The following is a 71,096-nucleotide window of genomic DNA, read 5'->3' on the forward strand; positions in this document are numbered from 1 at the left end:
CGGGGAGCATGTTGGCACGCAGGCAGATGTGATGCTGGAGCTGAGAGTCCCACATCCTGTAGGCAACAGGAAGTCAACTGAAAGTCACACTGAGGGGAAGCTTGAGCAAAAGAGACCTCAGAGCCCGCCCCCACAGTGACACGCTTCCTCCAACAAGGCCACACCTCCTAATAGTGCCACTCCCTGCGGGGGCCATTTGCTTTCGGACCCACTGAGCGCAAAGGCCCTGTGCCAATCTGGAAGCTTCCTTGTTCTCCCACGGGCTGTGCTGCCAGAGGTCCCACTTGTCCGATTTGTAAATGAAGGCAGATGATCTAACTTGTCCAAGGTCACACAGCTGCAGAGAGCAGACCGTCCTCCCCCATGCCACGTGGTGCACATGCACACATGTGTGTACATGTTCACATTGAAGTGTGCGGGTGTGAGGGCATGCCCGCATGCGGAGTTCAGAGGGCAGTGTGAGATGTCCTCTGTGACTCTCCAGCTCTCTGTTTTGTTTTGGAGACAGTCTCTCATTGCATCTCATTGCCTCCACTAAGTTGACCAGCCCCTGAGCCATAGGAATCCTCCTGTCTCCACCACGCCCTCCACCACCCGCGCACTGGAGTTACAAATGCGCGTAGCCATGCTGGGCTACTGGGAACTGTATGGATCCTGGGAATTCAAACTCGGGTCCTCATACTTCGTGGCAAGGCTTTACTGACTGAACCGTATCCCGAGCCACTACCCCCCAGCTAGGCCCCTCCCACCCAGCTCTCAGACAGTGCCGTTTCCCACAGCATGCCAAGTGGCTGCAGTGGCAGCGCCAGGTGGCTTTGCCTGAGATAAAGGTAGGAGGCTGGTGACGGCACAGAGGGTGGGGTGACCGTGACAATAAGCGTTTGAGCAACGCATCCAGGTGTCTTCTGGGAAAAGGCAGGCACTGGATGGGGAAAGAGAAGCTCTCCAGTTTGTTCTCATCAATGAATGAAGCAGGGCTCCAAGCCAGGACTCCCAAATGGCTCCTGGACAGTGTGACCTCAGAACCTCCACCGGCTGAAGGTTCCAGATGGCTTTTGTGCTGCGGCTTCAGCCTTGATGGTGTTTGTTCAGAGCAAATGAACAGAGCAAGGGGCTGCCACTGATGGAGGATGCAAAGGGAAACAGCCTCATTGGAGGGTGGGGCAGGATGAGCAGCTGCCATTCCCCCGGGCTGATGGTCTGATAGGTGATAATACCCTCTGAGGCTGGCTCTGCTCACGGAGCCTCAGGCTGTGTTACGTGGTCACATGCCAGCTTGCTGTGGGGAATTCATTCTAAGGGAAGGAAAGACAACACACAGCACCAGACCGCACCATGGGTGGGACTTGGTGTGTTGAAAGCCGCTCGCCCAGATGAACCAGGACCAAGCTCTATTGGGAACACGCTGGTGACGTACAATCGGTACAGGTGTGGGCATGGACATGAGGAGCTCAGGAAGCCAGCGGATCTGGAGCCTGGTCATTTGTAACTAACCTCGCTGGATGGCCTTGACCACGGGTGACTAACCGAAAGACAAGTGTCCAGCAATCAGATACTGATGCCTGAAAGGGAGGTTCAAACCCAGCAGAGTGGCAGTGGCCAGGAAACGAGCTTGGTGCTGATCAGCAGGCACGGGGCCGCAGTCCTGAGGGAGGCTGCAGGAAGAGAGGGTTTCCAAACACACAGCTGACAGCAAATCTGCCATCATGCGCCCATACGCCTGGGTACTATGACAGTAGCATGGTGACATTGAGGTAGGGCCTGCAGGAGATGGGGTGAGGGCCCACCTCCTTGCCTCTGGCCATCCTTGCCGCTCTGGAGACTTTCCTATACCGTGCCTTCTGTATTTGAGATTAGCTCCTCAGACGTGTCCCTCCCCAGCGTAGCTCCAGCATAGGAAAGACAGATACACAAAGCTGATGGCTGCACTTGGCCCCACTCAGCCTCGGCCATGCTTGTTCGTGGGCTGTCTTGGTTAGTGTTCCATTGCTGTGAAGGGACAACATGACCACGGCAACTCATAAAGGAAAACACTTCACTGGGGCTTTGCTTATGGTTCAGAGGTTCAGTCCATTGCCATCATGGTGGGGAGCATGGCAGCATGCAGACAGACATGGTGCTGGAGAAGGAGCTGAGAGTTCTGCATCCAGATCTGCAGGCAGCAGCAAGAGAAAGAACCAGCCTGGCTTGAGGTTTTGAAACCCCAAAGCCCACCCCCAGTTACGCACTTCCTCCAACAAAGCCACGCCTACTCCAAGTAGTGCCGCTCCCTATGAGCCTATGGGGGCCATACTTACTCAAACCACCGCGTGACCTGATTGGTTGACTGGGTTTTAGCTTTGTTTCGTTGCTTTTCTGGGTTCTCTGTGTGTGAGCTGCATCTTGTATTTGATTCATATGCTACATCCTTTTATGGAGCAAGGCAAAGGACTTTTCAAGGAGAGACTCCAATTGTAAGAGGTGCTGAGTGTCACCCTTGCTGGGAGATGCTCTGAGAACCACATAAGCCGTCACTCCAGCTCCACAGAGGAAGAACGAGGCTAGGCAAGAGAACAAAGGGATGCCTTGCCTCACTGGTGGCCTGTGTACGTCAAGAGCAGAAGGCCAGAGGTTCGTGTGGTGGAGAAATGGCAGCCCTCTGTGCTGGCTGGCTGAGCACTGAACAGCTACACCACGGAGTCAGCCTGCATGCCTGTGGAATACAACTCTGCCCTGAAAACAAAGCAACACCCGCCATCAGCAACAACACAGAGGAGGCTGGAGGACATTATGTTAAGTGAAATAAACTAGACACGGAGAGACGGTTGTGTGTACGGTCTCATGTGTGGAATCTGAACAGGCCAGAGGAACCAGTTTAGCAGACATGCTGCGTCTATGATACAGACAGTATGAAGTGTGTTTAAAAAGGCGAAGAGGAGATTGTAAGTGTCCGTCACCAAATAAAAGAGTGTGTGAGACAACTGGCTGTGGGCTGTGTGCTTCTACCGTGCACATGTCCCTCAGAACAGCTGAGGTATGCCACACATGTATGCAGCATTTGAATTAATTTTGAAAATTAAAAATTTTAAAAACAAATGCCAACAGATGCCCTGCCTGCTCTGTCTAGAGAAGAAAGCTTCAATGTTCAAGACGCAGGAGGGAGGGTGCAGGACTGACCGGGGAGAAAGGCCTCTGGAGGTGGGGCGTAGTGCAGTGGGAGATCACGTGACAGGCTGAGCAGGTCCAAGCCCTAGGCTGGATCCCCAGTGCATCTCCACACGTGAATGACCTCGGAGACAGAGAAGCAGATATTATCCAAAATGAGACACAAAGATAAGTTTCATTTGTTTGCTGTGCTGGGAATTGAAGCCAGGGGAGCTCTGGATAAGGATATCAACCTCAGTGACCTGCAAAGGGCTCAGCACGTGTAATCAGGAGGGCAGCAGGAGGAATGATAACGGAAGAAAAGGGGCCCCAAATTTCCACACCCACATAGACCATGATCCGAGCTTACCGGTCCCTCTGTGACATCCGCACCTCGACGCCATCCTTTCTTCCAGTGCTCAGGGTCCTTACAGGCCACTTGCTCTTCTTGCAGGTGTGGCTGTACTTGTGGCTTCCCTGGGAGATCCTGGGGCTGCTTCACAAGGGCGGGATTAGAAGGTAAAAGCCAAGAAACAAACTGCTCCAAGTCACCAGCCTCTAAGAAATGAAAGGCGTTTTGACCCCCTGGATCCAAGATGTCAGAAAGGGAACATGGGGGTGTCCCAAAGGGCCACAGCTGTGTGCAGCCTGTTCACTACCCAAAGTGCACCAGAGGCATGCCCAAGGCTGTGGTTGATATATTATGCACCCCATAAACTTATCTGGGGGTAAGAGAACAGAACAGCCACTATATTAAACATAGAGGTCAGGCAGTGGTAGCACACGCCTTTAATCCTAGCATTCTGGAGACAGAGATCCATCTGGATCTCTGTGAGTTCAAGGCCACACTGGAAATAGCCAGGCATGGTGACACACACCTTTAATCCCAGCACTTGAGATCTCATATCTTGCTTGGGAAAGACACATGCCTTTAATCCCAGGAAATGATGGTAGGAAGCAGAAAGGTATATAAGGCAGGAGGACCAGGAACTTTAGCTTTTTAAGCTTTTAGGCTTTTAGCAGCAGTTCAGCTGAGATTCATTTGGATGAGGACTCAGAGGCTTCCAGTTTGAGGAAACAAGATCAGCTGAGGATCTGGCAAGGCGAGGTTGGATGTGGCTTGTTCTGTTTCTCTGATCTTTCAGCGTTCATCTCAATACCTGGCTCTGGGTTTGTTTTTATTAATGAGACCTTTTAAAATTCCTGCTACCCAAGGGGAAGGCCATCAAGAGAAGTTCCACTGGGAACATAATTGAGGCTGTGCCACCAGGGACGATCCTGAAGAGAGCATCTTCCTGACTCGGGAGCTTCTCTGTCTCTGTGTGAATCAGGGTTACTTCATGAGCTGCGCCATTCACAGCAAGGTGGGCAGGAATCCATCTTGTGAAGCCTGAAACAACAGAACACCCATCAGAGTTTAGACTTGCTGGTGATGCCCCCACAACCTTCATCAAAGCCCACGTGGAGAGCGGGATGGAAGGAAACCCAGCTTTGGGAGAAGTAAAGTAAAACAAAAAATTTAGAAAGAGGAGGACAGGGAAGACTAGAGATCACATCCCAACAAACATGTCCCCTCAGCCTTCCGCCATCTGTGACATAAACCTGGGCTTCTGGGGCGAGCAGGAAGGGACTGATATCATGCAGACCTGTCAAAGCAGCCATTCCCCAGTTTCAGCAGGCCGTGGCCCCTGGGGCAGGGCCTTCTTCCCTTCCCTGGTGTGTGGTTCAGCATAGGTCTGCTTGCTGTCCCCTCATCCACTCACCGTGTGTGTACAGAGACAGCCCTCCACAGCTCATTGTTGTCCTCAAAGGATCCCCTGAGGGACAGCCAGAGCCCACACGCAGGGCTCCCTCCAGCCAGGTCCCACTACTTCTCTGCAGGTTAGGTAAGTGATTTGTGACCATCTGTAGAGGACCACCCAGAGCAAGGCCAGCTGTTCCTTTTTCAATTGTCCATTGGTAGACCACTTGCTACGTGTCAGGACGTATTCAGTTCACTGTGTCTCCACCTCTCCAGCAGCATCTGGATGTGGCCTGAGCTGTCTGGGGTCAAGTCATCCCTTAGCTAGAAAGTGTTTCCTCTTCAAACACCTGGACCACACAGCTGTGCATGGGCCCAGGAAGGGCTGGAGAGGGGGCAAGGGCTGCATACCATAATAGGTAGAACTGTAAGGGATGGGACAAGTAAAAAGGCCTGTCAGCCTAGGAAGGAGGGACTATGTTCGATGGTGGCACAGGGTTGCTTATTTTGTCCCTATCTCGTGACTCACTACTAGACAGTCATTAACTGCCACTGCATGGGGCAACCACGGGGTCAGGATTGGCTCAAAGCAACCCTTTCAGTGTCCCACAGCAGAATCATCAGGCAGGGTGACATGAGGAGCCGGTCCTCCCTCAGACCTGTGGAATAAGAAGTTCCAAAGGCCCTGCCTCTCTGGCCCCTTGTGATGCTCCTCACATCCACTGAAGTCCCAGACTCCCAGGGTATTCCATCTGTGTCTCTGATGATTGGCAGGAGGGGATAAGCCTGCCCCTGATGCATTTGTAAGTCTGGTTCCCAGCAACACACAAGCGAGAGACCTATCTACAGAGCCAAGAGGGGAGGGCCGTGGCAGGGATGCATTAGCTACTGGGGAAGATGGACAGTACTTGGGCAGCCGAATGGAAGGTGGCAGTCCAGGTAGAGACCGCAGCACCAGGGAGGAGATGATGGGCAGTATGGAAGCGATGACGTCACCATTGTAGCCCTCACTGGGCCCCTACATCTCAGTGCCCCGTTTCTAATTGAAGGTATGCCGCGGCTCATTTCTCTGAGGTTCGCTGGTCCTCATTGCCATGTGCCTGGAAGCAGGGTGGGCATCGTGGTGGCAGTGTCGTAGGCCATGGGTTTGGGACAGCAGGAGGAGGGAGGAAGGGAAGGAGAGCGTCCATGGAAGGAGCTGCCTTCCATGAAGCTGGTGAGAGACCTGTTTCCCTCTGCTCCTGAGCCTTCATGGTGACAACGGTGCCCATCATAAACTGAATTTACAACAAACCGGAGAACTGCTAGTCAGTTAATGGCCTCAATGACACAGTCTTATGGACGCCATTCCTGTCCCATTCTCTGTGGGCTACAACCTGTCCTCACGGCACGGTGCCCAACGGCAGCTAATTAATGATGCTATTCAGCCTCTTCCCACCTGCCCTGCAAAGGGGTGTCCACCATATTCACAGAGGAGAGAAGGAGAGGGTGGGATCAGTGCTGGGGGCACTCCCAGCCCTGGCCTCACTTGGGAGGATCCCTACATACAGGCTGTGTGATGCTGGGCAAGTCACTAATCTTTCTAAGCTTCCGCTCCTTCATCTCTAAGGTAGGAAACAGCTTTGCTGGGAGCTGGGAGGGATTGCTCGTTCATTCATTCAGTGGATATTGATGGAGCAGCTACTAAGGACGCATCAAAGACCAATGGAGGTGAAAGGCCCACTCTTACATTGCTGGGTTCAGGGGGGAAGGAAGGTAGCTGGCAAGCCACCCCGTCGGTGTGACAGAGAGCCTGGTATGAAAATGAAGCAGAGGGCGGAGAACACACCAGGCTCCAGAGAGGACGGAACAGGGTGCGTCAGCCTAATCAAGATGGTCAACTGCGGGACTTTCAGAGGAGATGACCCGAGCTAAGATCCCAGCCATGAGGTGAAGCCCTGAGATTGGGGGAGGGGGCACCCTAGGGTAGGGAGACAACAGGTGCAGTCGCCCCGATGCTGCAGGAGGACCAGTGTGCCTGCCGAGCCCAGCTGAGGTGGTTGAGGTTATGGGAATCCCCACGAGCCAGGTCAGGAGGAATCTGATGGGCAGGTGGGAGGGCGGGCTCCACCCACTGTGTAAGGTCACAGCAGAAGCTGTGGAGAGGGAGTCTGCCTGTGGGCCGAGGATCCAGGGACTGGATCACAGTGGCCTCCAGGCTTCCCTACAACTGCCTTCCCTGTCCAGAGATCAGGAGAATCTATCCCTGAGGCAGACCACCAGGACTGCACACAGCTCGCACATTCACTGAGCCCGCCCATCTCGCCCCCATATCCCGACACCCCAAACAGTGACTCACAGAACAAGACGGCAACCATGCACTCAGGTTAAAATTATGCAAGCCACGTGTGTGATATTAAAAACCCAGGGAGCGTGTGTTTCTAGTGCAGGGCGGGGGGCATGCCAAAATGTAGCTGTTTTATTTAAGGAATTTATTGGGCTAGTGTGAACGGATGTTTGTTGGAGGTTTTTCTCCCAGTGGGGGAGAAGCAGGTACCTGCAGCTTGATTGCTAAAAATAGGGGGAACCTCAGCCTGCTCCACGAGTCCCAAAATACCACGTCTTCCCTTCTTCCCCAACAGCAGCTCCTCAGTGGCTGAGGCAGCTCTTGCAAAGCCTGGGCTGGGGACCATCTGAGACCCCAGGGCTTCACTTCAGAGCACCTTCTACACTCCCTGAATCACAGGCGTGGTGTGTACCCATCCCAGATGCCTCAGGAGGCAAGCCAGGGCGTGTGGCATCGAATCCCCGGCTTGGCCCTGATTCTGCCTCTCTATGTAACCTTGACTTTGGATGCTGGAGCCCAGACTGTAGTGCTCACTTTGGGGGCCCTTGGGGGGCTGCAAGCACGGCTGTGCAGAGAGGGGATGCATCTGTCAAGAGTGGGGCGCAAGAAATGGTAATGGGGGCCGAATACGACCAAAACTTATCACAAAGATTACAAAGATGTCCTGGCCCGTGGGGTCTATTATTTCAGACAATATACACCATTTTTTTTTTTTTTTAAAAGAAAGATCTGCAGAGCCTGGCCCTTCTTGGCTTTCTCTCGGCCCTCCCACTTCAGGCAACCTCCACCTGTCTGCCTAGGTGTCCCTCGGCTGTTCGGCTACTCCTTACATCTGCTCCTCCCTCACAAATATCCAGCAACTGTTCTCAGACCATTTTGCAGGCCTGATCTAGGATCTGTACCAGACCCTCATTGCAGGGGAGACTAGACCTGGGGATGGGGGGCTTTGCCCCTTAGAAGGACCCAGAGTGACCAGGAGCTTCTCTGGGGTCCAGCTCAGGGCGGCTCTTGTCTGCACAGGAGATATGAGGAGTGCCCCGTGGAGTGGCTGCTGAGCAAACGGCCCCTGCTCTCCAGGGCCATTCAACTCCTTTCGGGAAGGCACACCAGTCAGCCTGCTTTAGCTGGGACACCTCAGAGTCCAAGTCTTGAAGGTCAGAAGGACCAGCTGGAATCTCTTAGCCTGACCCCGGGCCCCTGTGTGGCCTTGAGCTGATTGATGTGCCTTTTTGAATTGTTCTCCTAGAAATGCCTGTGTGAGCCGGGCACGGTGGTACAAACAAAATAGGAAATGCCCATAGGGCTCTCAGATACCCCTGCCCCCAGCAGCCCCTGTGAGTCCCCCAGCCAGGTCACACTTGCTCAGACGTCCACCTGCTTCCTTTCTTCCCAGAGCTCAGCCTTGCCTGTGTGCCTTGGAAGCTGTCTACCTGCATGCCACGTTGACATGGTTCCCTCACCCAGCTCACTGGCTTGGTGTTACATCACCCGCACCCAATTTTTCTGTCACCCACCAGCAGGGACCTCCCTTAGGAACTACAGCTGCCCTCATAGGAGGAGGTAGTGGCCAGTGTGCTCTCTCCTCCATCGTGGGACATAGTCAATGTGTGTGGAGGGGACTCATAGTGTGTGTGTGGGGGGAGGGGCTCACACCATGGAGTGTCCTGTGGAATGAGGTTCAGAGAGGTAAGGAATCTGTCCACAGTAGCACCCCAGCTGTCTGTCAAACTCTGGCTCTTTTCTCTGGAACACACAGCCTGTGTGTGTGTGTGTGTGTGTGTGTGTGTGTGTGTGTGTACACGTACCTACTCCCCTTTGTACTGACAATTTTCTGAAGAGAGATATAAGGGACAGAGTGTCCCTCTCCTGCTGCGCAAAATGTTCCTGCCAGTGTCTGTTCCCTGGCCAAGCGATGGGCTAGCCTTCCACCTCCCTCTTCTGCCCCTGACCTGATGAGGATAGACCTGTATCACTGTGGCAGGACAGACATGGGCCTCTCATGGCAGCTGCTGTGGAGGGAAGCTGCTTTGTCCGGTCTTTTCAAGAGGGTAGCTTCCCACAGTAAGTGACCTGGGGCACCTCTCTCTGCTTTCTGCCACACCCCTGGGCCACCTGTTCCTCAAAGGGCCCCTCCCCCTGACGCTAGGCCTCTGCTTCCGCTCCCAAGGTGGCCCCACAGCCCTGGCAGACCTGCTCTACTGTCCACAACAAGCATCGCTGCCACCTTTGCCAGGAGGGGTCCCATAGCCCCCGAGACTTGGGGACAGCACTCCTGACACGCATAACTGTATAGCAGGATGTGAATGAAACCTTGGCATACATGTGAATTGTCTCCTGAGCTGTGTCAGGGGTGTGGGCTTCACACACATGCTGAGCTCCAGGGCTTGGATTCCGTTTCTTCACAGAAAAGTCCTCTGCAGCGCCCAAGCCCCCCTCCCCAGCTTTCCACCCTGGCCGGAGGGTGCCGGCCAAGAGGACCACGCAGCTTGGGGCAGCTTTCCTCAGCCCCAGCTCTGACTCCGTGAGGCCACCTTGCACCTCTCTGGCGGCTGTCTGGCTTGGCTGCCAGGAAAGCCTTTGCTTCTGGAATACTTTCACTGTGGAATTGATTGCTCAAAAAGATAACAAACTCCCACAAGCCCCCTCGACTGGCCTTGGTCACCATACCATGCCCAGGTGGCCACACCCAATGTCACTCTCCTCCTCACTCCACGCCATCTGCTCTGTCTGCATGGCTTGACGCAGAGCGTGACCGTGTACATGGTCAGTGTGACTGCTGCATCTCGGGGTAGGCTTAGCTACAATAGATACAGCTAAATAGATATCTAAAAGATCTGGATAAATAGGGATGCATACTAAGTAGGTGTAAATAGGCACTAGATAGAAATAGTTCAATTTATAATAGATAAAATAGGTTTCTAAACTGTAAGATTCCCTGCTGTTCCACAATTTAGTCAACACTTAGTATTGTCAACATAATTTTAGCCAGTCAGTTGGGGTGCTGTGGCTATCTCTTTGTAACTTTTTTCTAATCATTGATGAGATTCAATACCTTCATGTTCATTGACCACTAAAATACTCCTGTGAAATATCTGAATTTTGCCCACTTTTACATTGCATTAATCTCCCCCCATCCTCTGTGTGTGTGTGTGTGTGTGTGTGTGTGTGTGTGTGTGTGTGTACCTCTTACACATTTTTGGAGTCCAGAGGTCAATGTTGGGTGTTGTTCCTCCATTTCTCCACTTCATTTTTTGAGGTAGGGTCTCTCATTGAACCTAAGGCTGTACCCCTGCACCCCACCCCAGTGCCGAGGTTACAAGCACCTGCTGCCATGCTCCCCTTTTCACACGGACTCTGGAAATCCAAACTCAGGTCCTCACGCTTGTGTGACAGTCAGTTTACACACTGAGCCATCCCTACAACTCTTGAGCAGTTTTTTGGGGGGTTTGTTTTAAATGTCATATGAACAAGAAGACTCTCAGGAGTGGGTATTTTGAGACAAAGGCTCATGTAGCCTAGGCTGGCCTTGAACTTGGGGCAATCCTTCTGCTTCAGCCTCCCTAGTGCTTAGGTTAGAGGGCTGAATCACCATGTCCAGCTACATTTTTCTTTTAAGGAGGAATTGTTTTGTTTGGTTTTACTATTATTGTTTTTGACCTCCTTATGTAATCGACTCCTGCTTCTGCCTGATGAAGGTGGCTTGCAGGCGTGTGCCATGCTGACATGAAGATAATGTTTTTGTGTCGGGGTTTTGTTATTGCAAGTGGGAGGGGTAGGGTCTCGTGTAACCCAGGCTGGTCTCCAAATCCATGTAATCAAGGATGACCTTGGACTTCTGACTCCCTTGTCTCCACCTCCCTAGTGCTGGCGCTGGGATCACGGGTGTGCACCACCAAGCTGAATTTATGAGGTGTAGGGGATTGAGCCCGAAGCTTTGTGGAGCTAGGCGAGCAGGAACTGACCTGCACTCCATCTCCGAAGCTATTCCTCTGTGACATTCTCCTTTAATCTAGATCCTTCTGCCACCACTGTGGTGATGGCGTGGGGCAGCAGTCTGTTCCTGTACGGACGGCCAACTGGACCAACAAGAGTCATTAAAGACTGTCTTTACCCTGTGCTTGGTGTAAACCACATGTCTATTTGTGTCTGGCTTCTGTCTTATCCCAACAGGCCTGGCCATTTATCCACACACAATGCCACACTGTTTTAGTTAGTTTTATAATTGGCATTAATATCCAGTAAAGCTGGAGAGGGCGGGGTAGATGGAGAAGTGGGGGGAGGGGGATCAGGGAGAGACAGGGGAGACTCCACCAAAGAAAAGTAGGTATAGAAATTCTATAATGAAACCTGTTACCTTGTATGCTAATTAAAAGAAAACTAAAATAGCACAAACCCAAACGGTACCCGCTAGAGGAACTTTTCCCACTTCATTCTTTCTCTTCTTCTTTGTAAACAGCTGTCTTTCATCCTGTAGTTTCTACAGTTTTTGTGAAAATTAGGATGTATTTCGCATGCATGCATGCACGCACGCACGCACGCGCGCGCGCGCGCACACACACACACACACACACACACACACACACACACACCAGAACTTCGTTAGGGTTTGTATGCACCGGATCTGTCAATCACCTTGAAGCTGACTTCTTTAAAACACTGAGCCAACCAGGCGGTGAATAGTGTGTGCCCCTTTATTTATTTTAGCCCACTTGGATTCCTCTTAGCATGTTGATAGAGTAGTTCTTGGGTGATCCACCATTTGATGAAGGGTGGGTCTTGCTGCAGGAACGCAGTGAAAGCCAATGCCTCCCTTTTCATAGGGATGTAGTCCTGGAGCCCTGGAATGACCTGGCCAATTGCCCAGCCAGAAGAGGGCAGAATGAGGCCTCAGACCATTTTGCTTGACCAATCTGGACCTCTCAATAGATGATGCTGCAGCAAGCAGACACACAGTGACAGGTCCAGGGGTGGCTAGCATCCTGAGGACACACACTGGCTGCTTCTCATGCGGTGGCTCCTGTGCCTGGCTGATGACCCACTCCTCCAGTACCCAGAGGCATGTGTGCCTGGACATCTCCACTGCACAGACTCAGAAACAAGGTGGACAGGAGCACGTGACCCAGCCAGGTTCTGCCAGTCCCTAAGGGCAAAGCTGTGTTTGAAGCTGGGCTCTTGAGTGTTCTAGCTTTTCTTTAAAAGTCGGTAACTCTGGGGCCCGTTTTCTACACCTCCAGGAAGCCGTCAGGACTCTGGTTGCTCCAGATAGGACAGGCTGGTCCCTTTGCAAACTCTCAGTCACTTTCAAGGCCAAAAGAAAGAAAGCAAGGGCTCTGGGTCAGACTGGGTGGGCTTTTAGGTTTACTTGTGCCACAGCTGGCTGAGTGACCTTAGATAAGTTTCTCTCCCTCTCTGAGCCTCCTAACATAGAGTAGAAATAATAGTCCCTGCCTTGCTGTAGGAGATGAGGATCAAAGGAAGGGATGACTAAGGGGGCCTCAGAAGCAAGTCCTCTCAATCCCCAGCTCCTTTTCTTACCTCACTGCAAGAGTTGCCCTGAGAATCAACAAACTGGAGCCCAGATGTTCACGGTCTCTTCCTGTATGACCACAAGCGCTACCCACATGTGCTGGTTTTTAACTTTCCTCATCTGGAAAGGGACTCCTTGGTAGAACTACCTCCTTGCATGATTGCGATCTTAGCCCATGCAAAGGGCCTTGGGGAGCCTGGTGCTCACTCAGTGTGGGCCGCCTTTGCATTGTAACTACCCCAGTAGTTACACAGCCAATGAAAGCCAGGGTCATGGGCTGACTCCAGTCCACTCTGCCTCAGGCTTCTGCCTGTGCCCACAGTGAGTCAAATTACCTCCACTCTGACCTTGTATCATGGAAACATTGAGTCTAGGCACCCATGACCCAGGCTCTAGCAGAGCTACCCTGATTGGATTTTAGGTAAATTCCCACCTTGGTGTCTCCATCCATCTGAACATGGTTGATATGTCTTCAGATAAGAATGGTCTTCTTGTGGGCCTTAGGTGAGCTCCCATTACAGCTGTCTTCAAGACCATGGCATAGGCTTTCCTTTTCACCTTGGCTGCCAGGTGTGCAGTTGATGGGTTCTGTGCCATGAGAAGCGGTTTGCTCAGAGGGCAGTACAGCAGGAGTGAATCCTGGAGCCAGAGAACTTCAGACCCCCTGGTTCCTCTGATTAGCGCTGTGGCAGGTGGCTTCATCCCTCTGAGCCTGCCTCCCCCTCTAGAGAGAAACGAGAACCCTCTGAATTCTACCTTCTCCTGACTGGGTCAGCCTGACAGCGACTCCACCTCATCTCTGAGGCTGTTTCCTTTCCTGAGAGGTTCATGGTCACCTTGGCAGGTGGTGGTGAGGACTCAGGGGGTTGCTGCCAGGTTTCTGCTCCCCAGCTGCAGGCACTTTGTAAACAGCAATTGATAAAGTGAGGGGTTGTGACCCTGAGGTTAATTGAGGCCTTTTCTTCAGTGCTGAGGACCAAATCCAGGGCCTTGTGCATGTCAGGTGCATCTCTGCCTTGGTGGTATGAGACACAGCTTTGCTCTGGAGCCCAAGCTGACCAGGAGCTCACAGGCCTCCTGCAGCCTCCCTGTGGCAAGTTTGAAAGAGCTTTGTAATCTAGCTGCAGCCTGGACTCTGGCTTCCTGAGCTGGTGGATGTGTCTGCGGTGGGCAACCCCAGCTCAGGTGAGTCTTGGCAGATGTTCCTACTGCTGCCAGGGCTGGACCTGTCAGAGCCGGCCCTGCAGGAGCAGAGCCAGGGCCACTGCCCGCTGCTCTAGAGGCTCCCAGGGCCAGGCCTCCCACTGCCCGCTGCTCTAGAGGCTCTGACGTTGTGTAACTACAGTGCCGCTCACCCAGGGCCTACAGCCCATGTGATACCTAAGGAGGACAGCCGTCCCTGTGCTGGGTGGGGCAGGCAGCTGCGTGATGAAGAATAGTAGACTGACTGGAGGCGGCGGCCATAGCCCGATGGTATCCCATGTGCCCTGTCTCCTGGGCCCTGTGGGGATACTTCCGGCCCACCACTCATTCCTGTAAGCTCCAGTGCCTTGGCCCCTGGTAGAGCTGCCTTTTCCTACTTTCAAGGCACACTCTTTGGAGCCGTCTAAGTTGGGTAGCTATCCCCACTCCTCTTAGCAGCCGAATGCCTGAGGCAAGAGTCTCCTCTTTCTGAGGCTCTGCATCTAAGGCTGAATTTGCAAGCTGTCTTCTTTGGTGTGGTATGATCCCTATGTCTGGAGAGGTGGGAAAGGGTCACAGGATGCATCTATGGTTACAGAGCCCCGGGCACAGCAGGGCCCCACGTTCTCCCCCTCCTTTCATGCTTCTGCCCCCAGGTCTGGTGCCGGGTCTCCTAACCCAAGGAGACAGAGGTCCCATGCTTTCTCAGCTGGCCCTGCTGAGGAGCTGGATTAGCAGGGCCACAGGAGATCAGCATGGACCTGCGGTTTTTCTAGAATGGCCCACCACAGTGCACCCCTGTCACTCAGTGAATTCTGGAAACCTGTGGAACCCAGAAGCCCTCACAGCAGACCTCCTCGCTGTTTCTCACATCCTGCCACAGAGGTCTCCCCACCTGGCCACGCCTCGGGCCCACCCTCATGCAACAGCTTAGGTTTCTTTCGGGGTGGGCTCCAGAGCCAAAGCAAGTCCTAGAATGAGCAAATCAGCCCATCCTAGAGTGGCCACGCCCTTGGTGTGACTACATTTGTGTTTTACTGCATTGTGTTTGCTTCTTTTGCCCGCAGCTGTCACTCTAGATGAGGAGGCGGGACTACTGTCAGGGCAGCTCCTTCCTTTGCACCTCTTCTCTTCCTCAGCCTTCTTCTCTGTCTTCTCCCAGTCACAGTCAGGCCTCTCTGCAGATATTTTATTCAATGGGCACCGAGTGGGGCCAGCTCTGTGTGGGGAGCCAGGGATGAATGCAGCTGAAGGACAGGACAAGGTGCAGAGGGACCTCGGCGAATGAGCAATTACCGTATATACCCCAATATAAGTCAGTCTACATCTATCTGGACTCTAGATAGAGGGCCACCTCCATTTTCCCCAAGAGCCCATGCATGTAAAGCTGAGTGGTTCAAAAAACAAGAGGGAAGAGGGACAGTCAGACGTCCACTTAGAGGCTTACCGTCTTACTTACACAAACCCACGATTCTCATGGGGGCACCTCCTGCACTACACCTGGACAGTAGGGCCTCGGTAGCTGCAGACGAGCATCCTCGGAAACAGCACAGCCTCTTGTTGGAGTGCTTTGAAAGTGGCCTTGGAAGGCCGGTGGACAGAAGCCCCCACCCGGCCATCACGAAGTCCTTCTGCCTCGAGTCTTTTTATCTGAGTGAAATTCCTCAACTCCTTTTATAGCAATGGCAACCTCGTTAAGTACCCCAGGCTCACAGAGAGTGAAGGCCCACCCAGCTAATGTACCTTGCCCCCATCAGAGTTTGGGGTGAAAAAATAAATAACTGAGGGCGAGCACTTGCAATTGAGAATTAGAAACTCAGTACAGAGTAGGTCTGGACATAGCTTCTTGGAGGTGGAGGATTTGAGGACACTTGAGAAGTCAAGGCAGGGGCTCTCCTCGGAGCACCCCGTTTTATTCACACAGCTTCAGAAGGAGCTCGCCCTCAGCAACTGGGAGATAGGTTTGGGCATCTCTTCCACTCCCTGAGCCTCAGTTACCCTGTCTGTGACGTGGCGGTAACAACCCTGCTAAATACCGCTATGGGAATACAGCATGTGGGAGCTAGAGTCTGCAAGCAAAGGCTAGGGGCTGGGTCTCCTCACCCGATCACCACACCTCCTCCACCGTGGTGTTTCAGCCTGTGAGTCTGGACTAGGGAGGCCCAGGATAGCTGACTTCAGTATGGGAAAGCAGCCAAGGCTAAAAGGTTCTGAGAAAAGACCTATGGGGTGGGCTAATCCACGAGGAATGCTTGCCCCCCACACACACACATTCCCCACCTCATACACAACCCCATTCTCCCCCAAACCTCCAACCAGTGCTACCTGACACCCTCAATGTTGTTGCTGGCTTTGATCACTGTGATCTTGATTGCTAATCTTTCCGGTCTCAACCACTACTGTCCCTTCCTGGAGAGCAGGGACTGTCGAGTTCAGCACAGGGCCTGGTACATAGGGTGTAGCCAGTATTTTAATGAAGGAGGAATAGTGAGCTAATGACTGAGGTCCACCCCCTCTCCCCCCCACCTCCCCCATCCCCGCCACCCTTGTATACCACCGAAGTCTCTCCTCCTAGGTAAGTGGCCTAGGGAGTGGAGAAGTTCCCAGGCTCCCCAGCTCACCCTGGCTGGACTGCCATGGAGCCCTTGACCCTGTCCTGCGCGACCTGCCTGTGTGACCATCGCCCCTGGAGTCCGGGCACCGCCCAGAGTGGCTCAGCGCCTGGAGGAGGCCTCAGTGCCCCGTGGCCCCTCCCGATTGTCAGAAAGAACCCGCGCACCCCGCGCGGGAACGTCAAGGACAGGAGGCCAGCCCCGCCTCTCCCGCGCCCTGCCGGTGCAAACTTTCAAAAGACGCGGCGGTGGCGGCGGCCCCGCCCCGGCACGGTTGGCGGCGGGCGCGGGGGCGGGGCGGGCGCGCCCGGGCCGGTGGCTCCGCCTCCTCTCGCCGCCGCCCGCGCCGCCCATCTGCCGCCCGCCGGTCGCCCGTACAGCGGCAATGCCCCGCAGCCCGGCCGCGGCCCCCGGCCCGCCCAGCTAGCCCCGCGCCGCGACTCTCGGAGCAGCGATGGGCAACACGGTGCACCGGACCCTGCCAGGTACGCGCGGAGCCGCGCCCCGAGGTGGTGCGGAACGCTCGGTCCTCCCCGGGCAGCCCCAGGCGTGGAGCCCCGGGTGCACGCGGGAGTCTGGCTCCCTGAGCCTGATCCCCGGAGCCGCACCCCTGCCGGGCCGTGCAGCCCCTGCCTGGTTCTCCTGGCCTTGGCCGTGCGCCCCGCGCCTTTGTTCCAGCCCGAGGTCGCTAAGGAGCAAGCCCGGGGCCATCGGGGCTTCCCCCGGCCGGAGCCTCCAGGGGGGCTGCGGGGCGCGGGTGTCCCGGGTCCCCGCGCGCATCCCGCAGGCGCCCCCACCACACGTGCTACTTCTTGGCGGCGTTCCCACGCGCGCCGGGCTGCGCCCAGCTCGGGTGTCCGCTCAGCTGGGGGTTCTCCAGCCCCATCTGAGCCGCTGCTGCGGAGCGCATCGCCCCCTAGTTAAAAGCGCCCTAGAATTTCCCAGACCTGAGAAAGGCGGTGGGCGAGGGCGAGGGGCGTGGGGCGGGCGTGCGGAGGCCGGGAGGACACCACACCTCGTTGACAAAACGTACTGATGGTGGAACAGGTCAGCTCGCCGAGGCTCTGTGCCACTGCCTGTCTGCAAAGAAGCGTCCTCGTAAGGAAGGGCACCCCGATTTTACACACGAACAAGTTGAAGCTCAGATGAAGAGAAATGACCCGATACCGATACCAGGCAGTGGTGGGAGACTGCAAGGGCCCTGTCAGCCCGTCTGTCCCGCCCCCCCCCGCCCCCACTGCCCCAAGTCTTCAGAAGTGTTTGGGCATAAAGCTGGACATTCGCAGCATTTTTGGGCAAAGGCTGAGTGTGTGTGTATTTGGTGGGGGGAAGCTCAAAGAAGCAGCAAGTTGGCTCTAGGTCAGATTTAGTGCAGCTCAGCTGACACCCGCCCTGCCCCCCCCCCCAGCCCTTTCTCCATCAGTTACCAGAAAAGAGTTGTCTCCTCGCCTAGGGCCAGCCTGAGGTCCAAAGGCTGCTGAGGAAGGAGACAGCCCCTTCTACTAATAAGCTTTCCCTGGATGGTTCTTACTGTCAGCCAAGTGGAGTCACAGGCTGCTCAAAACGCAGAGGTGGCATTAGCACCTGGGTCTGTACTAGAGGAACAACTGCTTCTTGTCACCTGGCTACTGCTAGGATGGGGAGACCCAGCCACCCATCCTGAGGGAGCTGAGGTGTCATCCGAGCTGGCAGTCACAGAAGACTGTGGGTGAGACACCACTCCACTGCTCCGTGCTCAATGGCTTCATCCAGGATGCCTGTGCTGGTCTAGTTAGTTTTTAAAAAGCCATCCTGCCACCTGTGGGTCACACTTGGAGTAAGGGAAGGGACAGGCCAGTCTCACCAGGTGGCCACACATTGCTGGAGACTAGTGCTGTGTCCACTCCCCTGGGGCCTGGTGCTGTGGGTGGGGCACTCTAGGCTGGGGGCTCAGGGTCAAGACAGGTCATCCCATGCTGTATGTAGGTGTGGGAGCCCCCTAGTGTCTGAGGGACCAAGTGAGGGGAAGAGAAGGCACATCAGATATAGCAGGTGCCAGAAATGTGAAGGGCTGTGTATTTTCTCCAGTCTTCCGGCCATCAGCTTCTTGAACCTCTACACCCAGCCCCTCACGCCTGGAATGTTCTTCCTTGTCCACTCCATGCCTCGCCATCAAGCTCCGTGGTCACGGTTTCCAGGAACCCTTCTGCAGCCCCACTCTCGGCTCTAACGCCGGGACACCCCCCTAAGACCGTGAGGCACTGCCACTGCCTCTTGCTGTGACTCTGTGTGGGGTCCCATGAGGACAGGGCCCAGGCTGTGATCATCTCGTTCCCTTCCCCGGCTTGCCCATCCCAGAGCCTAGCGCCTGGCGCAGACTCAGCACCGGGTGGCGGAGCGCAAATGGAGCCTGCATCTTTGGCTGAAGGAGCTCTTGGCTCAGGCTTGCCCTGAAGAAGCTTGTGCTTCCCTTCTCAGGGAAGGGACACGTGCGTGGGGTTCATTCCACAGGCCTGGAAATAGAGAGCTGGCATTGGTTGAGCACCTGGGTTCCATGCCAGGCTCCCTACATGTGTGGCTGCAGTCACACACCAACACGATTCTTAAGGGTCCCCCTCTGACCTCGTGCGGTTCCCCCTTCCCTCCCTCAGGCCCCTGCTCTAGACTGGGTCTAGACACTGTCATTCCTCCCAGCGGGGGGAGGGGGGCTTGCTTTTTTTTCTGCCTTGTGGTTCTCCTGAGCATATGCCACTGTGTGACGTAACATGCGTGTGGTCACCGCTATATGATGAGTTCCTGGAGGAGGGCTAGGATGGTTAGTGAGTGAATGCATGGGCTTATTCTCCCAGCAACCCTGGACAGCACGGTCATCACTCCCATTTAATGGATGAAAAATCAAGGTTCAGAGAGGTCAAATGATGTGTCCTTGCCTACAGAGCTCCTCTAGCTTGGCAGCGCCAGAATTGAAATCCAGGTTTATTTAGCTCCAAAGTCCTCAGTTCTCAGGCATTATCCTCTCAACCCAGGTCTAGATAACACTTATTAAGTGCCCCTGGTTCAGATAACATTTATTGGGTATTCCACCTTGCACATGACTTGTTACAGGGCACAATAAGGAAATGCCAAAGAAAGGGAAGTGCCCTTTGGTTGGTGGTGGGAATCTCCTTGGCAGCTCATCCAAACTGCACCAGCATAATCTGATGTATACCCTTGACCCCGGAGTGAGCACGGGGCAGCAGGAGACCTTGCATCTGCTAAGCTCCTATTGTGTGCTTCACCCCCCCCCTTCCAGATGCAGATCCACCCTGCAATGTAAGGTATCAGTCCCCTCCAGTTTAGAGGACACAGAGAGACTGGGTAAGTCCAGCTCACACAGGCTCCAACTAAGCTGGGACTTAGCTGCCTGAGATCCACCAGGTTCCTAATGCCATGCGGTGACTGTTCTTCACTTCACCAGCCTTTCTCTGGGTTTTATACGGGGAAAATCAATATATAACAGGTAGAAATGGAGGAGGGCAGCATTCCAGAACGGCGTGGGTAGAGGAAGAGTTCTCCCCTTTTCTCCTAACCATTCTAGACCCTTCCCTGTGCACCTCTGGGGTTCACCGAGCACTGGTTGGAGGAGATGCTGAATTCAAACAATAGGCTTGGTTTAGTCATTTGAGTTGACCAATGCTTGGCCAAGCCAACAGCTTTCAGTGTCTGCTCAATGGCCAATTGTCTGGGAGTTTTAGTTCAGTTATACTGAGTCTATCTGGGCAGGCTGGACCAGACCTCCAGTGGGTGTGTTTGAAAGGGCCATCTTTGATTTCACAGGCAACAAATGGAGGCTCAGAGAGGTCAAGGGCAGCGGCACTACCATAGGAAAGAGAGACTGACTCAGGCTTCCTAACCTACCACATAGCTGGCGGCTGCTAAGTCTAGAAGGGGTGTACTCATACCTGCCTTAGACCACCCTTCCCACAGAGCCCCTCTCCCCATCCTCCTAGACTAGACTGCTTGGACCAGTGTGCCCAGACCAGGCCCTCCTAGACAAAGCAAACTGGTGAAGCCCTTAGCTGCCTGGTCCTCTGCTGCCCAGAGCCCTGTCTGCTCACTGAGATGGTGTTCCTGAACTGTGACGTTTTCAGCCCCTGGGAAGGTAGCAGTCTTGGTCACCATGCAGTAGCCAGCCAACAAGTGACAATGGCTTTTTTCTTCACACCATTGGCCTCCTCTCAGCTGAAGTCTGGAGCTGAGTTGAGTGTCCTTTGTCCTCTTGGCCATATATATCGGCCATTAGGATTTCTTTTGTAGTGTAGCTGAGTCTCTCAGTCACAGCAGCCCCTTCAACTTCCCTGAGACCTCATGCTGCTGACTAATGCTCAGGAGGACTGGGCAAGACCCCTTGGTGAGGTCCTGTAAGGACGCTGTGGGCTGGGCTATGCAGACAGTGGATGTAGGAAGAGAAACGGCGGTCTGTCCTGTGTGAGCGCGTGGTAGAGAAGTGGTCTGTGGTCTGGACAGAACAGGTGGCTTCTATTTCATCCCCTCTGGTTCCATTCTGGCCCTCCCCTACTGTGAGAGATCAGGAAGGCTTCCTGGAAGAGGTTACCTCTGAAAGGAAGTCAGCTGAGTATCTGCTTGCCCTTGGAGTCTTATGTGGCTTGGTGATTTGGTTACTCTGTGGCCACCAACACCTGTCATGTGCCAGGCATGGGGTACATTCTTGAATGTCACAGTCAGAAGGGACACATGCCCTCGTAGTGTAGAACCAGCTTAGTGCCACCCTATCCCCAAGCCAAGCCCTATCCTCAAGCCAGGCTGGGCCACCAAAGTGCCTGTCCACTGTGGGTCAGCACCAGCTACTAAATGCTCTTTAACAATACAACGTGGAACAGGCACTGGCATGCATTCGTTATAAAATGATTGTTTTTTAAAGATACATCTTACTATTTTAATTATGTATTTGCATGTGTGTGAGATTGAACACAAGCGCAGGTGTCCTTGGAGGCCAGAGATGTCAGATTCACTGGAACTGGAATTTACTATGCTTGTAAACTCCCTGATGTGGGTGCTGGGAACCAAACTCAGACCTCTTAGGAGAGCAGCATGTGCGCTTAAATGTTGAGCAGTTTTTCCAGCCCTAAAAGTTTTTATTTATTTATTTATTTGTGTGTGTGTGTGTGTGTGTGTGTGTGTGTGTGTGTGTGTGTACACCACATGTGTGCATTCCGATCCCTTGGAGCTAAAGTTATACAGACTTAATAAGCCACCTATTATGGGTACTAGGAACCAAACACTGGTCCTCTGCAAGAGTGGTATGGACTCTGAACCACACAGCCATCTCTACAGTCCAAGTGGATTCTTTCAAGACAGGGACTCACTCTGTACAGTCTAGACTGGCCTTGAACTCAGCAGTCCTCCTTCCTCTGCTTCCTAAATGTTAGGGTGTCCCCACCACCTGCTAGGTTCATGCTCACGTCCATGTGACAGGTCAAATGTATCTCTCTGATGGGCACAGCCTGTGTTGACAGAGGCCACTTGGCCCCAAGGGCGGTGAGGGCAGAGCCCAGACCTTAGGATAAGGCCACACTGCACCCCAGACCATGAGCAGGAAGCAGGAACATAAGGAGCAGCTCCCAGGCTGGCGGGGTAAACCGAGTAGTGTACTGGGAGCAGTAAGCAAGAAAGAGCATCATGGTCATGGTTGTCACTGGGGAAAGACCTTCCCAGTCCTGCTCCTGGGGGCCATAAGAACTGACTGGCAGGTGCCCAGGTGACCCTCAGCCTCATACCCAGGGCTGGATTGGGGGACTCCCTTCAAGTGCCTTGGTCTCAGGTTCTCAGGCCCTTTCCAGAGCACCTGCTTTTCAGACAGAAAGCTGCCCATTGGGCAGTGGGCACACTCAGCGAGGGCAGGGACCGTAGCCTGGTTTTAAGGAGCTGGGTTTTAGTGGTAGAAACCATCAAAGACACAGCAAGTGGTGGTGACAGAGGAGACCCGAGGAGGATGTGGGGAGGGCTTCCTGGAGGAGGCACACGCTATCCAAGGAAAAAGACTTTGTTGGGAAAGTGGGAATGGCTGGCGAAGGCAGAGTGCCTCCAAGTCCAAGACCCCAGGTTCGAGAGGAGGGTGGGAGCAGAGCTGCCGAGTTCTGGGAGCACTCATGGGGTGACGGAAGGGTTGTGGCGGTAGGGGGGTCTGCAGATGGGGTGCAATCTGCTCTCTGGCTTCCCCGTCAGGGTCAGGCTGTTTAATCGTCCACGGGTGGGAAGAGGCGACTGTACCTCGCATCTGTATTTAGTGCTGTGCTCTGAGGGAGTAAAACAGAAGCGGAGGGCTGGCAGTGGTTGTGTTGGAAGCCGAGGGTGAGGGGCAAGACGAGGAAACAGACCCAGAACGGTAAGGACACCTACCCTGGGTCAGGTGACTAAGAAGTGGCAGGTGACCAACCCAACCCCAGGCCTGCCCTCGGGAACCTTTGTCTCTCATCAAGTGGCTGCCCCTTGTCCTCATCCTAAGCATCCCGGGACACACCTTGTCTGTCACCTGGAGGTGATGTCCCTATCTCAGGTGCCTATGGTAAAAATGTCCCCTCCCAGCACCCTTGGCTCCGCATCTACAAAGGTGGCCGTGGCTCTGCACTGGTCTCTTGGAGGGTGTGTGTGCCTGCCTAGTGGAACTCGAACACCAGGGTGATGATGGCGGACACCACAGGCCCACATTCGCTCACCTGAGCTCCGTGAGCAAAGCTGAGAGCCTGGCTGCCACGCAAAGGCAGCCTGTCCCCACGCTGGCCATCACTGACACACAGGCCAGGGTCCTTGATTATCTACTTGGATCTGTGACCTGCTTGTCCTTCAGCCAGCCAGGTAGTATAAACTTCCAAGCCTCAATCCCTTCCTGGCACACTGAAGTGATACTTCCATTCAGATGTGCCAGATTCTGGACCAGTAGAGTGCTCTCCTGGCTCCTTAAATTGTGAACCCGCCCAGGCAGCAAGCTGCTCCATGCTGAGCCTGGATCAGGTGAGGAGACAGACACAGAGTAATAAGAACTGCTAATGTGTGTACGGCGGCCTGCCTGTCCAAACACTGTTCTAAGCTAGCACACTTGTTTAACCCTCTGCCCAGGCCCTAATGCCCACTACGGTTAGCCCCACGTAACTGGTGAGAAACAGGTACCAATAGGGATGGTCTCTTGCCCTGGGACACACAGCTTCTGCCAGTTGGCGTGCAGGCATGCTCTTCCAGGGACTGCCGGGTAGAGGAGGGCGCCCCCTGCAGGTGAACTCTCAGCAGTGCTCTGTTCTTTGGTTGTCCTGAATCCTGGCCCCCTCCTCCCCTGCAGGAATGATGATGGGTGGGCAGACATGCTCCAGGTGGCCTGTGGGTTCACCATGGGACCTGCCTGAGAATCCCCCAGGTCTATGTACATATCTCCAGCCCTTGCCAAAGCCAGTCAGGGGACAGCCACTGCCCTGGGGCTTTCTGGAGAGCACAGCTGGGCGGAGGCCCACACCATCCTATGGAAGTACCGCCATTGGCAGCTTGGGGCCTCCAAGACCTGTGAGCTGTTTTCAGACACGATGGGCAGGGCAGCGTGGGCAGAGAGAGGCCTGCTGTGTCCAGAGAGACAGATTTTAGCACTGAAGGACTTCCTCATGTCAGGGCCTCCAGGGCAAAGATGAGGGAGTGCTTGCCACAGGAGTAGCTTAGCAGAGCCGGACATCACAAGGACCCTGGGAAGACAGTCCACTCTCCAGTCCTGGGAAGAAATTCCCTGGTGAGCCAAGGAAGCCGCCCGTGGCCCCCTAATAGTCTACAGGGGTTAGACCCATTTTACAGATCTGGAGACTGAGGTGATGGGAAGCTGCCTGCTTCAGCTAATCCAGCCAGCCTCTATGTAGTTCAGCTCAGTGGTTCAGGTGTTGGTGAGCATATCCTGGAACCTCCACCCAGGACAGCTGCTTCTCACAGGGACTCCACTGGCCTAGTGATACCCTACCTCAGGCCTTTCCTCCCACTGGTGGGGAAAGCTCTTTAATGAGTAAGCCATTTGGGGAAGTGGATGGGCGGGGGCATCTGGCTGTGGGCTGGCAGAGTGCCCAGGGCATTTTGTTTACACCCTCAACACCACCCGGTTTATACCACAGTTATAGCCCTTGGGCATGTGTTTTTTTCCCCTTGGCCCCCCAGGATGATGGATTTATGAGATGGGTAGGCACACGCTCCACCTTGTGCCTCTGAAGCTGGGCTCGGTAACTTTCCACTGTGGGCAGCAACTCCTTGGGCCTCGGGGGAGCTTCCTTTCCCTCAAGGTTCTTGGTGTTCAAGGGCAGGAGATGGCAGAGTGGAATTTCCATGTGTCTGGGGTATGGCGTAGGGCTCCATCCTGGAAGGCAGAGGCTTTGTTCTCAGACCCAGGGAGTTGTGCGTCACATTGCCCCATCTCCCATTTGTCAGACGGGGCCACTGAGGTCTGGAGCCTGGCCAGGGTCTCAGAGCAATTACAGCTGCACTTTGGCTATAACCCCCAGAGAGATGTTTGAAAGAGCCCTGGTCTTAGAGGCAGCACTGAGTTCAAACCTCTGTCTGTGTGTCCTTGGGCAAGACAGTTGCCCACTCTGAGCCTCCATCCCCCCCCCCCGTTATCTTTAGGGTGAGAATAATGATGGCACTGTCCTCCTTCTCGGGGTCTGGAAATGAATACTGCACACAGTAGGGCGCCACGAGTGTCCTTTATTCTTGGAGGCAAAGAATCTGCACTCCCAAAAATTTTGAGAGGAGGGGATTAAGACCAAGTTGCCCTGTCACACCCAACATCCCGTGTCCTGTCCCATGGAAACAAGCGTCGTGTGTGATTTACCTGTGCCCTCGCCGTGGCCAGCCTCTCTCCATCTCCAGAAATGGGCTTTGAGCAATAGAGTGGCCACAGGGAGCCAAGACCCGGTAGGAAGGAGGCTTTCACAGGCCCAGCACATACCATCACCTCCTAGGGCAGCAGACTGTCCTCAGGGGCCTGTGAGACACGGGAAGAGCCAGGGTGGGGTGCAAAACCGGGGTGCGGTCAGGACATCTTGACTCCGGCTTCAGCTGGCTGCTCAGAACCTCACCGTCAGTCCGCCTCAGCCTGGTGGGCCTTAGGCAGTTCCTGTGCCTCTCCAAGCCCCTGTTCTTCAGGAGCAGGACTTCCAGCAGCCACCTGGGTCTCAGGGGCAGGTGGTGGGCCTCAGCTCCCAGGATCTGCCTTCCAGCAGGCTCCTCTCTACTTCTTTCCTGACGTCGGGGCTGCAGGCCCTTGGGACTCCCCTCCCCCACGGCCACCGCTTTCCCTTTTTAGAAACTTTGCCTTTGTTCATCCCAAGTTCCGCCAAACCCTGACCTTTTTTTGAGGCTGCGAACCAGCTGATTGATGGCTTCCACTGCCACCCTGCCTGCCCCCAGCCAGAATCCCTTTCTGTGCCAAGCTCCACAATGGCCTCGCTTACATCTGCGGCGTTCTCCTGGCAGGTTGGGATGTTAGGGAGCCCTGGGGTGAGCATGCTGTGTGCCCTGTGAATCTGGGGAGAGAGGCAGCAGCCTTGATGGAGATCCTGTTCCACCCTCTGCTCCGTTTCCACCCTGCACGGTGATGAGTGAGTGTTCCCACGAACACCCAACTCTCAGAAGGACCTGCAGGTGCTCACCTGGTGCAGTTTCACCCGGGGTGGGGGAGCGGCTGTCTGCAAGGCAGAGGGAGAGGGAGAAGCACAGGCCTGGGCAGCTCTAGCCAGCTTATCAGTGAGCCCTGCCACGGCTGCCTGGAGAAGCGCCACTGGGGGTGGGGGGTGGGAGGGCTGGACCAGGCAGGAGTGTGTGGCAGTTAGACATGATGTTCAAAATCTTGGCTGCCTTTCTCATGCCTGTCCTGCTGGGCCATTTGGACGGGCAGGGAAGAAAGGAAGGGTCACAGTTTGAATCTCCTTTTTCAGAGAGGTGGACCCACTGGGGGCGTTGTCCAGCTTCAAACTCCCCAGCAGCCCCAAGCTTTCTTGGAGACCTCCTTTGCCCGGCCTTTATGACCCTTTGTGATACACCCCTTGACTCTCCCTGCATCCTCCTGCTCCCTTCTACCCCTGGAAGGTTCCCAGTGCAGGCTGCTCGTCCTCCCCTCTAAACCTTCCCGGGTGCTGTTCCCCTACCTGAACACGCTTTCCTATCCTGTTCTGTGCCCCATCCCTTCTTCTGTCTGTGGGGTGGCTCTTTCCAACTTTTCCTGTGCGCTTTGTCTGTGTGTCCTTCCTGCTGCTTTCGGCTCTAAATCTACCTCCAGGGGGGGAAGACATGGCAGGGGAGTCCCGAGTGTGACTCACTGGGACATGTACCCCACAACCCACACAGGCGCTGGCACAGAGCAGATGCGACAGAGCTGTCAGAATGAGGAGGAAGTGACACACTGGGGAAGGAATGAGGGACATTCCCTCTGGCCCTCACGGCCTTGGGGCCCTAACCCTGAAGCTGGCAGCGCCTGTAAGGCTGGAGTTTCCTGGGTCCTTTCATCAAGCGGCAACCTGGCCAAAGGGCCCATGGAGTCAGAGGGACAGTGAGATGCCACTCTGCCTGGGCTCCCATCTGAGTCAGCGCCGCTGAGGGGCTGCTACACTGAACAGTCCCCAGAGAACAGAAAAGACTTTCTCCCCGGCAGCCTGGAGGGACCCCCAGTCCCCACAGCTGTTGACTGTTGATAGTTGTTTGCAGAGCAAAGGGGAGGCGGCCAGTGGCGGTTTCCAGCGCGGGCTGGCCCTCATCCACCCCGGGTACTGGCCAGCCAGGGCTCTGAGGCCAAGAACAAAGTCCCTTGTGCGCCTGTTGCTGTGCTTGGCAGGGGAGCCCGGGAGGGTTTGTCTTTTTCTAGCCACTTCAAACCCACCAATGCAAAGGTCCCTTCTGCTGCCAAGGACACCCAAGTCCGTGCCCTTTTGGTATGGCGGGAAGCCTCGTTTTTCTTATCTCTGAAGCTTGCCCTACACACACCTACACACGCCAACACTCCATGTTTGGGGCTGCCTGCGGAGCTGGTTTGCATTTTGAACTTGAGCAAGTATTTCCTGAACCAGATGTTTCTCACTCAAGGTCTACAATCTAAGGATTGATGATCCAAGTCCAGGAAGCCTCGAAAGTTGAATGTCAGATTCTGTGTGCATGGGGGGTGGGTGTGTTCCTGGGGAGAGAAGGCTGTGCACTGTTTATTGCTCTCAGTAAGGCCTGTGACTCTGCCCTGCCCTTACCCGGTGTTTCAACCAGCTGCCCTGAGGAAGGCCAGGTGGGAGCAGGGCCCTGAGCCTGGCCTCACAGCCTCACTTTCTCTTCCTGGTTGGAAATGGAAGGTAGTGAAAACAGAGTCTGTTGGGGGGTGTTTCCGGCTTAAGTCCTAGTGTGGGGGCCAGTGTCCAGCAGGGATTCCCAGCGAAGGGCAGGCTCTTGTTAAAGGTGGGTGAGTCCTGCCCCTGGCTGCAGCCAGAGTGCCATCACTACCAGCACTGTGAAAACTCCCAGCATTCCTGGCAGTGGGTGCTGTTTCCTCAATGTAGATCTAAGGCTCAATGGCATGAGGTTTGGGGCTGATTGACATAGCACACCTGTGCCTGATATGAGATGGCTGCTTAAGAATAGGCCTCTGTCTGTGGACAGGAGAGGAGCTAACCCTAAGAGTTTGGGGTAGCATTTCCTGGTCAAAGCCATGGGCCCTCTGGAAGAAACTATGTCCCTGTACACCAATTAAAGAAAGAACCAAATGTTTTACAGACACCTACTGTGTGCTACACACTGCACATCACATGAGCCTGTCCTGTCTAGGTCTACTTGAGGCTCAGAGGTGTTAAGCATGGAGTTTAAGGTCACACAGCAAACATACAACACTCCCTGGTTTGAGCTGGGTGTGTATGGCTGCAGGCCTGTTCTCTCTGGAGCCCCAGGAGATCTAGCTGGAGGTGGGGCGCTTGCCCACTGGTTGTACTTTGATGGCGGGCATGACTGCTTACTACTTTTCTGCTAAGTGCCAGAACTTTGGGAGGCATCTGGGTGTGTTCTCATCATCCCTGCCAGCCACCTCAAGGTGGAGAGCTAAGGTCACTCAATATTTGCAGGTGACAGGGCCACATCTTTGTCAGTCAAAGGGACTTGCTCAAGGGCCCTCAGGCAGATTAGTAGCAAAGCACAGCCTGAACCCAGAGTCACAGCAGGAGCCACCGAAGGAGCGTTCACAGGCTTGCCTGGGACTGGGCAGTGGGGATACCTATGCCTAGTGTGCCTTCCCCAGTCTCGAATCTGCATGCTTTAGTGTCAGGCATTGTTGCTCCAGCTGAACTCTAGAAAGACCCCCACCACACCCCAGAGTGGGGCCCAAGCTACTGGCTGTGAGGTTCAGGCAGAGACTGTCCCTGCTGTCAACCACAAGGGTGACTTCGGAGATCCGCTCTGTTCCGCTTATCAGAAATCCCCTCCCCGACTGGGTCTCACAGTTCCTAGAAGGGCCTCACCAACCAGGAAGCTTGGCTGTGTGTGGGGGAGGAAAGGGACATGGTTTTGTGCTTGGTGTGATTTGGGAGCCTCATCCCAGCTGAATGCCCTTGTCTGATTCTGGTCCTGGTGTCGGCGGCTGTGACAGGACATTCCACAATGAAGTGCCAGGTAGGCCCGAGCCGGGGCAGCGTGGGGTGGATGCCAACAGAGCCTTAGCGAAGGTGGTGAGCGACTGGGTCCTCTGGCTGCTGCAGAGAAGAGGTCTGCAAACTGGGTCTGTCTACCGGAAGTGGGGACGGTAAGGAGAGGATTCATCTTAAAGGCCAACATGCTGAGATGCCTCCATCACGGGGCATGCAGAGTGGGGGACCTTGGCTTGCCGTGGGACCAGCACAGACATGAACTGTTCAGTGGGTATGGGGTTGCCAGGATTTGTCTCCCCCAATTTTCTTCTGTTGACTGTCCCTGCTGAAGTGACTGAATTTAGTTTCCTGCTGACATGCCCAGAGCCTTGGCTCTCTTGCTAACTCCAGTCCCCTGTGTCCCTGGCCCCTGCAAAGCAGGTGCTGGAGGTACATCAGGACACCCGTTGGCCTTTATTAAGTGTCTTCACTTGGTGTCAAGAACACATCCGTCCTACCCACCACCGCTCTGGTGTTCTTTGCCTCTCATCAAGCCTCTGGCCTCAGTGGGGGGAAAGTGGAGTGTGTATCCCTCATTCCCTGAAGGAAGTTGGGTTGTGTAACCACGATTAAACGACTGTGTCAGCCTGGGGCCTATGGGTGAGTGCTATCTGAAAGCACAGTGGTGTCTGCAGAGAGCTTACCCTAAAGTCACAGAGGCTGGATCTCCCCATCTGCCTGCCCACCCACCTGCCCACGTGACCAGATTCGGCGCTGGAAACACCCGCTGAGGCTCCTGGGCTGTTTGGTGGGGAGATCTGATGAAGAGATAAGATGGGTGCCCAGAGCGAATCAGGAGAGAAGTGGTCACCCAAGGTCACAGTACACTTGGGTGCTCTGGAGGCTTTGATCTGTGGTCCTGTGAATGCTTCCTGGAGAATTCAGCAGATGCAGGGGACCTTGGTCTTTAGGCCCTGGAGGAAGCTGTAGCCCATGTTTATTGGCCTCCCCAAGGCTGTAGGTACGTGCTGCCCCTGCTCGTGGCCCACATTGGGCATCCTGCTTGCTTGGATTTCATCTTCTAAACTCCTACAGGTCTCTAATTGGTGGGTCTTCTTATTGCATTGGTTCCAAAGATGGCTGCCTCTCCAAAGCCAGCCCTCCCTGCAGGCAGTACTGGCTGGCCAAAGGCTGGTCTGTGTTTTTGCATAGCCCCTTTCCGCCTTGGGTCATGTCATCTGGTCTGAGTCTCCTGGTTTGGCACTTATGGCCGCCCATCTGAGCCCCAGGACATGGACAGCACATGTACCAACCCTTCACACAGTGGCTGCCCAGCCTTGGCACCCTGAGCCACCCCTGCCGCAGCCCGCTGCTTTTCCCACCGCAGCCAACACCCTGCTCTGCCCACAGCACTCCCCTCTGATCTTTAAGACCCATCTCTGTGGACATTGCCGCCACCCACAGCTCCTGGGTGCTGGCGCATGCTGGCCCTCAACTGCTCCTTGTTGGAGTGAATCCAGCTGGGACGCTGGAGAGATGCCAGTCGCTCTGTGGGGTCTGCAGAGGGTATGAGCGGGTGAAGAAAAGACCGAGTGAGCAGCCGCGGACGGAACACTCTGTGTGCCGCTCTCTTGTGTCACTACAGAGCCTCTGTGAGCGCTTCCTGCAGGCCTCCTGCCCGGGCCCCTGTTGCTTTATTGTGAGAATGCAAGGGGGGATACAGGGCAGGTACGACAGAGTAAGCGACCCCTGGATGTTGGCTGGATGTGTGGTGACTGCCCAGCTTGCAAGTAAAAGCCAACCCCAAGCAGAAAGGTCCGTATTGGCTAACCATCGGGGTTGCACCCCAGCTTCTGGATTTGAGGGCAGACACCCCAGGAGCTGGACATGGTGATGGAGAAGGAGGGACCCTTGTGGGCAGACAGAACAGCAGGCATGTGACTGACTGCAGGTGTGTGGAGAAGGATGGGGTCTTACTGCAGCCCAGCCCTGGTGGCTGTGCCTGAACAACCCGAGGCAATAGTGGCCCTAACATGTGTGCAGCGGCACTGGGGTAGCCTAGTAGAGTCCACAGAAGGGGGTTACGCCCTGACTGACCTAAGCTGGCACCTTGCAGTCCCTCCTTTGGCCCATGTCCCTATCTGTAAGCAGCCTGTGGCAGAAGCTAATCCCTAGAGGTAGCTAACATCTAGGCTAGCAGGCTGCGGCTAGCCTTTACCAAGGACCTGATTTGGCCAGGCCTTGGATGGGCATGGAAGGTGTGATCGAAGTCCTGCCCCTGGGTCCACACCTGGCACAACCCTACCCTTCCTCTTCCCTCTGCTCCCCTTCAAACATACACCACAGAACCAAAACAACTTTAAAAAGCAGGTTCTAGTCATTGGGTGTTGTTTTAATGTTCAAAGCAAATATATCAAGTGTTTTTATTTCTGTGTGGAAAATTTCTTAGAACCTTTGTATCTCTTCTGCCTTCAAGACATACTTAGAATCTGACCCTTCTCGCCACCTACTGGCCTCTCTCCGACCTGAGCCTCGTGATCTGGCCTGTCCAAGGCCTGTCCAAGCTGTGGATCTCCCCACCGCCCACCCTGCCCCGGTATCCAGGGTAGTCTTCCTCTCTCAGCACTGAGCTTTCCATAACGAAGCTCCCTCTGTATTGTTAAAGAAAAGGCAAAGCTCTATAATCCCCTACTCCCCCAGCTCCGGCTCACCCAGACCAGCCCTCCAGCTTGCCCACACTGGCTCCTTGTTGCTCAGTCTTATCAGCACTTTCCTTTCTTGGAGGGGGGGGGGGCGGTGTACTTTGCACTGTGTTCCTGCCTGGAGTTCTCCTTCCTAAACCCTCAGGGCTCATTCCTTCTCTTCCTCTGGTATTCTGTTCCAGTCTCCCACAGGGAGGCTCTCTATGCAAATCCCAGGGCAGCTTCTCAACTCATTATTCTCTGTGGTGTGCCCGGCCCGCCCGCCCGCCAGCCAGCGCACCACACTTCATTAGTTGTCAGACTCCTCAGAGGGGGAACCTTTGTCTGTCTCGGGACAGGTGTATGCCCACTGCCTAGCATGCTGGCCGACCATAGTAGACCTTTGCCTAACATTTGCTAAGCAACTGGTTGACAGCAGTCCCTGAAGGTTTTTTTTGTTTTTTTTTTTTTTTTTTTTTCCCTAACGAGGGACTCTGTCCTGCTCCTTGGCCTGGCATCATCTTCGGCAGGTGGGTGCCTTCTATCTGAAGAGGGCTGCTTCCCTTCTCAGCTTTTAGAGGGGCCATGATGTTTTTTTCCCCCTTGTTCTGCCACCCGTCAGCCTCAGGGTTAACCAAACCCTCCACCTCCATCCCCGAGAGGACCACAGCAAGGTGCACTCTGGGTTGAGCGTGGGAGGAGTGTCCCCACAGTGGCCTGCCATTCTTCTCGGAATGTCCTGTGGTGGCCTGCTTTGAGAATGGCCTCTGCTGCTGTAGTAAGTGCAGGGCTCCTCCCTGCAGTGGCCACCCACCTGCCACCTCCCTTGGAGTGGGAAGAGGAAGGAGGAGGGCAAGATGACTCCCACTCCATTCTGGGCCACCTGGCTAGGTTTCCTGAAAAGGCCCTCAGAGCAAATCTCCATAGAAATAAACTCCCGGAAGGTACATTCTAGAAAAGCTAACCACCTGACCATCAGTGAAGGGGTGAAAGCCAGAGTCCTGGCTGAGACAGCTCTGGAGCCTTAGAGAGATAGATCGTGAGGTTACCAGTGGTCCATCACAGACCCTAGGAGTCCTATTTGGGCATTTGATCCACACGGCCTTCCAGCAGTGATGGGAGTTTACCGGACCCATTTGGAGACAAGGAAATCAGGTGGAGAGAGTGACAGGGATACCCCCACTGTTGCTGGGAGCCTGGGGCTGCAGGCTGCTTTAGGGATCTCAGAAGAATGTGTGCACCCCAGATCCCTAGCACGCTGTGAACACAAATTTTGAGGAAAGCAGCCAGACGTCCCCACGGTTCCTCACAGAATCCCAGCACTCTGCAGCTCAGATGTCATCCTGGGAGGAAGCTTCTTGATTTGGGGGTGGTTTGCTGGACATGAAGAGGTCATCTGACCCCCCCAGGCCAGGTGGTGATAAGCTAGGTGTGGAAAGGGAGCTCTTCAGTGCACACTCAACATTAAACCTTGGGTTGCTGTGAAGTGTGTGCAGTGACCTGCCATGGTTGGGAACAGGGGTAGGGAAGCTCCTTAGGTCTAGGCCAGAACCTTCTAAAATGTATCCATGCCCAGTCTAAAGTGGAATTTATGGAAATGGTTAATAAAATCCCTGGCGACAGGAGTACCAAGCGCTGACATGCTTTCCCTCTGCCCACAGACTCCAGCCCTCCCGCACGCCTCCTAGCCTCCCGGCCTTGTTACGGCCCTGGCCCCGAGAGGCAAGCGGTCCTGGGCGAGGCACCACGCTTCCACGCTCAGGCCAAGGGCAAGAACGTGCGGCTGGACGGCCACTCGCGCAGGGCTACGCGGCGCAACAGCTTCTGCAACGGCGTCACCTTCACGCAGAGGCCCATCCGCCTGTATGAGCAGGTGCGGCTGCGCCTGGTGGCCGTGCGTCCTGGCTGGAGCGGTGCCCTGCGCTTCGGCTTCACCGCGCATGACCCGTCACTCATGAGCGCTCAGGACATCCCCAAGTACGCCTGCCCCGACCTGGTCACACGACCTGGATACTGGGCTAAGGCGCTGCCTGAGAACTTGGCGCTGCGGGACACGGTGCTAGCCTACTGGGCTGACCGCCACGGCCGCGTCTTCTACAGCGTCAACGATGGTGAGCCGGTGCTTTTCCACTGTGGCGTGGCCGTGGGAGGCCCACTCTGGGCACTCATCGACGTCTACGGCATCACCGACGAGGTGCAGCTGCTGGGTAGGTCGGTTGGCACAGCCTGTGTGACCATAGCGTTTACAGCCCCGGGGGCTCTGCTCACCTGTGGGCACCCAGCTGCCCAGTGTGCCCCCATGTGTCTTGATTCTCACAAAAGCAATGATGTTCAATTTCCGGAGGAGGGAACTGAGGCACAGCGTTACTGTTTTGTTACAGAACTGGGAGGGAACCCACGTGGGCTGGGCACTGAGCCCATGCCATGGCCAGCCAGCTTGTCACTCTTAGACCACTACTCACTCGTTCATTCACTCCCTCTTTCACTCATTTGTTCATGTACCACCTCCTCCAATCCCGGCATGCATTTCCTCTGCTGGCTTTTATTCACCCAGTAGATGAACCTGTGCCAGTGGGCAGTCGGGGGCAGCATCCAGAGCCAGGCTAACTGTGAAGAAGCCCAAGGTGCTTTGGGGAGGCCCGTGTAGTGCTGAAATTCTGACTGTGGATGCTCCCAACATAAAAGTTTTCTCCCATCATCTTGAGACACTGTATGTGGTCTCATATATATATATATATATATATATATATATATATATATATATATATATATATTTGTGATGTATACATGTGTGTATAAACATATATATGGCCCACCCTACCACTGAGCATGAAAGAAACACACACACACACACACACACACACACACACACACACACACACCATCTCCTGAGCATCTCCAGGACTTCCCAGATATTTCTGTTTCAACCTGGTCACATGGCTATAAGGACCGCCTAAGAACATATGTGTGTGCTACTTTAAAAAAAAAATCGATGTAGAATTTGGCCAGGAGTAAGGTGGTACATGCCTTTAATTCCAGCACTTGGTTGGCAGAAGCAGGTGGGTCTTCATTTATGAGTCTGAGGCCAGCCTGTTTTACATAGTTGAGTTCCAAGCCAACCAGGCTGCGTATAAGATCCTGTTTCAAAAACAAAACAACAAATGATGTAGACAGGAAAGTGGTCATTTTAAAAGGCACAGTTGAGTGGCCTTGAGTTGGTGCCCATGGCTTCTGGTTCCATCGTAGTTACTCTTCTCAAAGGGCACCAGACCCCTTGGCCAGTCTCTGTTCTCTCCTCCTCCAATGAAGGGCAGTCACTTCTGAGGCTGCAGCCTGCACTTGAAATAACCGGCCTAGACTTGGGAGGTATGAAGGGAGAGTAGGTTTTCTCAGGGAAGCTGGACACAGCCCTGTGTGTAATTTACCTGCAAGGAAATACGCAAGGGTAAAGTGAGAAGGTGGACAGATAGACACATGTCCACCTGTCTGTAGCCTGAAGCTTCCCCCTCCTGAGGGGTTCTTCACTCTGATATTTCTGCATAGCCTGCTTCTTAATGCCCTGTGACTGGACTGATGCATCACCCTGGAGATCGCTGCTGATTGCTTCTTTTTATGGGAAGATGGTTTCTACACAGCTAAATGTTTGGGCTGTTTTTGGTTTGACCCACACACACACACCACTGGGCATGGGGGGCAGATTCAGTGTCCAGGAACTGACTCTCCTCTCTCCAAGAAATAATGAGGCCGAAGGAGTTCTAAGCGGTTTGAGCAACTGGAGACATGAAAGTCACAGAGACTTGTGCCTAGACCCAAGTCACAGAGACTTGTGCCTAGACCCAGATCTCCACATGCCATCTATGTAGAATCGACACAGAGACAGGCCCTCTTATCTGTAAAGCAGATGCATGATGGCACCCACCTCATGGGATTATTGGCAGGGTTATAGGACATGGTGTCTAGAGGGATACATGGGCCTGAGACACTGGTGGCACTTGACCAGCAGCTGGGAAGCAAGGACCTCTGCTGGCTTGCGTGTGGGCAGGGCCTGTGTCCCAGTTTTGGGCAGATCAGACCGGACAGCACCACTCTGAGCTGGAGCTTCCCTTGGGCATTCTAAGCACACCCCTGCCCACCCTTACCCCTTAAAGGTTTTCCATGAAGGCTCCAGAAACTACAGCTTTCCTAAACCTCAAAAACCTCCCCCCACTTTATCCCTGTAGAGTAGGAAGCAATGACGCCTGTTTCCCCAGCCCCTGTCTCTGTGAGCAGACAGGAAGCCACAGCCACACATGAACAGTGCAAATGGGTTAGGAATGTTTAAAAATACAGATTGGAGGCTGGCCTTGATGACTAAGTGGGGCTGAAAACACCTAGGGAGCACACGGATCCCTCCTTTCATTTTCTTACTCAGCAAACTTGCATGGAAACTCCACCACCACCATCACCACCACCACCACCACCACCACCATCACACCACCACCACCATCATCACCACACCACCACCACCACCACCACCACCACCACCACCATCATCACCACCGTGTTGTATGACCCTTGGGAGGAAGTGGGCAGAGCCCACCATGTAACCGAGCAAACCTGAGGCTGTCTCTTTATTTACAGATCAATAGCACACCCAGAGCTGTGCTAGCTGATGGTACAGAACCGTGTTCACACAGACATATAACAGGGGCAGGAAGAGCAAGAGGAGCTCTGTCTCTGGGTCATGGGGTCACGAGGTCATGGGTGAATGTCCCTTCCTCCTAAGAGTTGCCTAAAAGTATGTGTATGTGCACATGTGTAGTTAACTGTGTTGCTTTTGTTCATATGTATGAGTGCATACCTGAGTGTGTGCATGTGGTGGAGGCCAGAATAGGGTGTCAGATCACCAGGGACTGGGTGACAGGAAGTTATGAGCCACTATGTGGGTACTGGGATCTGAACCTGGTCCTCTGCAAGAATAGTGAGTGCTTTTAACCACTGAGCCATCTCTTCCAAAGTTAAGGTTTGAGGGTCTCTTGCAGGGCTGATTAAAAATAAGAAGAGAAGCCTGGGGTGGTGGTGCACGCCTTCTGAGTGGTAGGTAGCCCCAGCACTCAGGAGGTAGAGGCAGGTGGATCTCTGTAAGTTTGAGGCCAGCCTAATCCATGTAGAAAGTTCCAGGCCAGCCAGAGCTACATAGTAAAACTCTGTCTCAGAAAAAGGTAAAGAGATTGTAGCTGTAGCCCAGTGAGAGAGCACTCATCCAGATGTGAGGGTCCAGGTGTGATCGCCAGCACTGAATAAAAGGTTTTAAGTAACAGTAAATAAATGGATGCTAAGCCACCATGACTTAATATTAAGAATGGGCAGCGGGTAAGAGATGATGTAATGTGCAACTCTGAGAGATCCCTGGGAAAACTTAGCTTAGGAAGAGAGGTACCCCAGGACCCACCAATGGATACCTCACAGCAGCCAATGTCTGACTTACCCTGTGCACCCTAGACTTCTGAGGAGGCAATATAATTGCTTTAAAATTTTCGGCATTGAAATCCCAGAATAGAAAAAAACAAAACAAAAACCCAGGGCCCTTAATCGCCCCCTCACTTCTCATACCCCACTGAATAAAGCCTGCAAAGCAAAACCCAAAGATGACATCAGGGTAGAGCTACCAAGTGGAGCAATAAAAATACAGGACATCTAGTTAAATTTGAATTTAAGATAAACAAAACACAAATTTAGTATGACTGTGTCCTGTGGCAGTATTTGGAACATGCTCATACCAAAAAAAAAATTGTTTATCTAAAATTCAAATGAACCCAGGCTTTATTTCATCCAGCACCACAGGCCTGGGAAACACGGTCCTGGGCTTTAGGGACTGCCCCGGAGCTTGAGCTGAGTCAGAAGGGACCCACAGGCTGCATACAGCTTTTGGCCTGGTGGAAGTGTGTGCCCTGCTCTGTGTCTTCCTGACGCGGGTTCAGCTACCACACTGGTGAGGCCAGGCCCAGGCTGCAGTTCCCTGCATAGGTAAGAATCCAGGTTCTGGGAAGGAAGGTGACCAGCCCTTGAGCTCACAGTCGTTGAGGCTGGATTTGTCTGTATTTGGCTCAGCAGCTCTCAGCCCTGGCTGTACATTGAGTCCCCTGGGAGACCTGGAAAGTCTCTGCTCAGGCCGCGCCTAAGCCAGTGACAGCAGGTCTGGCTCCCAGCACCAGGCTTACCCAAGACTCTCAGGTGGTCCAGCCTGCAGCCAGGACTGTATTTCTGAGGAAGGCCTTTGCGTTGGGTACCTGCCCCTCCCTCCCCCTCCCTCCCCCCTCCCTCTGAGCCACCCTGTCACTCTGAGATGGAATCCCTTTAGATCCCATTTCTCCCTACTTGTATTTGTGATCACGTCACATGTGCCAGGGCTGTCTCATCAATTAGTGCACCCCGGGACAGCTTGCAGATACGGAAAAGGAGGCTCACATCTGCTAAGGAATACTGGCATTCCAGCTATCCTCTTCCCCCAGAACATTGTACTGTCCCAGGGATGCTGGCTGAAGGAGATCCATCCCTCTTCCCAGCACAAAGGGTCTGGGTCCGAGGGGTCCCCATCCTTCCTCTGCCTAGTGGCTGGTCAGATTAAATAAATACCACGCCAAGGCCATGGCACCGCAGTCTAGATAGTCTGAAATATTTGGTTGCTTCAGTATCACTTTAGTGGCAAAAAGGACATAATGCCTTGCAGCTGCCTGGTGAAGGGCAGTGCCTGGGAGGCTCTTCACTTCGTTCTCCGCTGTCATTCTTTCAGCTCCCTCCTCAGCTTGACTGTCCTGTGGGGCAAACCAGGGCCACCTGCAGATGACAGCCCCATGTCCTCACAACCTCTTTCCGGGGTCTCAAGGCTCACTGGCCTCATCAGGGTTCAAACCCCATCTCTTGACGTGTGGCCACAGGCAGGGGGTGGGGTAGTAGTGACTGGCCAGGTTGAAGGACCCCCGACTCCTCAGGTCACAGCTGTGAGGGTGGGTTGTTCTTTCCGAGGGAGATCTGGGTGTGGGTACGGAAGCCAGAGCAGGAGTCCTGCTGGGCCTTGCAGGGCATCCGGTACCTGACTGGAAAGGCTTCACACCGTCTGCTGAGACAGAAGGCCCTGGGTTCTATGCTAGCTGCACTCACTTTCTTAAAGTGTGTTGCAGCGTACATAAAACACATGTAAAAACTACATGAGGGGCTCTTGAGCAGTTAAGAGCACTGGCTGCTCTTCCAGAGGACCCAGCCAGATTCTATTTCCAGCACCCACATGGTGGCCCACCAACATCTGCAACTCCAGTTTCAGGGATCCAGTGGCCCCTTCTCACCTCGGTGGGCAGCAGGCACACAAGTGGTACACAGACATGTATGCAGGCAAACACACACATAAACATAAAAATAGCAAAAATGTTTTCAAAGTATATATAAACATGTTTTAAATATATATTCAGCTCTTAGAGTCACCCAGAGTATGGAGATGTGTGTGTATGTATATATAACATGAAGATAGGTATGTATATGTATATATAAACAACTACAGACTTAAGCTCTCATTAAGTAAGACCATTTCTCCTTGAGAACATCAGCAGGCCTTGAATGCCATCTCTAAACTGTTGGCTTCCATGTTAGCCGCTCTTCTATCCGCTATAACAAAATAGCCAAGGCTTTGCTGTGAAGTCTGTTTGGCATGTTGTGCAGGTTGGAAGACCAGATTAGGCTGCCTCCCTGATCTGACCTCTGGCGGAGCCCCTAGGAGCTGCCATCACGGGGGGGGGGGGGGAGCGACGGGGGGGGGGGGGCGACAAGCGGAAGAGATCACATAGTGAGACCAGAAGCTGCAGAGCATCGGGGGTCAGGCCTGTCCTCACAGGACAGAGTTATTCCTCAGCCCAGCCTTCACCCTTGGGGACCAGCACTTCCAATAGCGTGCACTGAGCCCTGTCTTTCAGAACTTGTCCTACATCTTAGTCATCCGGGACTTGGTTCCCAGCACAGGAACCCCAGGAATCCCAGAAGCACACCCCACCCTGCCTGCTGCCTATCTGCTTCTTTCTGACACCTCAGCCTTGCACTGAGCCTGCTAGATGGAACTCTTGACTCTCCCCGCCCCTTACTCTTCCAGGACCCTACTGTCAGCAAAAGGTACCTCCCACACCAGACACTGGCATCCACACTTCCTCTCCCACGCCAGACACTGGCATCCACACTTCCTCTCCCACGCCAGACACTGGCATCCACACTTCCTCTCCCACGCCAGACACTGGCATCCACACTTCCTCTCCCACGCCAGACACTGGCATCCACACTTCCTCTCCCACGCCAGACACTGGCATCCACACTTCCTCTCCCACGCCAGACACTGGCATCCACACTTCCTCTCCCACGCCAGACACTGGCATCCACACTTCCTCTCCCACACCAGGCACTGGCATCCACACTTCCTCTCCCACACCAGACACTGGCATCCACACTTCCTCTCCCACATCAGACCCTGGCATCCACACTTCCTCTCCCACACCAGACACTGGCACCCACACTTCCTCTCCCACACCAGGCACTGGCATCCACACTTCCTCTCCACACCAGACACTGGCACCCACACTTCCTCTCCCACACCAGGCACTGGCATCCACACTTCCTCTCCCACACCAGACACTGGCATCCACACTTCCTCTCCCACGCCAGACACTGGCATCCACACTTCCTCTCCCACGCCAGACACTGGCATCCACACTTCCTCTCCCACGCCAGACACTGGCATCCACACTTCCTCTCCCACGCCAGACACTGGCATCCACACTTCCTCTCCCACACCAGACACTGGCATCCACACTTCCTCTCCCACGCCAGACACTGGCATCCACACTTCCTCTCCCACGCCAGACACTGGCATCCACACTTCCTCTCCCACGCCAGACACTGGCATCCACACTTCCTCTCCCACACCAACACTGGCATGGCATCCACACTTCCTCTCCCACACCAGACACTGGCATCCACACTTCCTCTCCCACATCAGACCCTGGCATCCACACTTCCTCTCCCACACCAGACACTGGCACCCACACTTCCTCTCCCACACCAGCACTGGCATCCACACTTCCTCTCCACACCAGACACTGGCACCCACACTTCCTCTCCCACACCAGGCACTGGCATCCACACTTCCTCTCCCACACCAGACGACACTGGCATCCACACTTCCTCTCCCACACCAGACACTGGCATCCACACTTCCTCTCCCACGCCAGACACTGGCATCCACACTTCCTCTCCCACACCAGACACTGGCATCCACACTTCCTCTCCCACACCAGACACTGGCATCCACACTTCCTCTCCCACACCAGACACTGGCATCCACACTTCCTCTCCCACACCAGACACTGGCATCCACACTTCCTCTCCCACACCAGACACTGGCATCCACACTTCCTCTCCCACACCAGACACTGGCATCCACACTTCCTCTCCCACACCAGACACTGGCATCCACACTTCCTCTCCCACACCAGACACTGGCATCCACACTTCCTCTCCCACACCAGACACTGGCATCCACACTTCCTCTCCCACACCAGACACTGGCATCCACACTTCCTCTCCCACCAGACACTGGCATCCACACTTCCTCTCCCACACCAGGCACTGGCATCCACACTTCCTCTCCCACACCAGACACTGGCATCCACACTTCCTCTCCCACACCAGACACTGGCATCCACACTTCCTCTCCCACACCAGACACTGGCATCCACACTTCCTCTCCCACACCAGACACTGGCATCCACACTTCCTCTCCCACACCAGACACTGGCATCCACACTTCCTCTCCCACACCAGACACTGGCATCCACACTTCCTCTCCCACACCAGACACTGGCATCCACACTTCCTCTCCCACACCAGACACTGGCATCCACACTTCCTCTCCCACACCAGACACTGGCATCCACACTTCCTCTCCCACACCAGACACTGGCATCCACACTTCCTCTCCCACACCAGACACTGGCATCCACACTTCCTCTCCCACACCAGACACTGGCATCCACACTTCCTCTCCCACACCAGACACTGGCATCCACACTTCCTCTCCCACACCAGGCACTGGCATCCACACTTCCTCTCCCACACCAGACACTGGCATCCACACTTCCTCTCCCACACCAGACACTGGCATCCACACTTCCTCTCCCACACCAGACATTGGCATCCACACTTCCTCTCCCACGCCAGACACTGGCATCCACACTTCCTCTCCCACACCAGACGACACTGGCATCCACACTTCCTCTCCCACACCAGACACTGGCATCCACACTTCCTCTCCCACACCAGACACTGGCATCCACACTTCCTCTCCCACGCCAGACACTGGCATCCACACTTCCTCTCCCACACCAGGCACTGGCATCCACACTTCCTCTTTCCTCACCAGGCACTGGCATCCACACTTCCTCTCCCACGCCAGACACTGGCATCCACACTTCCTCTCCCACACCAGACGACACTGGCATCCACACTTCCTCTCCCACACCAGACACTGGCATCCACACTTCCTCTCCCACACCAGGCACTGGCATCCACACTTCCTCTCCCACACCAGACACTGGCATCCACACTTCCTCTCCCACACCAGACACTGGCATCCACACTTCCTCTCCCACACCAGACACTGGCATCCACACTTCCTCTCCCACATCAGACCCTGGCATCCACACTTCCTCTCCCACACCAGACACTGGCATCCACACTTCCTCTCCCACGCCAGACACTGGCATCCACACTTCCTCTTTCCTCACCAGGCACTGGCATCCACACTTCCTCTTTCCTCACCAGGCACTGGCATCCACACTTCCTCTCCCACACCAGGCACTGGCATCCACACTTCCTCTCCCACACCAGGCACTGGCATCCACACTTCCTCTCCCACACCAGGCACTGGCATCCACACTTCCTCTCCCACGCCAGACACTGGCATCCACACTTCCTCTTTCCTCACCAGGCACTGGCATCCACACTTCCTCTTTCCTCACCAGGCACTGGCATCCACACTTCCTCTCCCACACCAGGCACTGGCATCCACACTTCCTCTCCCACACCAGACACTGGCATCCACACTTCCTCTCCCACACCAGGCACTGGCATCCACACTTCCTCTCCCACACCAGACCCTGGCATCCACACTTCCTCTCCCACACCAGACACTGGCATCCACACTTCCTCTCCCACACCAGGCACTGGCATCCACACTTCCTCTTTCCTCACCATTCTGTCATTTCTGTTCCCACTGTCATCGTATTGAAGAGTCCTGACAAGACCGCTTGGGTTCTGTGCCAGGTCCTGCCCCCTACACCCAGTGCCTCAGCCTCCATCTTTGCCAAACAGCAGTAGTAATAGTTCGTACCGGTCAATTGCAGTATTAAATGAGACACATGAGCTCGGTCGGGTTAACCTGCCACCTGCTGGGGCCCCATATAGGATTTGCTCTTTAGGCTGATGGTATGCACTGGACTAAGGAAACAGATAAAGGCTCTTTAAATGCCCAGACTTGCAAATGTAAGAAAACCTCTGGGGGATGGGAGAGAGAAAAGGACAAAGGAAGGAGGCAAGAAGTTGGGCTTGCTGCATGAACCCCAGGACTTGGGAGACTAAGACAGAAGATCACAAGTTCAAGAACAGCCTGGTCAGGGAGGGAGAAAAGAGGAAGCAAGGCGGAGGAAGAGAAGGCCCTTTCAAAGCAGTAGGAGGTCAGGTACAGCAAGGATGGAGGACCAGGTAGAACTCAGTCCGGTCTGACCACCTGAAGCCCTAAGGTCGGGGGAGCTGGGGCCCAGAATCAGAGGTCAGGAGGTACTGGGGGGAGGTCCAAGGGAGTTTGGGGCCAGGCAAATCTGGGGTCCAGGGCATTAGGTCTAGGAGTTCAGGAGTGGGGTCTGAAGTCTGGGATGAGATCTGGAGGAGCTGGGGTCTAGAGTGTCATGTCTGAGATTGAGGTGTGGGGGTGCTATCCAAGGTTCAGGTTCTGAGGTTTGGGGTTTAGGAGTGTGGAGTCTGAGGTTGAGGAAACCTGGGGTTCAGAGTCTGAGGTTGGGGGTCTGGGGAAACTGGAGTCCAGGGCTCTAGGTCTTCAGGGACTGGGTCTGAGGTCTGGGGGTGGAGTGATGGGATCCAGGGTCTGGAGTCTGGGGTCCAGGGTGCCGGCAGGCCTCCTGATGCTTCCCCTCTGTCCCGCAGAAAGCACCTTTGCGGACACGCTGACACCCCTGCGCCTGGGCCAGGCCCGCCTCAGCGCCTGCCCCCCTCCCGGCAGCCACGACACCGCCAACTTCGACAACAATGAGCTGGAGAACAACCAGGTGGTGGCCAAGCTGGGGCACCTGGCGCTCGGCCGTCCAGACGCCGCCGTGCCGTGCGTGGCCCGCGAACGCGCTCGGCCCGCGTCGTCACCCGCGCTGCTGGACGCCGAGCTGCGCTTCCACGCCACGCGCGGCCCCGACGTGAGCCTGTCTGCCGATCGCAGGCTGGCCTGCGCGCCCCGACCCGAAGGCGGCCGCACCCTGGTGTTTTCCGAGCGGCCGCTGCGGCCGGGCGAGAGCCTGTGCGTGGAAGTGGGCCGGCCGGGGCTGGCGGCACCCGCGGCCGTGGCCTTCGGCATCACGTCCTGCGACCCCGGCGCGCTGCGGCCATCCGAGCTGCCCGCCGACCCCGCTGCGCTGCTGGACCGCAAGGAATACTGGGTGGTGGCGCGCGCCGGGCCGGTCCCCAGCGGCGGCGACGCGCTCAGCTTCACCCTGCGGCCGGGCGGCGACGTTCTGCTGGCGGTGAACGGGCGCCCGCGGGGACGCCTGCTGTGCGTGGACACCTCGCAGGCGCTCTGGGCCTTCTTCGCGGTGCGCGGCGGAGCGGCAGGACAGCTGCGCCTTCTGGGTGAGTGACCCAAAGTCCCCAACAAGAGCTCCCTCTAGCACCCGGCTGCTCTCAGGGCTGGGAGGGATTCCCGTATGATTAATTTTATTAGGGTCTTTTTTTATGTAGAAAATGCACAATGCATATTAATTGTATGAGAGAGAAGGGGAATTCACTGACATGTGCAAGAGAAACAGCACCCCAACACGTCCAGAGAGTGGAGGGAAGGGTTGAACCATACTGTTTTGAGATGATTCTTGCCTTGGCCCTTAGCAGAAAGACAGAGGCCAGAGGCTGTGGACCTGGCCAGCAAAGGACAGGATACCCACCCACTGTGTGTGAAATGTGGACAGGGACAGCCGCACAGGGTGACATTTGCTGCAGCAGAGGGGGTACCTTTCAAGTTTGGGGGAGCAAATGGTCCAGAGAACACAGTGCCAGCCTCACAGCCCAGCTCATAGCAGCTCATAGTGGACAAGCCGCCATACCACCACGTTGCCCTCGATGCTTCAAGCGGCCTGTGAATCCACGTGATTATCCCCATCTACACACAGGACAAGAGAAAGGCAGATCTCACAGTCCAAGAGTCACACAGCCCTGAAGTGCTGAACAGATACCATTCTCCTAGGTTTCGGTATCCTGGGTGGAAGAGAGTGCTGTGTACATGGTGAGGTTGCCATGGGGATGAATTGATGGGCTAGCATGTCATAACTGTAGCTACAACCTGGGCGTCTGAAGGAGGGCAGAGGAGGAGCAGGGTGTCTGTGGTTGTTGGCTGTGATTACTTTGTTTTAATTCTTGTTGTTGTTGTTGAACTACCTGATGTAATTTTTCATTCTGAGACAAGGTGCCCAAGTTCCTGCAACGTTAGCCGACCTTCATCAAGCAGAACAAAGGGAGCTTCGCTCTTCTTCCTAAGGAGGGACATATTTTCTGAATTAGCATTGAGCTTGGGCAGGGAGAAATATTCACAGCCCGGGATCCTGTGGCTGTGACAAAAACCCCTTCTAAGTGCCCCAAGCAACAAAGGGTAGTATAACTCACAAGTGCGGGGGTCTGTTGGGTAGATTCAGGAAAGCTAGGTCTAGGCGGTGAATGCGCATCATCAGGACGAGCCCTGTGCGGGCTCCACTCTCAGTCAGTCAGGCCCTTGCCACAGAGGGGCACGAGCCTTTCCTTTCCCGGCAGTTCTAATGGCGGCGGCAGGGTGGCCTTGCTTGGGCTATGTGCTCTTCCTTGGCTCGCAATGGGAATGAAGAATGAATGGAAGGTTCTCTGGACCTGGCCCGGCATCCTAAGGTTATTTCTGAGTTAGGAGTAGAGCGATAGCCATATTGGTGTGAATGCCCCCGAGGAGGAATGGAGGCTGGGCAGGCAAAACACAGGCGTCGCCACATTGGCAGAACATGACAGTCACTCCAGTCCACTCCCTAGACAGAAGGGGTGCAGAGCGATGAGGAGCAGGGACTGGCAGGGCTTGTGCCATAACCAGTAGGTCTCTCTGGCTCCCAGGTACCCTGCAGTCCAGTCCCGAGACCACAACTCCATCGGGGTCCTTCAGCGGCTCCCAGGATGACAGTGATTCCGACGTGACCTTCGGTGTCAACCAGTCTTCCTCAGCATCAGAGTCATCTCTGGGTAAGGAAATAGAACCCCCCACCCCAGGGGACAGGGGTTCCTGATGGCATGGGGAACCCGGGGTGGCAGGGGTTCCTTTGGCTGCGCCAGTAGCCTTGGCCTTTGCTGGCTGAGCAGCCCTGCTGGGTTGTCCATGGCACCTGATCTTTCCTTCTGCTGTCCTCAGCGGGAACATAGATATGGAGACTGAGAGGCCCAAAGGCTGCTGAGGAAGGCAGTTTACCTTTGTGCTTTTGGGGGGCAGCAATATCAAAAACGGGTAAAACTCAGGAGGCAAACGAAGACGGGACTGTCCCCACCCTGTGCCCCATTTCCACCATGGGAGCACTGCGTTCTTGGGCTCGCCCAGCAGAGCCCTCCTGAGAGCCATGTCACTAATGGTGTCCCGTCTCCCTTCTGGCAGTGACAGCCCCCAGCTCCCCGCTGAGCCCCCCGGTGTCGCCAGCCTTCTCTGCACCTGAACCGGCAGCAGGCAGCAGGAACGGGGAGTGTACCGTGTGCTTCGACAGCGAGGTGGACACGGTCATCTATACGTGCGGACACATGTGCCTCTGCCACAGCTGCGGCCTGCGGCTCCGAAGGCAGGCACGGGCCTGCTGCCCCATCTGCCGGCGGCCCATCAAGGACGTCATCAAGATCTACAGGCCATAGCTCGGCAGCTGGCTGGGCCACGGCGAGGTCACCTTTCTGAAGCCCCTGTGAGGTGGGCGACACCATGGCTACCAGGGAGCCCAAGGTCAGAAGCCATCTCTCATCTGCCACCCGCAGTGATGAGCAAGGCAGGACAGGTGTGGAGAGGAGGCCCCGGGGGTGGGGCCAGAGCCCAGGCAAGCATTGCTTCTGGCTCAAACACGTGTTGCCCCCAAAAGCCTGTCCCAAGATTCAGCTCAGGAACTGCCTGGCAGATCACCTGCCTTCTTGGTGACCTTCAGCTGGGAAAGGGTGCCCTTTGTCTGTGCAATGCTTCTTTGGGGTGGGGTTGAGTGTGTGTGTGTTGGGGTGGGGGGAGACAGCACAGAGAATGGGTGAGAGAGAATGAGTGAGAGAGTGCGTGTGGATGTGTCGTGTGCAGGGATCTGTCGTCTCCCGGAGGGTATTTAACACTAAGGAATGTGCAATCCGGGCCTAAATGTTAATGTGACGGTTGTCCACTTTCTGGGGATGTGGTTTTCTGCAATGAGCTAGCTTTGAACACACGAGGCCTGAACCTACACAGAACTCCTTCAGTGGTATAGGAAGAGGCACTCACATTTTCTAAAGGAAAGCAAAAATAACTCACTGTTTACAGCTCCAGGCAGCAGCTCCCGCTGAGGGGGAAGGTGGGCGGAGAACAGCCCAGCACAGGTGGCTTTCACTCAGACTGGGAGGCGCCTTCCTCCCCGTGGCAGCTGAGGACAGGTGCCCCAAGCTCCAGCATCTAGGATTCCTCCATCCCCAGTCTGAACAGTAAGCTCCTCGCCCCTCAGCCCCACATGCTCGGGCGTTTTGTGATGCTCCTCCTGTTCTCCGGGGCGGCTCCATAACTCCCATTATGAATTAAGAAGAATTAAGGAGAGCTGTGGGCATGTCCCAGTGACCAGCTGGCAGAAGCCAGAAGACCCAGTCTCCCTATCTGGACCTTGTCCTGGCCCTCTCATTTTTCTGTTGATTATTAAGGTGTTAACTAATACACTTGTTAGATACTTGTGAAGAGCTGACTGAAATGCCCCCCAGCTGCTGGGCCTGTTTGCTGGCATTTCCCAGGACCCTGGCCCTGCCCCCTCTCCCTGAGCCAGACCTGTTTCTGTAGGCTCCCAGACCTTCCCATTGCTGATGCTCTGGCCAGGCATGCTCCTCCCATCTGAAGAGCTGCGGCTCGGGATTACACCTACATTCTGTGAGCTGTACCTTTAGAAGAGTTCCTTGGCCTCTCTGTTTCTTGGTTCCTACTTGGAAGTCTGGTACCAGGGCACTAAGGAGACCCCCACACCCTGAGAGAGCTTGGGACACCTTGTGAGCAGAAACTTTTCCTCACAGCTCCTAGTCTGTCCATCTCTAGCTGTGAAGGAGGAAGAGGGGGAAGAGAAGCATTCCAGAAGTGAGGTTCATGGAACAGGCTTTGACAGGAGCCATGGACCACCCGACAGCAGCCCAAGCCGGAGTCAGCGTGCCTGGGTAGCTGGAGGCCTTGGGCCTGCACCGATGCGTCTCTGGGAGTGTCTGGATCTGGCCCAATCACAGCTTCCCCATTCCTGTCCCCAGCAAGAGCCCCTGAGAGCTGGCTTTTCCTTAGGGACTGCAGGGCACATTCTCCACCCTTTCGCTTTGCAGCTGCATCTTTTTCTTCTTCTTTCTTTAGAGAAAGGGTTTCTCTTTGTAGCCCTGGCTGTCCTAGAACTTATCTGTATACAAGGCTGGCCTCAAACTCGGAGATCTGCCTGTGTCTGCCTCCTGAGTGCTGGGATTAAAGGCGTGTGCCACCACTACCTGGATGCAGTTAAATCTTTCAAAGAGCCGCAGGAACCCTTGTTTGCCTGGAGGAGAGTGGGAGAATCAGGCGCCTTGGGTACCCTGCTCAATTTACTCAGCCAAGCTTTTGGCTTCTCCATGTAGTGGGCATGGGCAGAGCTACCTTGACACCAGTGATGGTGACTGGGTTTCCCGGCAGCCATGGCCCTGCCTGGTCGTAGTCTCTAACTGCCACGGTCTCAGTGGCCTGGAAGGGCCCGCTCCACTTGGCCTCCTGCTTTCCCAGCTGGTCCCTAGTGTTGCAGCAGGCGCCACCCACAGCCACTAATCAGTAGCTGAGGTCCTAGAGCCAGGGGTGAACCAGGCATGCTCCTGGTGACCTGCTAGCAGGGCAGAAAGGCATCACGGGCCTGTTTAACCTGCTTGGCAGCCACTATAAATAGCTACCTTGTTCCCCACAGAGCAAAGGGACCGTTTCTGTTCTAAATGCCAGGTGTTTGCCAAGGCTCCGAAAGATGGAGTCAGGCCCTAGAGGCAGCGTATGGGTCTCATCTCAACAAGGGGCAAGAGGGGAGAGAAGCCGGTCACATTCTTTGCCACCTCTCACATGCCTGCACACTGAGTTAAAGAGACACCTCTGACGGGACCCCGTGTACAGGTGTTAGTGCCATCTTGAGTCGCATCTGAGACCTGGCTGGTTAGGAGGCACACCATCTTATGAGGAACTGCAGAAGCCACACACCCCCTTAGCCACAGGATGCTGGGATGCAGCTTCCGGGTTCAAAGACATGCAGCTGCGGGGAAATGGTTACTCAGGATCTAGGAAATACAGTATTGTCCTCATTTGGCGGGTGAGACCTGAGATCCTGTGAGAATCTTAAGGTTCACACAACAGGAAGTGGCAGGGCTAGGATTCAAGCCCCCCACCCCCCACCCCCCACCCCCTGCGTCTAGTCCTGGCCAGTCTGTCCCACTTCTCGGGAAGCCCTGTGCTCCCGGAGTCTTCTTTCCGGCAGAGCCTGGGCACCTGCCTCTGTGCGGAAGGCCCTGGGCCATAGTCCCTCTGCTGCCCACACCCGAGAGGGGACGTGTGTTCTCTAAGGCTCATGCATTTGCCTCCCTTCTGCAACGGGGTGTCAGGTGGGGCTGCTTTGGAGAGGGACCTTAAGCCACCCCTTTCTGGGATCTTGTGGCCACTCCCCTCTCAGGCAGCACCCCACCCCCCGTTTTCCAGGCTCACTGCCCATTTTGTGCCCTGTGAGCCTCAAAAGCTAAGAGGAGGAGGGGGGAGGCCAGGTGACCCCCCCAATTCATGGCAGCCATATCCCTGCCCACTGGAACTTCCTGGAATATGGTTGTTCCCCGAGCAAAAGTGGGCATCTCCTCTTACCGCATCCCAGGAGCCTTGGGGTTGACTTCTTGGGCAGCTGTCCTTCCCGGGCTGTGACACATGTTTTCACTTGTTCAGCATCCACTCACCAGCATGGCTCGTGATCAGGACATGAGGTTAAGGACGGGAACCAAAGGCAAAGCCCGTGAGCAGTTCTCAGACCGGAGGCCAGAAGCCAGATTATAAACTGATTTGATCACTCTGGAGTTGGGTCTGGGGTTAGCACACAGTAGGTTCTTAGTGAAAAACTGCGGATTAGATCAGGAGGCAGGGGACAAGTACCTGGGAGTTCAGGGAAACAGCATCGCATATGGACACAAAGTCATCCGACAATCATTTGCTGGGTGCCCTCAGGATGTGAGGAGGGAACATAGGGTGTGCCCAGCCCTGATGCCAGAGTGGTGCCATCAACAGGGTAAGACAGGGCGGAACACCTGGGCTTTCTTGACCCTTCTGTTGCCTTGGGTCCATTTAGTTAAATGCCCACAAATCTTCCCACGCCCACATTAGATATGTGGGGGTCCCTTGAAGTAAGTGAGCCCTTGCCAAACAGCCAGGACCCCACCAGTTAATGACCACCTTCAGGTCCAGCAGGGAGTCTCTAGGGAGACATCTTCCTGCTACTTCCGGGCACTGGGGGCCACAAAGAGCCCCGAGTCCCAGCTGAGAGTGGCATTGTGCAGCCCTGGAGCGTGGGAAGCAGTGACTGCCCTGCTCCATCCATCCCGCCCGCCCTGCCTGGGGACACGGCTCAGGACCACACGGCCTCCCAGCATTCCTCAGTACTTTAGTGTCTCACTGTCTCACCCGAGTCCCTGATGGAACCACCCATCCGACAATCTGTCTGTGCCTTATGGAAGTGTGTGTGCGCGTGCACTTTTTCTCCTTTAAATTTCAACCCTTCAAAGTGGACAAGAAGCTAGCAGATGCGGTAGGTCTCCAGCCGCCGGCGAGGAGTCTCTGAGACCCTCCTGCGGTTTGCTGTTGGACTGATAGTGTTCGTCCCCACCCTCCCCCACGTCCTGTGTACAGACCCTTTGAAACATGTCTGTCCTTTCTGATCCAATACTGTGACTGTCCGGTACTGTCTAGCCTTGGGGAACTGTACTAAAGGCCTGAGAGCCTGGGGAGTGAGCGGGGAAGGGTTTGCGCTGATCTTTGTGTGTTGTGTGTTCTGATATTTGTCTGTTTTTATCTGTTTTATATTAACATAACTTTCCTGTTTGAAAAACAAATACAACTCTGGCTTGATTTAAAAAAAAAGTCTCATCGGAATTCAGTTTTTGGTGTGTGTGCCGAATGTTGTGTGGGCGAGTGGAGGGTGGGCTGTAAACCCTGCCAGCCTTTACACAGGTGACGCCGTGTCCTAAGAGCCTCGACAGCCCTTGGTCCTTCACCAGGTCACTGCAAAGATTCTGCAAAGAAATCCTCTCGTTAAGGGTGAGCTCCGAGGGTGGTGATGTTGGTCGGCAGCAGCATTGGTTAGCGCGGCAGGAAACCAAGACCCTGAAGTGTGCAGCAAACGGGGTGCCGCCTTAACTTTGGAAGGAGCAAACTGCCTCGGGTGGGAAGAACAGAACACAGGCTCTGCTGCTGAGCAGATGGCTCTGCATCCTGCCCTCCTTCGCTCTCCCCTACCAGGGAGGTTCTCAGAACTGTCCGACTTCTCAGCCTGCATCCTGCCTTCCATCATGGCTTAGTGGACCAACGTGTATGGTCGTGTATGGTGTTCCTTCCTGAACCTTAGCACCAGGGCAATGTGGGCCCTGATTGGCCAGACCCAGGACATGCATTGGTCTTTTCCTGGGTCCTGAAGACCAGAAGTGTGGTATTCCCTTTTCCCAGAAATATCTGAGCTGTGAAGGAGTGCCTGGACAGACAAACCGACAGACATCTCTGTAGGAATGGCTGAGTGAACCATGAGGCGGTACTATGAAGCTATCGTGTGGAGCCAGAGCAGCTGACTCTGGTACCTTGGTTAGGCCTCTGCACCTCAAGAGTCACTTGATGTCAGGGCGTGTGTGACTACTGTTGTGGTCATGCTTGGAGATGCTCTGTGCACTAGGGTCCAGCACTCACAACAGGAAATAGATGTTAGGGGGTTACAACACAGGGACATGTGAATGTTAACAAGACATGGGGACAGAAGTCAGTTCAAGGCCACCCTGATCTTCATAACAAGTTCCAGGTCAGCCAGGGGAAAACGATATAAAACCACACACACAATCTGACCTGATGGATGTGAGGAAGCAGCCCAGAGGCCCCACAACTGACCATGCATCACAACCACCACAGAAAAGTAGCCAGGGAGGGCTGCCCTGAGCAATCACTTCATGGTGGCTGCCTGCAGGGCCCACCTTTTTTCTCATTTCTTTTTTTTCCTATTCCTTTCCTTTTCCTGCTTCCCTCCATCTTCCTTCCTTCCTTCCTCCCTTCCTTCCTCCCTCCCTCCCTCCCTTCCTTCCTTCCTTCCTTCCTTCCTTTCCTTCTTTCTTATTTCACTATATAGACCAGGCTGGCCTCAAACTCAGAAATCCACCTACCTCTGCCTCCTGAGTGCTAGGATTAAAGGCAGGTGCCATCACCTCCCAGCTGCTTCTAACCTGTTCTATAGCAAGCAGGTATGGCTGTTCATTTAAGCTGGAAGTTAGAGCAAAAATTACCTCCCAGTTCTGCAAAACCCACTAAGAGCAGTTGACCACAGCTGTAATTTGTTGGAATTCCCAGGCAGCCAGTGTGAGTTTAGGATCTGCATTTAGTCGTGGTGAGATAAGGCCAGGCTGGCTGGCTTGCTTGGGTTTCCTTGTAGTCCAGGTTTAGGACCTGGATGATCGGCGTGGGCTTGCAGCAGTACCAGGAATGGAAGGGAGGAGATGAGGGAAGTCCAGAGGCCTGCTCTTCCCAACCTATCAGAACATCCCAGCTGGATCACTGCGTTAGGAACAATGGGGCAAGAGGAATGTGCCAGCCTTTAGCTAACCACAGAAACCACAATATCCATAGGATGTCTGCAAGGCCTCTTTGAGGTTCTCATTAACAGAGGAAGAGACCAAGGACTCCCCAGAGGAAGAAGTCTATCTTGTCAAAGCAAAATCATTCACAGTTGTGTTTGCTTCCTTTCAGAACTCAGGCCCTCAATTCCCCCATGATACCACCTATTTCTTAGGGGCTGGGGGACATTTTCATGAACACCAGGACTTTTTTAATAAAGAAAAATCAATCACATTAACCTGAGTTCTTTGGACCTGCAATACATTGTGAGATCTTGTAAAATAAATGAATGGATAGATAGATAGATAGATAGATAGATAGATAGATAGATAGATAGATAGATAGATAATAGATAGATAGATAGATGGATGATAGATAGATAATAGATAGATAGATGATAGGTAGATAGATAGATAGATAGATAGATAATAGAGATAGATAATAGATAGATAGATGATAGGTAGATAGATAGATGATAGGTAGGTAGGTAGGTAGATAGATAGATAGATAGATAGATAGATAGATAGATAGATAGATGATGGGTGGATGGATGGGGGAGAGGGGAGAAGGAAAGCCAACTTCAGAGCAAAAAGGAGGGAGGGAAATTTTATTAATTTAACACACTGAACCTGTCAGTTCTCGCTGGCTTCAGGGAGAGCTGGACCCAGGTATTCGTCTACATCTGCCTCTGTTTCTCTATTCTGCTTTCTTGTAGGTTAGTGTCATGTTGGCGGGTTTGCCTGTGGCCATTAAGGTGGCCCCAGGGGCACCTAACACGCCATGCCAACTTAGTAAACGTGTTAGAAGTCTGTCCTATTGTGGAGACAAAATCCCTGTCAAAAGAAGCTTCAGAAGGAATGGTTTGTTTTAGCCCACAGTTTCTAGGGATGAACAGGATATGGTGGCAGGAACAAGAGAGCGCTGCTCAGACTACATCTGCGGTCAGGAAGCAGAGAGCAAGGAATGCTGGGACTCGGCTTGCTCTCTCATTTTTTATTCAGTGTGACAGTTAGGGTGGGTCTTTCCACTTCAACCTAATTAAAAAAACTCTCGCCGGGCGGTGGTGGCGCACGCCTTTAATCCCAGCACTCGGGAGGCAGAGGCAGGCGGATCTTTGTGAGTTCGAGGCCAGCCTGGTCTCCAAAGCGAGATCCAGGACAGGCACAAAGCTACACAGAGAAACCCTGTCTCAAAAAAAAACCAAAAAAAAAAAAAAAAAACTCTCATAGACACATCCCAAGGTTTGTCTCCAAAGTGATCCTACATCCTGTCAAGTTGAAAGTCAACATTAACCATCCCGAACCCACCCCCTGTCAACTTGGTACCCAAACATAACACGTTTAAGCCTTAATCTTCAGCCCCATTGTACCTGCTTGCTCATGGGCATCTCATAACACAACACACATCCAGTCCAACTCCAGAAGTCACGTAGTCTTTAATGGTACAGTACTATTTAAGAGCCCAAGTCTCATTTGAGACTCAAGGTAATCACTTCAATGTGAGCTCTTATAAAAATACAAAGTAAATAAAACAAATTGCATACTTCCAACACACAACAGGACAGAGTAAACATTCCCATTTCAAAGGGGGAAATTGAAACATAGCAAGGGATAACTGGACCCAAGCGACACCCAGACCCATCATGGCAAACACCAAATCCCGACGCCCCATCTCTGCCATCTGGGACTCGTGAGGGAACCATCTGGCTTCCAAAGGGATTAGGGAGACACACTCCCGGCCTCGCCCCTTGCGTACACACACCCTCTCTCTTGAGCGGGCGCTGCTCCATGCCTTCAGGTTCTTCAGTGGACAGCGCATGGTTCCAGCATCTGCCCTATCCTGGAGTCTCCACAGCTGCTCAGGCTTCACCTCTGCAGCTTCACACGAAGGCTTCCTGGGGCCTCTTGGCAGAGACTCCAACCCTGACACATTATCTGGTCTCAGCATCTCTCTGGAACCACGGTACAAGACTCCACGATCCCCCTCCATCTTAAATCTTCCACATGTACAAAGCTATGCAGATGATGCTGCCAGAGTCTGCCGCTGGCTGGGGATGGAGTCTGGCCTTTTTGAACCACAGTTGCATCCTTTCTGTGTGTTGACCCCAGGCAGCCTCTCCCATGGGCACTCACCTTCCAGGAGTAGGATTCTCCTTCAGCGTATTTAGTTTAGACTTTCCCTCTCAAATGAAGTTGCATCTCACAGTAGAGGACATTTGGTAGGCGCGCCTAGTCATCAGCGAGAAGTCCCCCTAACAGTGACAGCCACTTCTGCAGTGTGCGCCTTGGTTGCGACTTTAAACTTACTCGAGATCTTTTCTTCAACAAACTGGACTCTTAAATGTTTCTCCTTCCCCTTGTTGCCTTTTCCCCCTCACTGTAGACCTGGATAAGAACGCTGAGCAATAATCACACCACAGCCTGAGTGTTGTCCTGCTTTGGAATGGCCTTTGCTGAACAAATGACTCTTCGCTCTTGTGTTCAGTCCCACTCAACCCATGCAGCACATAGAGATAAAACCAGACTCTCTGTCAGATTACCACACGAGTGACCCCCAGCCCAGCTGTCAATAAAGCCCGTGTTCCTCTCAAGCCTCGTGAGCAAGGCCTCCACTTTCAATATTTCTCTCAGCCTCCCAGTCTTCCAAACCCCCGCCAGAACAGCCCATCAAGTTCCGACAGCGCCCGAGGGCTTTTCTAGATCAAAATCCAAATGTTTCCACACTGTTCCTAAAAATATTTCCAAAGGCCTAAGAGCCACATGGTCAGGTTCCTTACAGTAACAAGTCCCTTTCTTGGTACCAACGTTCTGTATTAGTGACTGGTCTCACCGTTGTGAAGAAATACTTGACGATGGAAGGGGGTGTCATTTTGGCTTATAGTTCCAGGGGACACAGTCCATCGTGTCAGGGGCAGCATGGTGGCAGGATCAGGAGGGCACTAGCCATACTGAGCCCACAGTCAGAGAGCAGAAAGAGATGAACGCTGGTACTCAGCCCATTTGCCTCTTTTTATTCAGTGTGTCAGGAGCTTTCCACTTGAGCAGCTAATCTAGAAAATCTCTCACTGGCTTATCTGGAGTTTTATCTCTAGAATTCTAAATCCCATCAAGCTGTCAGTTAATATTAACCATCACAGTGACTCTACAGAAGTTTCTGGAAAAAGCCTCAAAGCTTTCTTGTCTTTGACCCAATGGAACAAAAGTCCAGTCCCTGAACCAGCCTCTGTCACATGCCCACCCCTGACACCCAGCCAGGGTCCTTTGCTCTCTAAAGCCCACCTCCCTGGAGGGGTGAGCGGACCCATAAACAGAGCAGTTTGGGCCAGCGTGTTACCGGACTGAGGGACAGGTCCATCCAGATACAAAGGCCATGGATCATTTAGTGACATGCTGGTCGCTGTTGTTAACTTGACACAAGCCAGGGCCATCTGGAAGGAGGGAACTGCATTCTTCCAGCAGGATGGCCTGTAAGCAAGTCTTTGGGACATTTTCTTGATTAATGACTGATGTGGAAGGGTCCAGCCCACTTTGAGCAGCGCCAGCCCTGGACGGGTGGTCCTGGGGTCTATAAGAAAGCAGGCTGAGCAAGCCATGATAGCAAGCCAGCAAGCAGTGTTCCTCCATTGTCTCTGGTTCGGTTCCTTCCTCCAGGTTTCAGCCTTGAGTTCCTGTCCCGATTTCCCTTCATTGTGAACTGTGAACTGTAAAATGAAATAAACACTTTCCTCTTCAAGTTGTTTTTGGTCACAGTGGCTTCGTCACAGCAATACAAATAAGAAGCGGTCAGTGTCCCTCTTTCTCTCTGTCAGGCACACTTCTCCATCTCCTCTCCTATTTCTCTTCGAGTGCTTGAATGTTGGAGGCCAGCGCCCCGGCCCCACCTCCTGCAGCCGGAAACTGGGCCAACCTGGAGTTTGCCCATAGCACACGCACACAAGCCTCTCTTTCCCTCACCCCTGGGGTCCTACACACTGAGTACCACACAGAGCTAATACTAAGGGGTCATTTAGTGAGCACTTCCTACATGTGAAAGACTTCCATTTCATCTGTAGGTCCTTACAAAAACTCTGGAGTAGGCCTCACCGTCACTTTGCATTTGACAGAAAAGAAAACCAAGAAAGACATGGTAACTCTATGCCTTTCTGCGAAGCCCAAAGGGTTCTTCTCTGGCGTCATAATTATGCCCCAGGATCTAGTCCCAGTGAGGCATCTTATCACAACACACACACACACACACACACACACCTGCCTCCCAAGTGTTCTCATCTGTAGTACAGAGGAAGAAGAGGGGACTCACGGAGGGCAGAGCTGTGAGGAGAGATGTGAGGCAGGCTTAAACAGGCTGGCTCTTTCACTGCATCCCAGCTGGCCTGTGGGTAAATCTCCAGGAGAGAGGAAGGGAGGGGGAGGGAGGGGAAAAGAACAGACTGACCCCAACCAGTCTAGAACACAGATGGGCACAGAGCAGCAGTAGACCATGTCTGGACCCCAGGGTACCACTGCACCTTCCCAGAGCCAGGGTCTCACCTAGGTTTCCTGTAGCTCAGCCTAGTCCTGGAAGTCGTTTTGGCTCCTATATGGGGGTGTGGAAAATATGAGTATTTCAGGCATCCAGTTCTGGGAACAGAATCTGACCTTGGCTATTAAATGTACCCAGGGAAAAGCTTCCAGAAATCTGAGGGAGGAGACACCAGCCATGGTCCCTTTCTCTTCCTGCTGTCCCAAATGTGGCCTGCCTAGGCCTAGACATCTTTCCCCAGACTGTGGGTGAGGCCCTTTCCCACAACCCTAGCTGCTTGGGCAACCCAGGATCAGTTCCAGAGTCACTAGCCAGGCCTGAAGCCTGTATACCTGCTCTATCCCCTAGGGTGGGAGGTCTCTCCAGGGGTCTCGGAAGCCACTCTCTGTGTGTAACTGCACCCTAGAGCCGTTCATGAAGAGGAAGCCCCTCACTAAAGTTCATCTCCTCACCTCTGGGTGGGCATGTAGCCTAGGTCTTGGTGCCCCGTCTAGCGCATGGGCTCTGAGCATGGAGGACTAGGGAGCAGAGACACACAGGCGGGTCCAGGCTGCTTCTGGGTGAGACCCTCCCTGGACAGGTTACTCCCCTCTCTAAGCCTGTTGGATCTCTGAGGAGGGAGGGGCACTTCCCACCTTGTGGGTTACGTCATGGTGATGTCATGTAGTCAATGCTAAGCACAGGGCTCTCTTTATCCTTTCTATGGTTTCAGTCACCCACAGTCAACGCTGGTCTGAACACCAAATGGAACATCTGGTAATAAGTAACCCATACGTTTAAACTGTTCATTCTCCTAAGTGTCCACAATGTGACTGCCGCCCAGCCTGAAGTCACTGCCAAGTTGACAGGCTAGTCAGAGCCACTGTCCCAGTAGGGCAGGACTCAGGCTGAGTACACCCGACGGGCTTCATGATGGCCCAAAGCAGAAGCAGTGAGGTGAAAGCAGAACCTGGGACAGGAACCATGGAGGGCAAGTGACTGCTGTCCTCGAGGCTGCAGGGCCGGGAGGAAGGGTTAGCGCAGCTCGTGTACCTGGATATGCATCCACGGGGGTGTCAGAAGACGTCTCTTGTGGAGATAGGGGACTAGGCAGTTGCTTGCTCACCCAACCCTCTACCAGCGACAACCCTGCTCGGCTTCCCTTGTCTAGCTTTGTGGCTGCACTGCCCGGATGATGCGCAGCTGCGCTCCCAGCAGTCTTCCACAAGATGGAGCTGTTGAGTTCCATCCCACCCCCACCCAACGGAGCCTCTGAATGTCGCCCAGCTCCTTCCCACAAAGAAGGGAAACTGGGTGCCGAGACAGGGGCTTACCAGGCCTGCTTCTGAGCTGGCCCTGGCCCCTTGCCCCTTGTTTATTTTGGCTCCTGGTCAAGAATGCTGGTCCAGGCCTGGGAGGCTGACCTCCTGACTCCAGAGGGAAAGTCACACTTTCGCTCAACTCCCAGGAGCAGTCCCGCATTCCAGGAGAGGCGTGGGAAGGGCCAGGCCTTCCCCAGCGAAGGCAACGGAGCTGCCTGCGCTCCAGCCATCGCTTCCAGCCTCTGCACTGCCCCCGGGGATAGCCAGCCCACCTCAGTGGGAAAGAGATGCCCGGGGAGAGGCAGCGGGGGGTTCCTGAGCCAGCCCGGAACAGAAGTCGCTAGAAGGGAACCATCCAGACATTCCCCTTGCTTGCTCTCACCCTCCTCCCTCTTTGTGCCAATCTTGCCTCCACATGGGCCCCATTTGGCTGTCCCCTGACAAGTGGGCCTGTTCAAGGGATGCCTTTCCACGGGTGCGTTGTTTGAGCTGCTGTGGCGGCTGTACAGATGCCCGAACTTGCGGGGAGACTCCTCTGAGGCTTCAGAAAAGCCAGGCGCTGGAGGCAGGGCAGCCGTTGGCCAGCAGAGAGAGCGTCCTGACTCCCGCCCGCAGAAAGGGGATGCCAGGTCAAGGGGCAGAGGGCAGCAGGTTGGCGCGCCGCTGGGGCTGAGGCAACAGTCCAAGTTGACATTCTCCTGCCTCACCAGGCTCGTCTCCAAGACGTCCCCAGATGCCATTCCCTGGTGGCTTTCGAGCAGGCTTCCTCCCTGGGGCGACACAAGGGCCCCTCCTCGGGGACAGCCCGCATTTTGGCCTCGGGAAAGCCGTGAACCTTAAGTTGGAAGAGGCTTTGGGCAGTTGGAAGGGAAGGAACTGGGGCTCTCTTTTCGGAAGATGAGGCATTATCGCCCTCTTGCGGTCAGGATGAGATGTGGCACCTCCTCCCGCTGGCATAACAACCTGACGCTCCAATCAAATCCAGAGCAAACTCTTTCCCCGGCATCCAGCACACCCTCCAGGTGACACCCAGCAACCAGGAAAGCGAAATCTCGTGACTGACTTCTCAGGTCTATGTTAACATGAGGTGGGAATGTCAGGGTGACATTGGGGCTGGTTTTGGATGGCCTAGCAATGGGGTGGGAGCCTACTGGAGGAACTGAGACCAGTGTAGGATCCCAGGATTACCATATCCTGAGGGACCAGGAAGTGGTGCATGCACTCGATCTGGTCCTTGCGTCAGGCCACCCGACTCCGGCTCACTTTAATTCACCCAGACAACCTATGCCAGGAAGCTTGAAGAACGGCAGTGGGAAACGGGCATAGACAGTCACAGTAAGGATGCTAAAACCATAGCTTTGGCTAGGGGAATATGAATGTCTCAGAACTTGAGGAATTTGTCACCCAGGGACCCAGAGGTCTGCTCTGGGTGTGTGGCAGGTCTCTGGGTAGCAAAGCCAACTGCTTTTCAAGGTGGCAGTTCAAGCCCAGTGTGCATGGCTTGAATGTTGTTGACCTCTGCACATCCCTAGAACGGGACTGCAAAGCCCCTGAGGCAGGCTGGGTGGCCACAGCCATGACAGCGCCAGCCTGCTCTCTCAGGGACACAATGGCCTTTGGGCAGGTAGGCCACATCCTCCAAACATCAGGCCAAGGGCCCCTCTCCAACTTTACAGTGGCAAGTCTGAGATTCACTCTCATGGGACTAGCTTTGGTATGACGTCACAAAACATCTGCGCAATATGATGTGATTAAAATAAATATTATATTCATAAAAAATCAAAATAAAATAGATACACAAGAGGCTGGAGATGTAGCTCTAGGTGGGGGAGGGGGCACACATGCTCAGCACACTGGAAGCCTCAAGTTCAATCCCCGGGACTGTAACAATAAAACAAAGAGATGTGTTCATAAAAACACATGAATAGTGAGTCATGGGGAGAAAGCTGAAGGCCGGCCAGCAAGATGACTTAGCAGGTAAAGGCACTCACTACCAAGGCTGAAGCCCTGAGTTCGATTCCTGAGACTGCATGGTGGATGTAGAGAACTGAGTTCTTCCAGCTGTCCTCTGACCTCTACATGTGCCCCATGGTGTGTGCAAGTGTGTGTGCATGCACATGCACGCGCACGCGCGCGCGCGCGCGCGCACACACACACACACACACACACAAGCATGTAGGTGTAACCGTCATATTAAATAAGAAACACAGAACCAATACAAAGATGAAAGACCAAGAGGTCAGAGCAATAGCTAAGAGCTAAAAACCTTACCCTTCACTGTCGCTTCTGTCCTTCTCAGCAAAAGACCTACTTCCTGTCTGTTTGTCCTTTTTATAGACTTTCTATTCTGCTTTCTCATTGGTTGTAAACCCAACTTCCTCATCACTGCCTGTCTGTACAGACCTCCAGGTCTTCTATGGTTGGTGTTGAGATTAAAGGCGTGTGTCTCCATGCTGGCTGTATCCTTGAACACACAGAGATCCACCTAGCTCTGCCTCCCAAGAGCTGGGATTAAAGGCGTGCACCACCACCACCACCACCACCACCACCACCGCCCGGCTTCTGCTATGGCTTGCTATTAGCTCTGACCCCCAGACAACTTTATTTATTAACATACAAATAAAATCACATCTCAGTACAATTAAAATATCACCATACAAGTAAACAAATGTAATAATGCTAAAGGTATTTATTGAAGTGTTAACCAAAGTGGTCTTGATAGAGGAATGGCGGAAGTAAGTGTGAAAATGTTTTATTTTCTTAATTTGTTTCTCTGCAGGATTTCAGCAACACATTCATAGTTGTATATGGATCAAATACTGTTGTCATATTATGAAAATGATGGTTGTTTAATTCAAGAAGGTTCTAGACAGGTGCATGAAGTCACAACTGTCAAAAGGAGACCTCTTCTAAAGAAAAAGACCCAAGGGACACTGGGGACAGGAGGTGTAGCTCAGAGCAGAACACTTGCCTAATTTGTACGTGGCTTCGGTTCCATCTCCAGCACCTCATACAACAACGAGTTGGCTAATTAACCCAACTCCAGTCTGCCCTTGGGCCTCACTGTCCAGGGCAAGGACAGATGTGAAGCAGATACTACAAGAAGCCGGTGATATGGCTCAGGTAAGCCTAGGACATGGAGGGGCCCAGACCTAAGCTGAGTGGGTCACAAGAGCCTTCCAGAGCAGCCTTGAAGTGCTTCTTAAAGTATAAGATGAATTGCTAAACAGTCTTATTAATAAAAACCCCGGAGCCAGGTATTGGGGTGAAAACCAAGAGATCAGAGGACTAGGACAAGCCACAGCCAACCTCACCTCACCAACACCTCCAGAGAGACCTACTTCCTGTATACCCCCCCATATGCCTTTCTGTTCTGCCATCTCACTTCCTCTCTTCGCCCAGCTACATCACTTCCTGTCTGTCTGTACAGACCTCCAGACCTCTATGGTTAGTGCTGGGATTAAAGGCATGTGCCACCATGCCTGGCTCTGTTCCCAGTGTGGCCTTGAACTCACAGAGCTCTCGATGGATCTCTGCCTCCTGAATGCTAGGATTAAAGGCGTGTGCTACCACTGCCTGACCTCTATGTTTAATATAGTGGCTGGCTTTTTCCTCTGATCCTCAGATAAGCTTTATCAGGGTGCACAATATATTGGGGGACACAATGTATCATCACATTAAAGTGTGAGCAGTTGGTCCTCAGAGAGAGACAAGCAGGAAGGGTGCCAGACACACGGCACAGCATATGCAAAGGCCTGGAGGCAGCTTCCTCCTGCCTGGATCCATCAGACCTTACCCCCTCCTTTGAAAAGGATTTGGAGAAAAGGTTGACACTCTCGGGAACTGCTTTTAAATGCTTCATTTTAAATAGTCCCTTTTTATTACCCCCCTCTTTACCCTAAACAAGAAAAGGCTTGGACCCACCAACGAGGCCTCTCCCTTGAGCAGTGGCCTGCTAATGCTAAGACAGACATTGTGTCAGATTGAAGGAGAGCGACACCCTGAGGGCCACTCACCCATCCCCACTTGTCTGCAAGAGAAGAAGGAGCATGCCCTGGGGTGTGGGTAAGATACAGGCACTGGACTCCACATGGTGCCAGAACTCACGGCACCTCCTACCCTCGGGTTCTCCAGCAGCAGAGCAGCAAGACACCCAGACCACCCAGACCACCATGCACCTCAATGCATGGTCTGGCCACAGTGAAAATGTTTTCCCCCAGTGGTGGGAAAGAACTGGGGTTGGAGCGTGAGAAGTCAGTACGCAGTGTTTTTTATGGCTTTCGGCCATTTTTTAAGTGTTGACAGCTACCTTTGACGTCAAGATCAAATCCAGGCTCCCATGCACAGGACATTGAGGTTCTGTAGCCTGATGCTCCAACTTCCCTTGTGCTCCTTTTCTGCTTCCAGCACTGGGGCTGCATCTCCCTGAGCCCATCTGGAGTGAACCCCACTGCATGCCAAAGGCTGTCACTTCCTCCTTGTCTGGAACAGAAAGATGCCCCAGGGCAGGAAGCAAATAGGAAATGGGGGGCCACTAGTCTGGATTACCATGGCAACAGACAGAATAGAAAATGGTCTCCTGGGTTCTCTGCCTGTTTCTCATCAATACACTGGTACTATCCAAGCCCTGAGCTGTGACCTTGTGAAGGCGGAGAGAACCCCAGGGGGAGGGAGTTTCAGAATAGGAAGTAAGTTGAAGAAAGTTCATGTCATGCATGCCTGGGTTTGTGGATCGAGAGTCATACCTGTTGGTCACATGCTCCTCTCGGTCTGGAATGTTCCCACCCACTCTGGGCACACACACACACACACACTGCCTGGATCACCTCCACTCACTCACTTCTATTAAACCCATTTCCATATGACTTCTTCCAGAAGCTCTCTGCCCGCCAGGCTCCAGCCAACCCACTCCATCAGGCTGAGTTCATCTATAATCATTCAACATTCTGCTCCTCAAGAACAAGGCCGGTATCTAATTTGCTACTGAAGCCCTAATGTGCAAACAGCACCTGGCTCTCAGTAGACACCACATAAACGTTCCCTCACTTCCATAGCTGAATACCCCATGGGTGAGGGGGACAGAGATGGGGACAAAGTTCCAAGACGGACTTAGGTCTCATGGTCACAGACGCTGGCTTCAGCCTCGGGGTGTGAACGCGCAGCCTCTACCGCCTGCCTCTGGCCGGCTTCTCCCTCTACTCTGGAAGGGTTCTGGGGAGGAAATGCAGGCAGGAAGCGTGGAGCATGCCAGCTGTGCCCAGGGGAAAGATTTTTTCTGAGTCTAGAAGCCTCTAAGGACAGGAGACAAAGGTCAGGCCCTTCATGGTGACTGAGAAGTACGCCATTTCAACACTGCTTAGTTTCATCTGTGGGTCTGGCTCCTGATCCCACCGTGGTGGGGTCTCAGAGTGGGTCATGTGGAGCACAGCTTCATAAGCATTCTAGCCCTGAGAACCCCTGGCAGACAGCTCCCGCCTCTTAGTGTATACCCTCCCGAATCCAGAAAGGATTACCCTGTGTTAGCTCCCATTCAGTAAACACACCAGTGTCCACAGCCCTTTTTATGTTCTCGGTCTGCAGAAGACAGACACCCCAGGATCCTGGAGGGAAAGTGGCACCAGGACCCTTGGGGATGCCCGAACCGAAAAGTCAGGATAGTGTTTACACACCTGCCTGCATCCCTGAGGTCACCCCTGGAATGCTTCAGTGGCTGTCCCTCCTTATCTACAGTTTGACTTCCCACACTTTCAGTTGCCCACAGCAGACACAAATTCAAAGCAGCACTCAGTGTTCTCAGGGGAGCTGCCTCCCAGTCCTGCCCGCCGGCTCATGCAGGCAGGTCCCATTCCCTGGACCAAGAGCTGAGCAGATGGCCTGATGCTTCCTGAGTCTCCTGAGTCCTTCCTAAGTCACTGTCCACCCAGCAGTGGGAGGAAATTACCTCAAATATAAACCAGATTATAGAATTGCTAGACTTGTAATCCTTCCCAGCTTCTCAAACCAGACCAGAAGCTCTCGGGGCCTGGGAAGCCTGCACTATTTGTATTAATGCCTCAGTCTAGGCATAGCTGCTCCAGAGCCACCTCATGTGACCACACCAGCAGCCTCATGTCCCTTCACATTTACCTCGTGTCACTGGGTCATTCAAATTTACCCCATTAAAAGAGAGAAGCAGGGACAGGTGGGTCTTATCTGCATTCTCTGCCCAGCACCTGGTCCCACAGGTGTCAGTCAGTCTTCGGAGAAGACTCTCATGGGGTCCACGACAGAGGTTCAAGGGCAGGAGGCTCAACTGAATAAAAAAGAAAGGGCAGCAGCGTTTTTCTCTCTGTGTCTGCCAGCTGCAGAAAGAGTGACCAGCTGCCTCATGCTCCTGAGGCTAAGAGCGGATCTCATCCCCCCACTTTCCCCAACAGGATGGGCTGCACCCTCAAACTGTGAGCCAGAACAAACCCTTCCTCCATACTGTTGCTTCTGTCTGCTATTTTGTGGCAATGAGAAAAGTAACTAATGTATGTGATGTTCATCTTTTGGGGTCTGTCTCATTTGTCTTAATGTGATACTCTCTAGTCCCACTCACTTGACTGTAGATGATGTGTTTTGTTATTATTGATCACGGAGTGAGACCCTCTGTGTCTTCTTTCTAGTTTTTATCTTTCTCTTTTTTTGTTGATTTTGGTTGGTTGTCAGCTAATTGTTTTAGTTTGGTTGGTTTGGTTTGGGGTTTGGGTTTTTTTTTTTTTTTATACGTGTGTAAGTGGTCTGTATGTAGGTAAGTACCCACATGTGTGCCTGGTGCCTGAAGAGGCCAGAAGAGGGCACTGGATCCCCGGGAACTGCAGTTACAGAGAGTTGTGAGCCACTATGTGGGCACTGGGAACCAAGCCCCAGTCCTCTGCAAGAGCAGCAAGTGTACTTGATCTCTGAGACATCTCTTCAGTCCCTTGTTTTTTTTTTTTTGTTTGTTTGTTTGTTTTTGTTTTTGTTTTTTTTGTTTTTTGTTTTTTTGGGGTTTTTTTTTGAGGCAAGATTTTACTCTGTAGCCCAGGCTGCCCTGGAACACACTATTTAGCCCAGACTAACTTTAAATTTGTAGCGATCCTCCTGCCTTAATACCCCCACCCCAGGGGCCGGCGTCACAGACCTGAGCCGCCACACCACACTTTCTTTAACCACTCGTCCACAGACAGGCACCTGCACCAGGTCCATAACTCGATTGCTGTGACTGCTACCGCAGCACCGCGGACATGGGGTTCTCTGCTGTAGTCTGACCTTTCGATGTAGACAGGCCTGCATTTCCTTGATGGCTAAAGATGTTGGATTTTTTTCTTCATGTTTTTGTTTACCATCTGTATCTCTTCCTCCTCCCCCTTTATTTTCTTTCAAACAGGGTTTCTCTATACAGTCCCAGCTATCCTGGAACTGACTATGTAACCAGGCTGGCCTCAAATTCAAGAGATCCGCCTGTCTCTGCCTCTCAAGTGCTGGGATTAAAGGTGTGTGTCATCACACTTGGCTCTATTTCTTCTTTTTAAAGTGTCCGTTCAGTGCATTTGCCCATTTATTGGTTAGCTTCTCTGTTCTTTTGTGTTTCGTTTCTTTGTATTTTAGATATTAGATATTAGCTGCCAGATAAATAGCTAGGAAAGACTTTCTCCATTTTACGTCCTGGCTCTTCCCTCTGGGCAAGCTGTACCAAAGCTTTTTATCTGATGTGATCTCATTTGCCAATCCTTGTTTTTCTCTGGCCGACTGGACAGGGTCAGTGCTGTGACTGTGTGCTGGGGAGTTTCCTTCTAGGAGTTTCAGAGTTTCCAGTCTTAGATTAAGGTTTTGGCCCCACTTTGAATTGTTCTTTATATAAGGCAAGAAGAAGGGACCCTGGCTCATTCTTCTGCTTGTGGATATCCAGTTTTCCCACATCACCTGTGTGGGATTTTTTCCCCCCTATAGCATGTGTTTTGGGCAACTTTTAAAAAAAGACAGTTTCAGCTGTGTGGGTTTATTTGTGCGGCTCTGCTCTACATGTCTGGTTTTTCTGCCCTACTGTGTTGTCTCTGTTACCATAGCCCTGTAGTGTAATTCGAAATGAGGTATCATGACACACACAACATAGCACCCCCAACCCCCCCAGATCATGTTGGCCCATCTGAGTCTTTCATGCTTCCATTTGCATTTTGGGATTATTTTTTCTAGTTCTGTGAATGGTGTCTTCATGACTTTGATGGAGAGTACAATGAATTTGTTGATGCCTTTAATTTTTTGAAAACCATTTGAGACGGGGTTACATATGCTCATTTTCATGCAATTCCATAGTGTACTTTGTGTGTGTGTGTGTGTGTGTGTGTGTGTGTGTGTGTGTGTGTTCACTTTAAGCACATACCTACCCCCAGGCCACTACCCTCCTTCTCAACAGCCCTGGCCCTCTCAATAGTTCCTCTTGTTGTTCAGGCAGTTTCCTGTTATCCATACATCATCTTACGCATCTATGAACTCTAGGCCCCACAAATGAGAGAAAACATACACTATTTGTCTTGCTGAAACTGACTCAGTTCCCTTACCATGACTCTCTCCAGTTGTATCCATTGTCCTACAAATGATACACACTCACCCTTCTTTTTGTCTGGAAACATTTCATTATGAGACAGGGGGATGCCTCCGCTGACAAAGTGTTTGCCACACAAGCATTATGGTCTGAGTCTGGATCCCCAGCACCCACACAACCAGGTACGGTGGCACACATCTGTAATCCCAGCTCTGAGAAGACAGAGACTAAAGGGTACCTGGAGCTTGCAGGCCAGTCTAGCCAAATAGACAGACTCTAGGTTCAATAGTAGACCCCATCTCAAAACCGAAGACAGAGAGTAATTGAGAAAGGCTTGTGACATGAACCTCTTGCCTCTCCACACATATGCATATAAGCACCCACATACACAAAAGATTCCACTATGTGTATACAACACTTTATCCATTTCTCTGTGGTGGGGCTTCTAGGTTCCTTCCATAACTGATCTGTTGTGAATGATGCAGCATCAACAGCGAAGTCTCTGTGACATGTTGACGTGGGGTCCTGTGGAGTGTCATGTCTAGGTCATGAGGTAGGTCTGTTTGTAGGTCCTTGAGTTACCCTGTGCTGATTTCCTAGTGGAGGAACTGGCTTCTGTTCTCACCATCAATGGATGAAGGTTCTCTTTCGCCCCAGACAGCATTTGTTGTTGTAAGCTGAAGAGGACAATGTGGGTGAGCTCATCCAGCCTGAGGCTTTGCAGGCAAAGGAGATGGCAGAGGCCAGTGGAAGAGTGGGGGCCATGGACAGGGGAGCCGATGGGGAGGGCAGCAAGTGATGGAGGCAGGGTGGGATGAACTGTGGGAAGGTCATAGGGGAGGAGACCAAAAGAGGCAGCATTTTGTAAAGCCAGTTCTGGGTGAGGGAGAACTATCTTCCATTCCAGGAGATGGGGGATGCCATGTCTCCAAGGCAGCCATCAGAAGGCTAGTGCTCAAGCAGACTTCTCAAAGGATCTACTTGGAGAAAGTGGGTTGCTGACTGCTTGCTTCTGAGAGCAGAAGGCACAAGGGAGAACCTGGGGATAAGAAAGGATCGAGGATGAATATGTGAAAGATGCAAATTATGGTAAGGGTGGGTAACGGTGTGGGAGTGGGGATGGAAGTTGGTTAACATTGCTGTGGGTGTGTAATTGAGGGTGAGTGTGTGTGAGGCTTTTAAGTGAGTAAGGAGTGTGTCACAAAGGATACACTCATAAGTGTGGAGCACACACACACACACACACACATATATATATATACATATATATGGGTATTCATAGACTGTGTATGTGTATGAAAGAATGGTGTCATTTAAGTGAGCAGAGAATTGTGAGTAAGTTTGGAATACGTCTGTATGTGATAAAGAGTGAGTGAGTGCGTATGGAATGCATATGAGTGTGACTACTGTGTGTGTTTCTGTATGAGTGCCTGGGAGTGTAAGAAGTGTGTATTTGTGTGACTGAGAGTATGTAAGTCAGTATGGTGTGTATGCATGTGTAACTGAGCATGTGTGGTGAAGTTTATAGGTGAGAGAGTGAAGAGAGAGAGATGAGGACAGGAAGTACTGGGCAGGTCAGCTGAGTTTCCAGTACAGGGACATGCTAAAGACTCTGGAAGGCAGTGCAGCTAAGAGCTGAGATGGAATTCCCCCAGGTGTGAAGTGATTACTTATATTGTTTTATTATTAAATAAAACTTTGGAGTTGGATATTGGGGTAAAAACCTAATAGATCCAAAGAGTGACAGAGGAATCATCAGCTGACCCTGCCTCTCAACACTTCCAGGTCGAAAAGCCAGGGCATGGTCCTAAGTCCCTCCCTACTACTTCCTGTGCCCTCCTATCTCGGTCCTCCAAAACCTCTAAGGCTAATTCTGGCCAGCTGAACGTTGACTCCATCCTCTAATTCAGTATTTAAATTTATTGGCAGTCTCAGAGTGTCAATGTGAACAAATCTCCTGCAACACGGGTGTCTCCAGGAGGAAGGGCTTCAGCCATCTCTGCCACATGGACCACCTCCTCTATGACAATGGTATCCAGATTGCACAGCATTTCTGGGTTGCTGCTGTATCATTTTATCATTCACTTTAAGAAGTACACAGTAGTCCATCATCAAGCACCCCATAGCTCAGTCACCACCCCTGTTGGTAAGCACTAGAGATGCATACAAAATGTCTCAGCTGTCTAGAGTGCTCCTGTGCCTTAAAGCTGTCCTTTTAGCTCAGCTGTTTACATAGGTTAAAACCTGAAAGGAACTGTTAGTTCAAAAGAAACACAAAGATGCCCAGGCATGGTAGTGCAGGCCTGTAATTCTAGCACTAGGGAGTCTTAGGCAGGATCATTATGGGTGCCAGGCCAGCCTGGGCTACAGGATGAGACCATGTCTCAGAATTCCATACCTATATTATACACACACACACACACACACACACACACACACACACACACACACGATGCAAAGGTCTAAGAAATGAGATCTGCATGCTGAACATTCCACAAAAGACTGGAACAACTTATCATTTCTCCAGCAATGTAACATTGGCCACTCCTCCACAGTCTCATTAGCTCTGGGTGTTAATTATTTTTTGAGCAATTAATGAACAGACACTTTACCGTCTGCTGCCTCATTGCCATTGCAATGCATCACTGGTCACTAGCTGACTAGTCCCTCCTACAGGCTGTGGTGGCTGCTGTGTTACTGTGGATTCCTTCTCGTGGGCCTTTGCCGATGTTTTGGCAAGGTGCTATTGGCTGGTAAGAACATGATAATCAGTGGGTGCAAACACACACACACACACACACACACACACACACACACACACACACACGCACACACCGGCTTTACTCTAGTCCTTCCCTAGATAGCCATAAAAATGGGTCTCAGAACCAGCCCTGGCTCATCGCCTCAGCAATTTCTCTCGTAGTGGGATCCTCACCTCTGCCACAACAGCCACCTCCACTAAAATGACTTTCGATCCTTTCTTGATCTGGGCCACTGCCTCTCCGGCAGCTCCTCCAGGTCACTGCTCAGGAACTGCAAATTGTCCCTCCCTTATGCATACCAGCCTCCTTCCCTGCCAGTGGTTACTTCATCTGCCCTGTCCTGTTCTGTCCAGTTGCAACAGCTTTGGAAGTCACAGTGACAATACACGCTCAGACCACCAGAGGGCGCTGTGTCATAGGAAAGCACCCAGCTGGTTTCCTTTTCAGTTCACCCTATCCAGGCAGGAGACAGTCCAAAACCTTCAGTGAGTGGCTGCTGGAAACCCTTAACTGTACCAATGAGTTTACACTGCAAGCTGCCCTGTGCAGTTTCCCAATGTGTATGCCTTTCTCATCCCTCCACACACTATAGCCGGAACTTTTACAGTTCCTTCCTTTGAAAATTCACAGGCAGATTTGTTCTTGAGGGACCTTACCAACCTCATACTGTCTTTTTCTTACTGTCCAGGATTGCACTTTTTCGCTTGAAGGAAGCACCCCACAGCTCCTCTGTGATGTTTTGAAGCTGCAGCCTCGTCTCTTCCCGTTATTAAGTCTCCTGCAGCTGAAGTTTTCTCCAGTCCTGCTAAGACCGTTAC

The 71,096-nt window shown here is 53.3% G+C and overlaps 1 protein-coding gene across 1 annotated transcript; it reads left to right on the forward strand.

The window, feature by feature from the left end:
- Nucleotides 1-16,871: 16,871 nt before the first annotated feature.
- Nucleotides 16,872-48,711, forward strand: Neurl1b (neuralized E3 ubiquitin protein ligase 1B). Its single transcript, XM_028893341.1, has 5 exons — nt 16,872-16,996; nt 33,441-33,986; nt 44,014-44,706; nt 46,198-46,323; nt 46,727-48,711. The coding sequence occupies exons 1-5, from the start codon at nt 16,966-16,968 to the stop codon at nt 46,972-46,974; spliced, it is 1,644 nt and encodes a 547-aa protein (XP_028749174.1). The 5' UTR covers nt 16,872-16,965; the 3' UTR covers nt 46,975-48,711.
- Nucleotides 48,712-71,096: the final 22,385 nt, after the last annotated feature.

This window comes from Peromyscus leucopus, chromosome 8b, assembly GCF_004664715.2.
Source record: "Peromyscus leucopus breed LL Stock chromosome 8b, UCI_PerLeu_2.1, whole genome shotgun sequence".
NCBI lineage: Eukaryota > Metazoa > Chordata > Mammalia > Rodentia > Cricetidae > Peromyscus > Peromyscus leucopus.

Coding starts and splice junctions, on each gene's coding strand:
- Neurl1b (XM_028893341.1), top strand. CDS start 16,966: ATGGGCAACACGGTGCACCGGACCCTGCCAG. Junction 16,997..33,440: donor GGTGCACCGGACCCTGCCAG/GTACGCGCGGAG, acceptor CTCTGCCCACAG/ACTCCAGCCCTCCCGCACGC. Junction 44,707..46,197: donor AGGACAGCTGCGCCTTCTGG/GTGAGTGACCCA, acceptor TCTGGCTCCCAG/GTACCCTGCAGTCCAGTCCC.